This window comes from Anabrus simplex, chromosome 5, assembly GCF_040414725.1.
Source record: "Anabrus simplex isolate iqAnaSimp1 chromosome 5, ASM4041472v1, whole genome shotgun sequence".
In the NCBI taxonomy this organism is placed as follows: Eukaryota; Metazoa; Arthropoda; class Insecta; order Orthoptera; family Tettigoniidae; genus Anabrus; species Anabrus simplex.
The window spans coordinates 319,928,584-320,000,672 of record NC_090269.1 but is presented as its reverse complement, the minus strand read 5'-3'; positions in this window follow the sequence as shown (position 1 = coordinate 320,000,672).

The window sequence follows — 72,089 nt, the reverse complement described above, 5'->3', positions numbered from 1 at the left end:
CTCTACCGCCTCAAGGGCAGTGTCCTGGAGCTTCAGACTCTTGGTCGGGGGATACAACTGGGGAGTATGACCAGTACCTCGCCCAGGCGGCCTCACCTGCTATGCTGAACAGGGGCCTTGTGGAGGGATGGGAAGATTGGAAGGGATAGGCAAGGAAGAGGGAAGGAAGCGGCCGTGGCCTTAAGTTAGGTACCATCCCGGCATTCGCCTGGAGGAGAAGTGGGAAACCACGGAAAACCACTTCCAGGATGGCTGAGGTGGGAATCGAACCCACCTCTACTCAGTTGATCTCCCGAGGCTGAGTGGACCCCGTTCCAGCCCTCGTACCACTTTTCAAATTTCGTGGCAGAGCCGAGAATCGAACCCGGGCCTCCGGGGGGTGGCAGCTAATCACGCTAACCACTACACCACAGAGGCGGACTTTACTTTTTGCGGTTCTCGGAGACGCCGAGTTGCCGGAATTTTGTCACGCCGGATTTCTTCTAAGTGGTAGGAAATATCACAATATAGAATTAGAATTCAAGAAGACAAACTGGGGTAAGCATTCATCTATAGGAAGAGCAGTAGGACTCGAGTAATTTACCAAGGGAGATGTTGAATAAATTTCCAAATTCTTCGAAATTATTTAAGAAAAGACTAACTAAAAGTATAACTGATAGGCAATCTGGCGCCTGGCGACTGCCCTAATTGCTGATGAGTGGTGGTTGAGCCGGGCTGAGTGGCTCAGACGGTTGAGGCGCTGGCCTTCTCACCCTAACTTGGCAGGTTCGATCCTGGCTCAGTCCGGTAGTATTTGAAGGTGTTCAAATACGCCAGCCTTGTGTTAGGAGATTTTCTGGCACTTAGAAGAAATCCGGCGTGACAAAATTCCGGCACCTCGGCGTCTCCGAGAACCGCAAAAAGTAATTGGTGGGACATAAAGCAATTATTATTATTATTATTATTATTATTATTATTATTATTATTATTATTATTATTATTATTATGACTACTATTTGTGGTGACTGAAACTGAATATTAAAAAAGTACACGCGTTTAATATGTTGCCAATAAAATCTCCATAGCAACTCTCCATAGAATCAGTTATTGGCTCTTGGACTTAGGCCTACACTTTCAAACGACCACCACCGGTATTTCTCTTATATTTCACTGTATCAGGAAAACGTAAGAACAAAAATGTTATTTCGTATTTTCTAAATCAATTTTGTCAGGAACAATATTTTCCTGTAAAACCAACCGTAAGAGACATCGAGTTTAATGTCTTTGGTCCCCCTTAAAATCCCTTCCCACCGAACTTTTTAACATCTTATAGGTAAATCCCACTCGCCTTGATATTCAAGCTTTCTACTCAAGTATTGTGTCGAATGAGTGTTTGAAAGAACCATATTCGGAAAAAGACGCTCAACTTTATTGAACAGAGTCTACCGAACTACCCATGCTGTCTGATTCGATGAACAGACGGAGCAGCCTGAAAACTCCGAAGTTCAGGTGTTACACTCTTTGCTACATTGTTGCCATTTGCATTAGTTCCAGGCAAATCTCTATTATACAGCCTTCTTCTTTGGGCCATCACTCTATATAAGGGTCGCAACGCACACACGTGTGGCAGAAACAAGGCAACAACTCGAAGTTTGATCACCCACTCAATGACATAACAACTGGTATACCAAGCCTGTTATCCTGTTTCCGGTTTAGGTTCAAATATCGCCCACTTCGACTAAGCAGGAGTGAGTCTGGTTTGGTTCTAGCAGCAGGGTCGTACTCTGACCAGACTAGCTGAGTAGTAGAAGTGGAGAAGTATAGTCTGATGAATGAGTCCAGATTCACTCATTGCATGGCTCTAAATAGAACACTTCCCTAAGCTATTTCCAGTGCTGCAAATATTATACAAGTCTTTTAAAATGTAAAACTTAGGAGCTATGTAAAATGTCCGGCTCTATGGTTAAATGGTTAGCGTGCTGGTCTTTGGTCCGGAGGGTCCCGGATTCGATTCCCGGCCGGGACGGGGATTTTAATCGCATCTGATTAATTATTCTGGCCCGGGGATTGGGTGTTTGTGTTTGTCTCAACACTTTTCTCTTCATATTCAGACAACCCAATACACTGCAAACCACCACAGAAACACACAATAGTAATTACACCAATCCATATAGGGTTGGCGTCAGGAAGGGCAACCGGCCCAAATTCACATGTGCAACACAGTTCGCACCCGCACCTCCATAACGTGTGGGAAACGCTGTAGAAGAAGCTTTGTGAACAGATCAAAGTTAAATACACAGTACCAATGTACATAGCTTCTTCTTCTTCTTCCATAAATGGAGGGATGTAATCACTATTACGTGCTTCTGTGATGGTTGGTAGTGTAGTGTGTTGTCTGAATATGAAGGGGAGAATGTTGGTACAAAAACCAACACCCAGTGCCCGAAGCAGAAGACTTAATTAGAAGCGATTGAAATCATCGATCCAACCCGTGACCCTCTGAACTGAAGGCTTCAACGCTGACCATTCAGCCAAGGAGCCAAGGAATTAGACATCTGTACATAAATATACATCTGAAATGAAATGAAATGAAATGAGATTAAATGATCATTCTCTCTAAAACTTCACTTATTTATAAAGCATAAGGACAGGTGTGTATTTAAGTGAGGTCTGCTCTTTGTGTGCAGTCTCTTCTAACTTGCCGAAAGAAGAGACACTCCCCATCACGAACAAGAAATGAGAATGCGAAGATAAATAGTAAGTTTTAGCAGGAATTTAGAGAGGAAATGAACACAAAATAGGGAGGTGTGGGCGACTTCATGAAAAAATGTAACGATTAATCCAAACAATATCACTCTACGAGAATAAACAGATTCCCGGGTACGAAAGAGATTGAACAAGGCTCTGATTGTGAGAGTTTAACTTTGTTCAGCACATCAAGGCAGGTCGGTGAAGAAAATGTAATATCGTATGCCCTGTCACAGAATGTGACACTCTCTCCCCATTGCATTCACTATCCCCGATCCAAGGCTGTTACACCCACGTGCTCTTGGTAATGTACACTGGCTTATCCTAAGAGGTGAGGTAAGTCTGCTCTTCTCATTAGAACATTCCGGCTAAATGTTACAAAACTCGCTCTGGCATACATCACTGTGTTCTCTTCATTTTAACAAATGCAGGTTCCTTAATAAGGACGGAGTTGAGTTGAGCTATAGTTCAAGGCACCCTTACGTTCATTGGTCACAAGATGGTGATGATGATGATGATGATGATAATATCATCATCATACACAAAAGCCTAAGCCTTGTCGCTGCAACCATTCTCCCCTCAATCCCGCTGTTCTCTTCACTTCCTTGTAGTTCTTACATCCCACCAAGTATGTCTTTCTTGGTCTTCCTCTTCCTTCCTTTCCTAGTATTTTTCCTTCAAGGTCGTTTACTAGGAAGTCATGTCTCAGGATATGACCGACAAGTTTTACATCCTTCTTTCCATATACTTTATCAGTCTCCGTTGCTCATTGACTTCCTTTAGAACATTTTGATACGTCTTTTATTTAGCCCAGCATGTCTTCGACATTTTCCATCAAATCCACCATATTTCAGTTGCTTCCAAGGAATATCTTTCATTTTGCCAATAGTCCAGCTCTCACAACTTTAAAGTAGTACACTCCAGACAAAGGATTTTACTAAAAGCCTTTCTTGTTTCTAAAATAATAATAATAATAATAATAATAATAATAATAATAATAATAATAATAATAATAATAATTTATGAAATAATGTAAACTGCAACCAGTCACAAGTTTTATTCAATTTATTTCACGGTGTGTTTCAGAGAATTACTCACCGTCACGTGGTAAAAACGGTGACATAATATTCGGTTTTTGGAGACACCACGATGACGGATTTTTGTCCAGCATGAGTTATTTTCAGTCGAGACTGGTATATTTGAGCACCTTCAAATATCACCGGACTGAACCGGGATCAAACCCGCCAACTTAAGCTCAGAAGGGCAGCTCTCTAGCTTTCGAATCTCTCAGCCGGGCTGTTCACAACGTAGCCAGTCCCAGGTTATCCATTCACAAATTTCATACACTCTACAGGTTGGTGGCGCTTACTGATTAAAAAAAAACAAAAAAAAGGATGGTATATCAGCCAATTTTGGACACGGATTGGCAAGACAACTGGCCACAATTACAATCGCAGTCGTGTACACAACATGAACCATATTGTATATATGCATGGTTAAGAGTGATTTGGTGGAATCTGAGAATGTTCTTGTAGGGAGAAACATATCATTCCGCTTGTAATTATCCGGTTTTTGCCTTTTATAGCGTTCTGCGAGTTATATTTCGTGTTTCGACAGACTGAAAATCTATCAAATTCTATCAAGTGTGTCTACACTGAAAAAATTGGCTTCATTCTTAAAAATAAATAAATAAATAAATAAATAAATAAATAAATAAATAAATAAATAAATAAATAAATAAATAAATAAATAAATAAATAAATAAATGAAATATATATATATATATATATATATATATATATATATATATATAAAAGTCATTGTATGTATGTGGGTGGGTGGGTTTGTACCACATCTCCTCCCAAACCATTGGACCGATTTCAACCAAATTTGATACACTTATGACTTGGTATCAGGAGACAAACCGCGTGGGGGTAAGACATCCCAAACACCCCTGGGGGCGGGGGGGCGAGGGGGGTCATATATAAAAATAAATGAAAATAGTGTCGAATCCATACTTTTCGGGGTCGCTGAGATGAATAATGACACTCCAATTTTTTTAAAGTCCAAGTTCAGCCCCCTTTGGGATGGGGGCGAGGGGGGAGTGATATATACAAATAATCGAAAATAATGTCGAATACATAGTTTTCGGGGTCGCCAAAGTGAATAGCGACACTCCGAATTTTTAGTATCAGGAGACAAATCACGTGGGGGTAAGACACGCCGGGAACCCTTAGGGGCGGGGGCCGAGGGGGGTCATATATAAAAATAAACGAAAATAGTGACGAATCCATACTTTTCGGGGTCGCTGAGATGAATAGTGACACTCCAATTTTTTTAAAGTCCAAGTTCAGCCCCTTTGGGGCTGGAGCGAGGGGGGGGGGGAGTGATATATATATTAATAATCGAAAATAATGTCGAATACATAGTTTTCGGTGTCGCCAAAGTGAATAGCGACACTCCGGATTTTTGGTATCAGGAGACAAACCACGTGGGGGTAAGACATCCCAGGAACCCTTAGGGGCGGGGGGCGAGGGGGGTCATATATAAAAATATTGTCGAATCCATACTTTTCGGGGTCGCTGAGATGAATAGTGACACTCCAATATTTTTTAAGTCCAAGTTCAGCCCCCTTTTAGGGTGGGGGCGAGAGGGGAGTGATATATACAAATAATCGAAAATAGTGTCAAATACATAGTTTTCGGGGTCGCCAAAGTGAATAGTGACACTCCGGATTTTTGGTATCAGGAGACAAACCACGTGGGGGTAAGACACCCCAGGAACCCTTAGGGGCGGGGCGAGGGGGTCATATATAAAAATAAACGAAAATAGTGTCGAATCCATACTTTTCGGGGTCGCTGAGATGAATAGTTACACTCCGAGTTTTTTAAAAGTCCAAGTTCAGCCCCCTTTGGGGTGGGGGCGAAGGGGGAGTGATATATACACATAATCGAAAATAGTGTCGAGTCCATACTTTTCGTGGTCGCTTAGGTGAATAGTGACTACCCGGGAATTTTTAAATTCCAAGTTCAGCCCCCTTTAGGGTGGGGGACAAGGGGGGAGTGATGTATAAAAATAATCGAAAAGAATGTCGAGTACTCTTCGGGGTCGCTGAGATGAATACTGACACTCCGGATTTTTACTATCAGGAGACAAACCACGTGGGGGTAGGGCACCCCAGGAACCCATAGAGGCGGGGGGCGAAGGGGTGAGATATAAAAATCATGGAAAGTAGTGTCGAATGCATACTTTCGGGGTCGCTTAGATGAATAGTGACACCCCGGGATTTTTTTAAGTCCAAGTTCATCCCCCTTTGGGGTGGAAAGCAAGGGGGGTGAGATATAAAAATAATAGTATTTAGTGCCAAATATACAGTTTTCGGGGTCGCCGAGGTGAATAGTAACGCTCCGGAATTTTAATATCGGGAGACAAACCACGTGGGAATAAGACACCCCTGGAACCATTAAGGGCGGGGGGGGGGAAGGGGGTCATATATAAAAATAAACGAAAATAGTGTCGAATCCATACTTTTCGGGGTCGCTAAGATGAACAGTGACATCCCGGGAAATTTTTAATTTCAAGTTCAGCCCCCTTTAGGGTCGGGGGCAAGGGGGAGTGATATATAAAAATAATCGTAATTAGTGTCGAATCCACAGTTTTTAGGGTCGCTGAGGTGAATAGTGGCACTCTGGACTTTTAAAGTCCAAATTAAGGACCTTTTTGTGGTGAGTGGTTAGGAAGGGAGTTAGATATAAAATAATCGAAAATGATGTCACATCCATGGTTTTAGGTGTCGCTGAAATGAGGAGTGACACTCCGGTTGTTGTTTAAGTCCAAGTCGATCCCCAGTTGCCAGGCGGGTGAGAAGGAGTCAAGAACAGAAAATATCCAAATAACCGAGATTAAGGATGTTTTTTGTACGTTCCAGGATAACTTTCAGCAGAACTTAATACAAATATTACCTACTACCTGAAAAAAATACTAAGGGGGAAAGACACACCTTGAAGCCTTAGATAAGTGTACGAAATGTAATTAAGACTGAAAATGACCGATATTAGTGTTGAATCTATACGTTTCGGGACTACGGGAACAATTTCAAACAAACTTGGTCACTTATGACTTATTATCAGGAGACAAAGTGCGTGGAGGTATGACAACCCTAGCACACCTACGACGGGATGAGATGTAGAAATAATCGAAAATAGTGTCGAATCCATTCTTTTCGGGGTCGCTGAGATGAATAGTAACGCTCCATTTTTTTAGAAGTCAAATTTCTGCCTCCTTTCACCTAGCGGTAAGATAAAGTGAAAAACAAAATTTCGAAAATGACCGAGAGAATGGACGCATGAGTGTATAATCGACCTACTGTCTGGAGAAATATACCCCAGGGGTAAGAGACTCCTAGCCTCTAAAGTAGGGGCGAAATGTAAATATTAACCGAAAATGACCGAAATTTGTGTCTAATCCATAGTTTTCGGGGTCGCCGAGATGAACTGTAACACTCTGGATGTCGTTTAAGATAAAGCTCAGTCCTACTCGGCAGGCGGATGAGAACTGGCAAAAAATTGAAAACCTCCAAAGGGACAGAGTTTAAGGATGTGTGTGTATGTTTTAGCATATCTCTCAATCAAACTTGGTATACACATGACTTACTATATAGAAAACATTACTGTGGAGGTCAGATACACCTAGCCCCCGCTGGTGTTGGGGAATGAGAAGGGCTGACGTGCAAAAATAAGGAAAATAACCAATATTAATGTCGAAATCCATTGTTTATGTGTCGCTGATACGAACTGTGACGCTGTGGATAGCGTTTAAGTCCACGTTCAGCCTCCATCGAGGCAGGAGCTGAGAAGGGCTTAAAAGTAAATAGTATAAAATGACCGAGATTAGTGTTTACTCGATAATTAAATAATCTAAAACTTGAAGTCAGATACATCTAAAAAAACCTCCTAAAACTACATAATAAGTCGTAAAATCAACATCTCAAAAAGAATTCTATAAGCATTCACTTCACACTTAACTAACTGGTAATACAAATATTAAATGTAAACATTCAAAAACTATCCGGGCAACGCCGGGTACTACAGCTAGTTAAATAAATAAAATTAAATAAGTACATAAATAAATAAAGAAACCCTGGACTGGCCGAGAATCAAAATCAGGGTCTCCGGGTAAGAGACAGGCATTCCTTCCCATACACTACGGGAAAGGCAACGCTTTCCAAAAGAGGTGGTACTTTCTTCCCACAACGCAGTATGGAAGGTAGTTTTATCACGAGATAATAAATTATTTTAACATACTAAGTTGATTTACTTGACTTTGTATTATTATTATTATTATTATTATTATTATTATTATTATCTTGTATGTTCAGTCTTCAGCCCTAAGGCTGGTTGAGTCCTCAACAGCTCTGCCATCAGCTGTCATAGATGGCCTAGGCATCACTGAAGAGGCGTACTACGGAAATGAGGAGTGAGGTAGTTATCCCGTTGCTTTCCTCACCGAGCCAGAAGTTGCTATTACATATCAGTCTGCCAAGCCTACTGAAATGCATGCACCAACCGACTCTATGAGCATTATTTTTTACACCATTCATAGCAGGGACGGGCTGCAGAAGGAATGCCATTACTAGCATCGCTTATACCTCAGTCAATTTCATATTGTCAAAGCCAACGATAAGGCAGAGACAGATCAATGAAAGTAACAAAATTGCTCTAGCCCATACCAGAAGACATAGTGCACTGTAAACACTAAGTCCTGCCAGCAAAGGAATTATAATAATGCAGTAATAATAATAATAATAATAATAATAATAATAATAATAATAATAATAATAATAATACATAGTATATACTGTATACCAGTAGATAATAAATTATGTACTAACATACTAAGTTGATTTACTTGACTTTATATTATTATTATTATTATTATTATTATTATTATTATTATTATTATTATTATTATTATTATTATTATTATTATTATGTTCAGTCTTCAGCCTTAAGGTTGCTTGAATCCTCAACAGCTCCGCCATCAGCTGTCATACATGGCCTAGGCATCACTGAAGAGGTTTTCGGAGACGCCGAGGTGACGGAATTTAGTCCCGCTGGAGTTCTTTTACGTGCCAGTAAATCTACCGACACGGGGCTGACGTATTATAGCACCTTCAAATATCAGCGGACTGAGCCAGGATCGAACCTACCAATAATATTATACGGCTTTAACTACAGTAACTTTGTACACATTCAAACGGAACCATAGGAAATTTCCATTTCCTGAGCAAGTCGTCCAAGTGATTTTGTAGGAGACCTTTCCAGAGCGTTACCAATGTTTTCTACAGTTTCTTATGTGAGTACCATACGTGGTTTATTACGTTTCTTATCAAGACTTCCCGTCTTAGGCCTACGTAACTTATTTACTAATCTACGAATCGAAGCCCGACGTGGAACGTGAACATCAGGAAACTTCTCTTGGAATAATCTCCTTACGGCCCTCGCACTTTCTGAACGGACGTATGAATCGTAAATGAATACTCTTTGTGGAACAGAATACCGATACCAGACTCGAGCCACCTGAGACATTTCACTGAATTCACACACTATAGTAATATCACCAACGAAACACATGCCACGTTTGCAAACGTTCAACATAGACTGAAACTTGGCGCGGTAGCGCGGCATTGAATACATCCGGCACTGTATTTCGTTACTCCATCACTCAGGAATTCCCGTGCACAGGATGGAGCGGTTCCGCTTTATTTTGCTCACACGGTACCTGTGTTCATGACCTTCACAAAAATATACCCCTGCGACCCTTCGTCGCAGCACATGCTATGATACTACACATTGCTGTGTGGACCTCCATTGCCGGCTGTGGCCTTGTACTATAGATTAGCCGCTACCAACAACATATTGGTATTTCCTCTAAGCATTCTTAATAATTGAAGAAATTATAGGAAACAATTAGCTGTAAAGACAGCAGGGATTACAAATTGCTTTTTTGTTATAATTCCTAGATTCAGGCGGCAAAAATGGAATAAACTTGTTCTTTGTATTTATTTATTTATTTATTTATTTATTTATTTATTTATTTATTTATTTATTTATTTATTTATTTATTTATTTATTTATTTATTTATTTATTTATTTATTTGGGGTGGGGTAGCTAATCGCCACCAATGCATTGGAGTGAGAACTTTGGTCCTATCTTCCTCCATTGGCGACGTTAAATGACATATTGTATGGAACGTGTCTGCTCAGCGATTCCAGACGAGCAACGAGGTTACTGCGGAGATGCGTGATATCAACTTGGAACACACAGCTGTTCCTTGCAATAGTTCCTACATCTCGAGTACAGTACTGCATACATAAACAATGACCCATCTGCAAACAGCTCTTATGGAACACACCTGAGCTAAACACGACACCCTGTTCACTCAACGTAGCACCTGCATTCGTGAACAGTGCCACACTGAAGAGTTGTCATAGCGTTATCTAATGAAAGTTATTCGTCTTTTTTGTAATTTTTACTAGTGGATTAACGTCGCACTAACCCAGCGACGGTGGAGTAGGAAACAGGTAGACCTGGGAAGGAAGAGGTCGTGGCCTCAGTAAACGTACAGCCCTATTATTTACCTGTTGTGAAAATTGGAAACCACAGAAAACCATCTTCAGGAGTGCCGATGGAGAGGCTGAGATGAGATATTTTATTTATCCTGGCAAAGTTAGATATATTTTCCCTTTCACACACTTTACTAATACTTTACTGGTACACTATTACTAGTAATAACTACATTTTAATGATGGCAATGATAATATTAAGAAGAAAAATGCTAGGAATAGCAAAAGTAATTTGATAAAATAATCTGACATAGTGTTATTAAAATAAAATCGTATCATACATAGGAATATTATATTAATTCAATTGCAATGCACATGGTAACAATGCTAAACTACAGCAACTTTTACTAATTAAACGAACATAAGAAAAATATACGAATTTCAAGAAGATACCAAAATATCGCATTCAGTATAGAGCAAAAAACAGAGGTGTTCCTGAGCCGGAGTTTACGTGCGGTAGGGTGGCCAGTTCCGTTCCGCTCCTCCATTCCCTTACCCCCCACCAACAGCGCGTGGTAACCCATCCAACTCCTGACCACGCCCAATGTTACTTAACTTCGGAAAACTCACGGGATCCGGTGTTTCAACACGGCTACGGCCGTTGGCTAAGGTAAGGATTATTCTGCCCGAAGGCAGGTCCGAACCTCCGCAGAGGTGTTCCTGAGCCGGAGTTTACGTGCGGTAGGGTGGCCAGTTCTTTTCCGCTCCTCCATTCCCTTACCCCCCCCCCCCCCCACCAACAGCGCGTGGCAACCCATCCAACTCCTGACCACGCCCAATCTTGCTTAACTTCGGAGATCTCACGGGATCCGGTGTTTCAACACGGCTACGGCCGTTGGCCATATCAATGAAAGGAAGGGGAAAATGATGGCCAAGAGGACGGAAGAGTATGAAAGCTATAATTAAATTATTAATCCATGTTTAATACGTAGGCACTTTTAAGACCCACCATCTTGTAGAACTCAGCCAACTCTCGGTCTCTGTTTTACGTGGGGTTTGCCATGGGTTTTAGGTGATGTCAGTATGTCGAAATTTTGTTCGACAGGAGTTCTTTAATATGCTAAAACTCAACCACACGGAGTTTTTACACTTCAAGGCCCTAAAACGCTGCAAGCCTCAGCCAGGATTTAATCCACTACAGACAGTAGATAGCAATAACAGCCAGTAACGGTGTTTCATGTTTCACTGTCACCATATCGGACTAGTAAATGAAGGTTCGTATCCAAAATTACCTTGTAATTGTAATAAGCAGCAAGCGTGTAGTATTACAGGGGCTGTAATCACAGGACCTCTTGTTTTATGTTGAACACGAGCCACAGGTACATGACTACATGCACTGGCGGGGTTCGAATCACGACCGCCTTGGTAAGAAACCAGTGACCTCAAGAGGGATGTCCACTAGGCAATGTGCGTGTGTAATAGTCGGTATGCGCTTCTCGTTTCTCGTTTGTCTTACACGTTATCTATATGGAGTATTTCAGAACGCGAGGTTTCCTAACCAGACCCTTCTTTTTGTTATTGATAGAAAGTGGAGTTGTCTCTTCTGCTGATGCTGTGAAAGAGAAGGAAAACAGTACAGGTGCGACAAAAATCGCTGATTTGAAAACAATTGAAGAAAAGGGGCGGAGAATTAAGTGAAAGAAGCAAGAGATGAGAGAATGTTAAATTACGAAATATAACGACATACTTTTAGTTTTCTTTGTTTTCTCAACAGTGAATTCAAGTAGCGCAAATAGGCTTTTAAAAAGCATGTCTGAAATGTATTGTTTCCGGTTTAGGTTAGAAGCGTACATAAGGCACGACATTGCCAGGACTGCAGTAAGAGTGGTTAGCACTTGCTGGTCTGAAAGTGATTTCCCTTCAGTTCTCTATGAGTTGCAAGACCTTGTTTCAATTCATATGACAGAAGTAAATATTTTAGGCCAAAGTGTTGAGCACAAGCCATTGCATTATTATTATTATTATTATTATTATTATTATTATTATTATTATTATTATTATTATTTGTTTTGTTTACAATCTGCTTTTTGTAGCACCGATACAGATAAATCTTATAGCAACCATGGGATAGGAAAGGGCTAGGAGTCTGGTGTGAAAATGGGAATCCACGGAAAACCATCATCAAGGCTGCCGACAGTGAGGTTCGAACCCACTCTCTCCCGAATGCAAGCGGTTAGCTACGTGACCCAAACCGCACAGCCACTTGCTCGATTATTATTATTATTATTATTATTATTATTATTATTATTATTATTATTATTATTGCTGGACTGAGTGACTCAGACGGTTGAAGCGCTGGCTTTCTGGTCCCAACTTGGCAGGTTCGATCCTGGCTCAGTCCGGTGGTACTTGAAAGTGCTCAAATACGTCAGCCTCGTGTCGGTAGATTTACTGGCACGTAAAAGAACTCTTGCGGGACTAAATTCCGGTACCTCGGCGTCTCCGAAAACCGTAAAAGTAGTTGGTGGGACGTAAAGCCAATGACATTATTATTATTATTATTATTATTATTATTATTATTATTATTATTATTATTATTATTATTATCGGGCAGCTCAGTTTCCCGCGGACCTTGACATTAGGAGTCACATTTCTCGAAAGATCCTCCTGTGAATTACTGCCCTCCCCCAGTGAGTGTAGGTGGTACAATGCGCACTTCCTGTCGTGAACGACGTCTAAAAGTCGAACCGGACGACTTTAACTTGAGAGCGTGATTTGTATCTTTCGTATCCACCCACCCTCGGTCAACTCTTGTTCTCTTCCAACCCCGAGGGTAATGTTTATGAGGTCTAGGGAGGCTTTCATTTTCATGCCCTTCTTGACCTTTCCCTTTCTTTTGCCGATACCTCCATTCTTCGAAGTGTTGGGACTCTTCCTTTTACCCCTCCTGATTAATGTTAATCACGGATGATTGTCCAGTAGTACTTCCTCTTAAAACACCAGTTAATACCACTTCCTGTGAATCGCATGAAACCACTGTTTCCGTTGGACCCCCGCTTAGGGAACTAGTGGCATGAATAGGCTACAGCTGATGTTACTTTGACTTACTACTACTAATAAATGTTTTCATTCCTGCACTGAAGTTGGAGGCGGACCTCCTAGACGGTATGGACACCTTCATAAAATAGTAAAATCTTCCCAGTCTACCTTCCTGATAGCTTACTTCAGTTACCTCTCCTTATACCATGAATGAAATACTTGGCCACGTAACATACTTTTAGCATTACTGGCCCTTAAATACCATGTTCAGGAACTCCTACACAGATTTCGCCTCATAAATGCAAGAAACCTCTTTAGAATACCAGGGCTATACGAAGTGGAAGCGCTTTCAAAACAACTGTATAGGAGTTCTTCTGTAACTATACTGCGTGGTGGTGGTGATTATTGTTTGAAGAAGTACTACAACTAGGCAACCATCCTCTATACAACACTAATTGGACAGGAAAATAGGAGCGATCCGACACTTCGAAAAATGAAGATATCGACCAAAGGAAGACAAGGGCCATGAAGGGCGTGAAAGTGACAGACTTTCTAGCCCTCGAATGCTCTGAAAGCGTCGGGGTCGGAAAAGAACAAGAGTTGACCAAGGGAGGTCGGATCAGATGAAGGTGAGGAGCACACAAGTAAGTCAAAGCAATGCCAGGATTCAGCTAAAGGCCCCATGTTCGCCAGCCCACGCTTCCATTTTGAGAGCCTCTGAGGCCCCTTTTGGTCGCCTCTTACGACAGGCAGAGGATACTGTGGGTGTTTTTCTACCTCTCCCACCAAAATGGGTTAGTACTGCACATCTCCTTTTCACCTTACTGAGTCAAGTGTGCTTTCTTAAATATCCTCCCGAACGTAGTGACTCACGATTACTAAGTCATATTAAGCGCACATAATCAAGATCCAGTAATGTTATTTATTTGCTTGTTGTACGATTACTTTTAATTTTATCAAATAAAAAATGATCAAATAATTTAATTGCACGATTTAGAATATCATATCTGTAACAATTGGCATGATTCAAGTTCTTTAAGCATTTTCAATCGTGAAATTACCAGTGTTCCAGCCGAATGTGGCAGCGGGCTCGTCGGTTGAAACGCCTCAGACTCCAAGTTGTTGGCTAGTATACCGTAGAGACACCACTGCAAGTCTCATTTGAAGCACAATGCAGTGACAGTGCACTAGGGGAGATAATATACAACCACATTTTACAAGTTCATGGACTGGCGCCTAGAGTGTAGGCAACCACACAACGCGACGTACACTTACGAATCCTACATCGTCCCTTTAAATATCGCCACTGGCCGCTATGCATATCTGCCAGCGTTGGTATAGATATAGGAAATACTCTTGCAATATATTGGTAAGAAGATCCTAAACAGCTCTTCTTGTGGCAGTGGTGATCTCCTCGGCGGAATGAAATCTACGGCAGGGCTGAATAGCTCAGACGGTAGAGCACTGACATTCTCAGCCTTACTTGGCACGTTCAATCCTGTCTCAGCCTGGTGGTACCGGTATTTGAAAGTGTTCGAATACGTCAACCTCGAGTCGGTAGAGTTACTGACACGTTAAAGAACTCCTGCGGGACAAAATTCCGGCACCTCATAGTTTCCGAAAACCGTGAACGTAGTTAATGGGACGTAAATTCAATAACATTATTATTCTCGAAATAAACTTTAAACGTGTTAGCTCATGTTCAGTGCTTATAGTACGTATTAAAGAGATGTTAAATACAGAGCAAAAATGGCCAACCGGACACTAGTTGGATCCGAACCCACAACCTCCCGATTTCGAGTCGGTTGCTCTACCATTGAGCTATGGTGACCTTCTAGAGCAGATGGCAGTAGTGCCAGACCTGTAGCTTAGATCCTTTCCAACAGCACGAAATATATGACCTAGGTCACCGTAGCTCAATGGTAGAGCAACCGAAGCGAAATCGAGAGGTTTGGGTTCGGATCCCACTGGCATCCGATGGCCAGACTTGTTCTGTACTTAACATCTCTTCAATACGAACCATATGTACTGAACACGAATTAGCTGCCTCTGTGGATCAGTGGTAGACTGTCGGCCTCCGGATCCTAAGATAGCGGGTTCAAACCCGGCAGAGGTAGTCGGATTTTTGAAAGGCGGAAAAAGTCCATTCGACACTCCATGTCGTACGATGTCGGCATGTAAAAGATCTCTGGTGACACATTTGGCGTTTACCCGACAAAATTCATTAAATCTCAGCCATAGACGCCCAAGACAGTTTCGGTTTACTCGGTCTGCCATCTAGTGAGCCTAGAATAAAACGGAACGTCGAAATTGACGAGCAGACAGCCAGATGGCGTCAAACTGAAATGTCTGCACACGGTAGCTGAGGCCATACGATTATTATTAATTTTTTTTGATTCGTTGTGCCCAGCTGTGGAGCGCGTTTGAACTTATTTTGCACAATGTTTCTTCTTCTTTTCTTCCCAATATTTCTTCATTTTTTCACTGTGTTTCTTTCTGCGTGTTTCTGTCCAGCCTGTATTTTTTCTTGTTGGTTTCTCTGCAAATTTATGTTTGTTTACTAAGCTTCTAAATTTCATTCTATCTTGAATGGTTTCGTCCTCAATACCCATTTCTTGTAGATCTTCATGAATTTCTGCTAACCAATTGTTGCGGATTTTCAGGGTTAGAGCTAGATTTAGAATTTTCTTTGTCAGCCTGTTGTTATCCATTCTGTGTAGGTGTCCGTAGAATTTTAGTCGTCTCTTTCTGATGGTATCTGTGATTTTTTCTGTGAATTGAAAAATTTCGTGTGGTTTCTTTTTCATCCAAATTCCATTTTCGAACTTTGGTCCTAGGATTTTTCTGAGAATTTTCCTCTCTTGTTTCTCAATGCTTTTCATTTGTGACCTGCCGCCAATGATCAGTGTTTCAGATGCATAAAGTGCCTCTGGTTTGATGACTGTATTGTAGTGTCGTAATTTTGCATTTTTTGATATACATCTTTTGTTGTATCTGTTCCATGTGATTTTGTAAGCCCTTTGCAGTTTAGCAGTTCTTTCTTTGTTAGCTTCCTGATTTAACCCTGCTGGCTGAATAATTTCACCTAGATATTTGAATTTGTCTACTTGGGAAATTATTCCACAGTTGGTGATTAATGGTTGATTGTCGAATTTTGATTTAGTTCCTTCCATAAACTGTGTCTTTTCAAATGAAATTTGAAGTCCGGTTTTTGCGGCTATTTCATTCAACTTTTCTATGGATTGGATTGCTTCTTGTCTGTTGTTTGAAAGGATCGCAAGGTCATCTGCGAAAGCTAAGCAGTCAAGGTGAATTTTGTCTTTAAGAAGTCTGCCAATGTTTATACCTTTAGTTTCTTTTCTCCATTCACGAATCACTTTTTCCAAAACTAAATTATTATTATTATTATTATTATTATTATTATTGAAATCTACGCCCAGGAGCTTTGTTTTTGAGAGGTGAAAAGGAAATACAGTAAGGTGTATGGTGAGGGATCAAGTAAGCATGGAGGGTATGACGAAACGGCAAGCTGTTACCTTGCCAGTTACTTTGGACTAGCACAGAGCAATGTGCAGGGAGGTGGTCGTGTAACAACAGCGGAACGGCCAGTTATTTCTACACCAAAGCTCAGGACACTTACGACGAAGTGAATCACGTAGGGTGCGAAGGATCTCCTTATATCTGTTCTTTACAGTTGTTCCTTGTAGGAGGAACACTATGTGTGAACAATTCCCAACGATTCGAAAACCAGTCCGAGAATCGCGTTGCCTTTTTTTTTTTTTTTTTGCGTCGCACCGACACAGATAGGTCTTATGGCGACGATGGGATCGGAAAGGCCTAGGAGTTGGAAGGAAGCGGCCGTGGCCTTAATTAAGGTACAGCCCCAGCATTTGCCTGGTGTGAAAATGGGAAACCACGGAAAACCATCTTCAGGGCTGCCGACAGTGGGGCTCGAACCCACGATCTCCCGGATGCAAGCTCACAGCCGAGCGCCTCTACACGCACGGCCAACTCGCCCGGTGCGTTGCCTTTTGACCTGTCTTGTCGCTGTTTAATACTGTCCTGGCGATAGGGACAATTTCGGCTTCATCAGAAACGTTGCACGTTTTCCTGTTGCTTAAACTGCTACATTCTCGCGTTCAACTATGTAATAGAGACCGTAGTTCTGCTTACGCTGGTATGCACGTAACTGCATCTTCCTGGGGCGGGTGAAGAACTGTCAGGGCACCATCCCGTGGTGCGACCTGTCCGCTATAAAGGGCCCCACAGACGGTCCGTCTTGCCTGCGCAGTTCTAAGATGAGAGGTAAGACGGAACACGGAAGAGGACACAGACCCTCCGTTTTGCTGTCAGACTTGCGATCAGTTTTCGCTACTCGTGCACGGATAACATGCTAGAGGAACTTCTAATTTACACCGCTCTAGCATTAGCTTTGAGATCAAAAGCTAAAAAGAAAAGGGCTTGATCAAAATGGGCAAAAGCTTGGTTAGTTAAACGAGATACACTGTCGCATATAAATTTAATGAAAGATTTAACTCTTGAACCAGGTGACTGGTACAATTATTTGAGGATGGACAGTGAAAAGTATTTATACCTTCTTCACTTGGTAGCGCCCCATATCAGAAAGAGTGACAATGCAATGACGGGCAATAACACCGCATGAACGACTCAACGTCACACTTCGTTTCCTAGCAACCGGTAGAAGTTACGAAGATCTGAAATTTTCCGCTGCGATTTCAGTCCAGTCTTTGGAAGTAATAATTCCTGAGACTTGCTCTGCAATATATAAGGTGCGCAAGAATCAGTATCTCAAAGTAAGTAAAATTTATTTATAAGTTTCTTGCACGAGGTAAAAGGAAATGTATTTCATGTTAATTTTATATAAAACAAGGTATAATGTATGCTTAGAGTACAATAAGAAACAATTATATAACGGAGTGTGAAAATTAACAGTCTTCGTCCAACCAACCTAAAAACAAAAAATTTAATTAATTACATTGGGTTAAATTATATTTTAGTTGCATGATTTAATAATAATAATAATTTTATTTTTGTTTCAGTTTCCAACAAAAGAAGATGAATGGATATGTACTGGACAGCAGTTTGAAAGAAAATGGAATTTTCCAAATTGTCTGGGTGCGGTTGTTGGAATACATGTAAAAATAACCCTGTACCGTGTACTCTTTACTTTTGATTTTCCACAAGCACGGATTACAACGGCATAGCTGTATGAATTCCATTAGAAACGCTCGAGGCATGATTGTTAAATCCGGCATTATGTCCTACGAGCGAACTGCACTGCAGGAGCAATTGGTTAAAACTGACGCTAAGTCTGAAGACCCCACACACGCTCCAACTTGCTCGCCGACTTACCTGTACACGCACAGAAAAATCAGGCGCTGCCAGATTCACTTCGAGCCAAGCCTAAGACGGTACAGGGATGAAAATTCTACCACACACGGTCCGTCTTACCTGTCGTCTTAGAACTGCGCAGGTAAGATGGACGCTAAGACAGACCATCTATGGGGCCCTTAATACACCGTACCGACAGTATTCGGCCAGTAGCTTACACGAACTTAATGACTGTACTACGTATATCGAAAAATGCTATAAATGCCTGCCTTTGGTTTTCTTATCAAAAAGTATTTATTAATACATTTTTAAACTGTGCATATTTTTAGGACTTCCTGGCCAAGGTAGTGATGGGGCTCAGTTCACCCGGAAGAACGTGGGTACAATGGGGTCGTGAAAATTCAATATTTATTATTATTAATATTATTATTATTATTATTATTATTATTATTATTATTGTACCGGGCGGTACACCTCCACACCGTTTATTTAAAAGTTGCGCCAGTTGAAACTCCTCTTCTGGAGGAAGTCTGAACTTTATCTACGGTCTTAATTTCCAAATTTCTCAGAAGATGTCACTACCTGGAAAATTTTGAGTTTGTGAACTGTGTCATTTTCTACGTACTTTTGTCTTGCTTGTATTAAGAAGTGTGAACTTTCTCTTCTAGAGGACACTACTGAAGATCAACAATTGTGCACCCTAGTGCGGAGTCAAAGAACTATTTTGGTGGAGAAAATTTAATTTCAGGAGTTTGTTCTTTGTTAAATTTCTTTCTGTCATTGTTTAAGTTGGCAATATTTACCCCTTTCTTCCCCTTGTTTTGAATGTATCCAATCACGAATTTTTTCAATTAATTTCTGACCAATCTGGTGTATCTTTCCCCAACTTGAATCTGTTGCGGGGTCCTACCCAATAAAATCTTTGTGGGAGGGTGTTTTCTTTCCCCTAACGCCTAGAACTTTCTGCGAGAGTATTTAAACTGCTGATTTTAGGGTCTCCGGGCCACTTCTGTTCCATCTTTCAGTGTATTAAGTACATCGCTGGAGGCGGGAAGCGCCTCTTTCCTCGGCAGCGGTCAACAATAAGGTAATGGCCGATTAATAAATTTTTTCTTTGCCAGCTCAGCAGTTTAACTTTCGGGGCAGGTTCTAAGCGTTCCCCTATGTAACCTTTTCCTAAAATGTAACTTCTCTTTTCTTCTATTCTCTTGTAAAGCGACATACTGGGATAGAGAGTGTTAACCCTCTCGAGCTCCCACTCACATTGTTTGAGGTGAACTTATTTTTCGCAACCTATTCTTCAGTAATGTAAGTTAGTAGTTTCTTAAGTCACCTCTGTAGTATGGGATTAGCCCTTGCATCAGTGGCCTTAGAGCCAAAATAGGTCTTAAAGACAAAGTGTATTAGGAGTGCAAGCTCGCCTCCTCTCAAATTGTGATTTTAGAGGTCATATATTAACTTTCTTGTCATTTAACAGACCTCAGTAGATTGGGTATTTTGCTCCTGTGTATATGTCCTTTGAGGACGGCTTAAAGGTGGAGTTCGGAGTGGCCTATGATAGGCTTGTATTTTAAGGGGAAATTGCCCTTTTTGAAAATTGTGTTTCTGCCTCAAGGAGGTTTTTGGATGTAATTGGAAGCCGGTGTTTCTGGTATGTTTGGGGGTTTTCGGCCCCTTTGTTGTATGGTGTTCATTGTAAGGTTGGGCTCATGGCTCAAGAATTATGTTTCTGACTTTTTGAAGCCCCAAATGGGGTACCTATGTAAATGTAATTGTCAATCGTGTTTCGGCTACTAAGTACCTGTTCTATTTGTTGTTACCTAATTTTGAAAAGAAAATATAACCTTGCTAAATTTTAAAATTAATTTCACTTTAGTAGCTTGAGACCCCTTCACCACCCAGCACCTTCTTTCATGCACAACTACCACCAAAACACGGTAACAATTATTATTATTATTATTATTATTACTATTAGAGAAATCCTCCCCCACGTAGCTTTGCTTTTGAGAGGGGGGGGGGAAGGAAATACAGGAAGTTGTATGGTGCGAGATCAAGTGAGCATGGAGGGTGTGGCGAAACGGTGACCTGTTATCTTGCCAGTTCCACTTGGACTAGCACAGAGCAATGTGCAGGGAAATGCGAGATTTAGAAACAAGATTTCCACCTCTGGAAAGCCACATAGCTGTGAGGTTTATTCAGCCTACACCAAAAATGAGTACAAGGCTAATTGCTGGAGTTAAAGGCGACCGAATATAGAGAGCTATTGGTTTTTTGTCGCACCGTCTCAGACAGGTCTTATAGCGTCGACGGGATAGGACAGGGAAGGAAGCGACCATACTTCGTGAGAACGTGGGAAACAACAGAACTCCATCTTCAGGGCTGCCGGTGGTGAGGCTCGAACCCATCATCTCCCAAATGCAAGCCAACAGCTACACAGCCCGAACCGCGCAGTCAACTCTCTTAATAATAATGTTATTGATTTTTCGTCCCACTAACTACTGTTACGGTTTTGACACACCACCCCGGAATTTTGTCCACAGGTGTTCCTTGTATGTATTGTTAATCTACCGACAGTACGTGGGGTATTACCACCGGACTGATCTAGGTTAGAATCCACCAATTTCGCTCAGAAATTCAGCGTCCTACCGTCTGAGCCACTCAGCCCGGTAACTGTAATGAAAGCTGTGCGACGAGGGAACGGCTTCTACCAATGCCTATATTTATGATATCCCTGTCCATATTGCCTCAACGTCCGAATGCACCCGCATTTTCATTCTCTGTGTGTTCCACACAAAATAGAGCATGTAACACATGTCTAGAATTTTAATCACAAATTGAACCGGTGCTAATAATTTCATGAGAACGGCGAAGACCAGTGAAAGGAACAACTGAGCACTACGAGTATTAATGTAATCTGCCCCGTATTAAATTACATATCACAAGGTTACTCCATGCGAGTCCACACTCAAGCTCACCTCACTCGGTAACTAACACCTATCTGGTCAGTATTATGAGGTCTTCGGTTATGTATTCCAAATTCTGCTACGAATTACTCTGATGTGTGATTGGTGATTAGTAATTATCCTTCCTTGTGAAGCTGAAGAATTCCCTAAATCTGGTGACAGAAGGGTGAGAGAAATAGGGAATATATCACTCTACATGTTAATTCTGTTCCACTCTCTCTCCCTCCAACAGATGTTTTCACTATCTAGGATACGGGGCTGATCATAAAATGTCCATAGCCTATGAGATAAATGGAGAACAACAAGCGCCGAACTTCGGTTGTGATGCACTTCCCACCACTGCAAAAAAAAAAGAGATAGCTATGTGCGGACACGCTCTAGTCTCAAAGTAGCCTGCGACGGGCTGGTTTCATTTCCAGCTTAGCAAGAGAGTTGCTATTACAATCTGTTTCACGTCACACCGACGACACAGACAGCTCTTGTGGCAACGATGATGCCACACAGAACGCTACGGTATGTTCGCTACGCACGAGATGTATGCTACGTTCGCCACCCCACGTGGCCACACAGAAAGCTATGTTTTGTACGAGACTGCTCAGTCTTGGCCGAGATGTTGGCTGGGCGAGTAGTGATGACTCCGACAATGAGCTATTGTTGTTACTTGCCGTATGTAAGCGTGAAATGAAGTGGGTGCGTGGCGTGAATTTACAGAGAACAAAGTTTGGCAAATTTCATCATTTGATAAAGCAGTTACGTAATGACGTTAAATTTAAAGAATCATTTAAAGATTCACTTTTAGGTAAGCGAATACTAAGCTGAATTAGAGGTAATAAGGCGAGTTGTAAGTAGAGTATAAAATGACTGACGAGGAGTAGGCGCGCAATGACATCTCGCAGCTGTATAGTCTAGCGCCACATTTTCCAAATACAGCCGAGAATCATACACTCCGCGACGCTGCTAACTTAGCGAACAGAACGAATGTAGCGTACGGAACTCACTGTGGCAAATCACATTTCCAACAAAGGAAGCTATTTTTCTGTTCGCCTAGCGACCGTCGCGTACGTAGTGTGCATCGCGTATCTAGTCCGGCTCAATGGTTAAATGGTTAGCGTGCTGGCCTTTGGTCCAGAGGGTCCCCGGTTCGATTCCCGGCCAGGTTAGGGATTTTAACCTTCATTGGTTAATCCCAATGGCTCAGGGGCTGGGTATGTGTGCTTTCTTCATCATTAGAGTTCATCACTGGTAGGGCCCCATTCTCATGGACGCGCAGGTCGCCTGTACGGCATCAACTCGAAAGACCTGCTCCCGACCTCTGCTGATGCCATACGCCATTATTATTATTATCGCGTATCTAACGCTCTGGTGTGGCCGCACCTTTAGGAAAGGGCTAGGAGTGGGAAGTAAGCGACCGTGGCTTTAATTAAGATACAATTCCAGCATTTGCTTAGTGTGAAAATTGAAAACCATGCCAACTTGAGGGCTGCTCACAGTGGGGTTCGAACCCAGTATCTCCCGAATGCGAGTTGACAGCTACGTGGCGCAAACCGCGCAGCCAATCACTCGGAAGCAAGATAGTCCATGGTACACTCGACTGGACTGCAATTCCCACGTTAGCGGTTGTATCTTTGACAAGTACGAAATCATTTAGTTAGGAAATAGCAGCGTTCTAAACCGGTAAGCAAGGATGCCGTAGAATGGGTGTAATGACACATCACCTGAGCGTTCGTTACACGCAAGCTCTGCCGGATAAATATCATGGTCAATTACAACATTAATCGTTTAGAAATCAATGTTGCACGGAACCTTTGCGTAATTTATAAAGAGAGGCACTCATCTCTCTCTCTCTCTCTCTCTCTCTCTCTCAATCTCTCTCTCTCTCTGTGTGTGTGTGTGTGTGTGTGTGTGTATTACAGGTTTGCAACACGCGATAAGAGTAATGTCTCGCATACAGAGCAGAGCGAAATTTATTGCAAAATAGTCAGCATGGTAACTAAAACACCCTGAAAATTTCCCACCAAAAACTTAATTACGAGTCTAATATTGCGTAAGAACATCCTGAATTTACCATGAACTTATTTCGAGTAGGCTACTGAATATGTAAACGACTCGATTTTTAAATGATGGAGGTTTATTTTTATTTTCTACCCCGAATGAGTTGATTCTGTTCCCATGAATTCGAACTATTACTATACGAAAAATATGTGCGATGTACTGAGAACATGTTCCTGAGTCGCTGACTATATTTACAAACATATAAATCTGCATTTTACTTGAAAATCTGAATATCCGCATTTAAAATGGAAATTATGAAAATTAACATTCATTAAATAAAATACACACTCGTCGAACCTTGTACTCACACTTACTTGTTACCTGCTTACTTACACATACGTTATTTGAAGGGCGCCAGCTGCCACTCAGTGCAGCAATAATAGAATGAGACTCTTGACTATCTCTAGGGTGTGGGGTAATAAGCTTACTTTTGACAACATACCATCTAAGTTCTGGGAAAAGGAGATTGGCGTTCGGTTTCCCCATTAATTTTGAGGTTAAGATATTTTACTGTCAATGAAATGAAACTATGAATTCGTTTGATAGAACAATATATATTCTTTAAATAATATATAAAAAAAAGTGAGTCTTGTTGCGATAAAACAGATGAGAATATGAAATTATGACATTGCAACTGAAAGAAACTAGGCATGAATTTGAATTCTTCTTGACCGGATATTTAACAATTTATACTAAATATTTCCCTCACTGATTCACTTGACTGTACCTTCAACACTTTTAGTGTAATTACGACGTATTCCTTTGATCTGGTGTTTACTGTAGATGTGTCACGCCTAACTTGGTGATACATCCTTGTGACTGCTTCTTCTCCATATCATCTGACTTCTTTGTAAGTCAATATGGTATGACCTCTTGGCAGGTCCAGGGTTGCCCTCTCTGACTTCATGGTAAGCCCTTACGTCCGTGTCTCCAAATAAGTGACGGACCAACCATTTGGTCTCACTCTCTCAATGACCAATAATGGCTCACTGAGTCTTCACCATCTTTCGTTCACACTGGTTAATTGACCAACTAAGGCCTCTTGATCTAGTAGACTACTTCACTGTACTGCATCCGTATAACTAATGACTGACGCTACAATATGCATCCCCCTTATATAGACGTTGGTTGACACAGCTACGTAATCTCCAGAAATAACCATGACATACTCCCACAACGCGGCAAATATTACATACAGTGGTGAAATAGCCCGGAGGCGGCTAACTCCGTGAGCGCATATCTAAATAAATACGATGACATAGCCATGGCGCGGCGATGACTTGGCAGAATCGCTACTAATCTTGCACAATGTCCCAACGTCACACCCAATCTCTGATATATACAACAATTCTCACTGTACAGGTGTTTAATGATAATCTACACATACGTATATTTATATGCATACATCTAAGTACAATCTTGCAAGCAACAGGCAATTGCAAAATCGAATTGAATAAAATGGATAATTACAATAATAGTAACAATATCACAGATAACATAATAATACGGACATCATAATAAATAATAATAATAATAATAATAATAATACAGATAAAATAATAAAAATACAGATATCATCTTGTAACGGGATTTGAACCGTTACAATTCGCCTTCCTCATAAATAAATCGAAGAACAAAGAATCGATTGATTTATGAACAAAATTATATATATATAACACTGACACATATAAACACTTTAAATAAGTATACAACAATAATTTTCTTTTTTAGCATCCATACATTTTATAATACATCACATATGAGAATTTTTCTCGCACATTGCCATCGTAGATAACTGTTCAGTGTCCCATTCTCTTTTTCTCTCATACAAATCACAAGAGTACAGCACTCAATTTAACACATACAAATAATTTTAAATGATTACACTACATTCTTCTTTTTTTTAACATATCAAGACTTTTTGTGAAATATCACTTATATGAGAACTGTTCTCGCATATTGTTATCGCAGATAAGTGTCCAATGTCCTGTTCTCCGTTTTTTTGTCACACAGTACATGACAATGTAGCACTTATTCTTCCAATACACCAATACGACACTTGGTTCACACGCATATCGCAGATGTTAGTTTTATTTTGCCAGTTTCTCACAAAATTTAATCATCTTACTCTTATTTCAACAAATCTCACGTGAAATACTTCTTTACATATATAATACTATAAACACCGACAATATCCCCTTCCTGATCTTTTAAAAATATGCACACTTCGCGATACGGTTCACAATAGTGAAATACCCCTGATACAAAAGAACAACTACAACATATTTCTCGCCTCTGCAGATGATGAAATGGAACTCTGAGTAGCACTCTGTCACTCAAACTGAATCAATTTTGCCCTTATTAACTTCCATATCTCAAAAAATCACATCCTCCTTGGCAACAATAATTAAAGAATCAATACTATGGCTACAAGATGGTTCAATTATTCCGTAATCCAGCATAATGTTTATTTGTTCTTAGACGTCACTAGCATTTTTAAGTTGACTGGGGAACTTACCTCCCACAAACGATCAATGGTCATTTACTACAAATTTATGTTCATATACGTGTTCCTCCTCACTTATCACTAAATACATCTCGATGCTTACCTAACATCGAACACAAATACTCCTCCTGTAATTCACCCAAATTACCTCACGTCACTGCCTCATACCGACTATCCCTCGGATACTGGTCGTACAGGCACGTAACACACCCAACAAAACATTTCCTCTCACTAGGAACAACTTCACTTACCTCTCATATATTTCAAAGAACACACGTCACCAACACACTTACCTCAGACCATCATAATTAACACGTACTTCTTTGCTAGATTACTCCCAGAACAAACACACACTTCCTAAATTAAAGTCTATTCTACTTCCATGATTTGCAACCAAGTCAACTCCTAAAATCACTGGATACACAAGATCTGGTACAACAAGGCGTGGCTGAAACTTACAATTATCTTCAATTAACTGGTACCGCTATCATCTTCTTTACTCAGTATGACTTACCCAACGGCTGTTATAAAATAGTATCTTCTTCACATCACAATTTCCATCATCGACTACCTCACTACTTACATCACATACTCGGTATTATAAGTACTTCCATCACTTATTAGAACACTTCTTACGTCTACCTTACTACTACTATTAATTACATCATTACCTATGACTATGTCATTACTTAAATATCTCACTTAACATTACTTAGGTCACAATCACACTAGTCTTAAATTTACTTTCACTACATAACTAAAACCAAACCAAACCAAACCCCATGGCACTACAGCCCTTGAAGGGCCTTGGCCTACCAAGCGACCGCTGCTCAGCCCGAAGGCCTGCAGATTACGAGGTGTCGTGTGGTCAGCACGACGAATCCTCTCGGCCGTTATTCTTGGCTTTCTAGACCGGGGCCGCCATCTCACCGTCAGATAGCTCCTCAATTCTAATCACGTAGGCTGAGTGGACCTCGAACCAGCCCTCAGGTCCAGGTAAAAATCCCTGACCTGGCCGGGAATCGAACCCGGGGCCTCCGGGCGAGAGGCAGGAACGCAACCCCTACACCACGGGGCCGGCACTACATAACTACTTATACTAAATACCTGTTCATCTTCTACCTTCGAACTGTTCACTTAATTTATCCGATTCCCTGTGAATCTGAAATACTCTGGCTCGATAACGACACCTTGATAACATTCATATTCAGACTATCATAGTCTCTCTGATAACTCAAATCCGTACGCCTCCCATCTTCTGATTCTCTCTGATTACTCTTCTGACCTTCTCTCTCATAACTCAAATACATACGCCTCCCATCTTCCGATTCTCTCTCGTTACTCTTCTGACCACTATCACCATCAACACAACTATTAATCCTCTGCGGATCATGATCACTACCTCTTCTCTGATACACGGCTAACATTTTTCCCCTTCTCTCTACTATACTACTTTCTCCAGACATCATGCGCTCTCTCTCTCGCCCCTGTAAACATTCTTCCCAAAGCCTGTCAATGAACTCTTTAATCTCTCCTAAATTAGACATATTATCCCAGTACACTCGAAACCATATTTTACTTCCACCGATAAAAACATTAGACAAAATCTCCAACACATATTCCCATTCATTAATATTATTCCTCGACTTACTTGCAAATCTTTTCTCAACTACTTTTACAAATTCTATCGAATTAAACTGTTTTCCAGAAAACTTGGTTAAATCACAATCCCTACTGAACAAACCACTCACTACTATCACCTCACCCGCCGACTTACCTCTACCTTTCTGCCGTATCCCTCCCTGGCAGTTCACAACTTCTTCTTCTTCTTCTTCTTCCGCTGCTCTTTCAGCATTCTCTTCCACTATTCTCACTTCTTCCTGCAATTCTTCCTCTCTCTCTCTCTCACCTGCTGTGATAGCGTTTCTTGTTCGTTCCGTAGTTCAGTGACCTCCACAAGTTTGCTTTCAATTTGTTCATTACTACTAATCTGTTCCCCCGTATCTTCCCCAATTACATTGCAAATCTTGTCCAATCTTTTGTCTACAATCTCGTGAATTTCTTTCCGATTACTAGAACTTGTATTATTTAACAGTACAATCTTATCTGTACGTTTTCCCTTGACATGCTCAATTTGAGTATGAAGATCGCTCCGATTCAACTTCATTTCACCTTCAATTTCAACACACTCTTCATTTGACTTACTTCCTAACTTAGATGTTTGATTATTTATCTCTAATATCTTAGTATCTATTTTACTAATGGTCACATTAAAATTTTCTTTATAACTGCCAATTATTTCTTCCATCTGTCTATTCCTATTTTCGATACTACTAATAATCATTTCTTCCATCTCTTTATTATTATTTTCATTCCTACTAATTAATTCTTCCATCTGTTTACTCCTATCTTCACAATAAGTATCAATCTTTTCTTCCATTCTACTACTTATCTGTTTGCTTAGATTTTCGCTAAACTCGGTCATTTTGGTCATCCACAAATTCAAAAGCTCTTGGTTCATTCCCCCGCGATTTCCTTTTGAGTTTCAGTTTGCTTCTCAATTGCTGCACTTTTCTGAATTTCCTCAGAAGCTCCCAACGTATTCACCTGCTCCCTACTCTGAATTTCACCTTGGATGTCCGCAGAAGCAATGACCTCGTCGTCACATGACTTGTTATTGTCTTCCTTGTCCATCTTTGGTTCACTAGTGATAGTACGCGATCTCAAATTAATTTCCCTCTTCAAATCCCTTGACGTATCCCCAAAATACAAATATATATCACAAATATAGTCCTGAAATGTATCGGTAATAATTCCGTTGGCTTAAATGTGCATACTCTTCCCAAAATGAACCTATGATATGCTGTCATTCAGAACAAATTCTGAATTTATTCGAGCCCCACGTTGGGCGCCACATTGAGAACATGTTCCTGAGTCGCTGACTATATTTACAAACATATAAATCTGCATTTTACTTGAAAATCTGAATATCCGCATTTAAAATGGAAATTATGAAAATTAACATTCATTAAATAAAATACACACTCGTCGAACCTTGTACTCACACTTACTTGTTACCTGCTTACTTACACATACGTTATTTGAAGGGCGCCAGCTGCCACTCAGTGCAGCAATAATAGAATGAGACTCTTGACTATCTCTAGGGTGTGGGGTAATAAGCTTACTTTTGACAACATACCATCTAAGTTCTGGGAAAAGGAGATTGGCGTTCGGTTTCCCCATTAATTTTGAAGTTAAGATATTTTACTGTCAATGAAATGAAACTATGAATTCGTTTGATAGAACAATATATATTCTTTAAATAATATATCAAAAAAAGTGAGTCTTGTTGCGATAAAACAGATGAGAATATGAAATTATGACATTGCAACTGAAAGACACTAGGCATGAATTTGAATTCTTCTTGACCGGACATTTAACAATTTATACTAAATATTTCCCTCACTGATTCACTTGACTGTACCTTCAACACTTTTAGTGTAATTACGACGTATTCCTTTGATCTGGTGTTTACTGTAGATGTGTCACGCCTAACTTGGTGATACATCCTTGTGACTGCTTCTTCTCCATATCATCTGACTTCTTTGTAAGTCAATATGGTATGACCTCTTGGCAGGTCCAGGGTTGCTCTCTCTGACTTCATGGTAAGCCCTTACGTCCGTGTCTCCAAATAAGTGACGGACCAACCATTTGGTCTCACTCTCTCAATGACCAATAATGGCTCACTGAGTCTTCACCATCTCTCGTTCACACTGGTTGACTGACCAACTAAGGCCTCTTGATCTAGTAGACTACTTCACTGTACTGCATCCGTATAACTAATGACTGACGCTACAATATGCATCCCCCTTATATAGACGTGGGTTGACACAGCTACGTAATCTCCAGAAATAACCATGACATACTCCCACAACGCGGCAAATATTACATACAGTGGTGAAATAGCCCGGAGGCGGCTAACTCCGTGAGCGCATATCTAAATAAATACGATGACATAGCCATGGCGCGGCGATGACTTGGCAGAATCGCCACTAATCTTGCACAATGTCCCAACGTCACACCCAATCTCTGATACATACAACAATTCTCACTGTACAGGTGTTTAATGATAATCTACACATACGTATATTTAAATGCATACATCTAAGTACAATCTTGCAAGCAACAGGCAATTGCAAAATCGAATTGAATAAAATGGATAATTACAATAATAGTAACAATATCACAGATAACATAATAATACGGACATAATAAATAATAATAATAATAATAATAATAATAATAATAATAATAATAATAATAATAATAATAATAAGGGTGTGAACATCGGAAATTTGGGAAGCAAGGTCAATGTGAAATGTTTAGCATTTGCTGATGATCTCGCAATCATTACTAAGACCAAGGATGAAACAAGGTATGCCATACAGAGACTACACAATATAGCATCAAAGGCAGGCCTCCAGATATCCTACGAGAAAACCAAGTACATGGAAAATCTACGTTAAAATAGCAAAAGAACTCCGCTAGAGATGGAAAACGGCACAATTTCACAGGTGCCCTCCTTCAAATACCTTGGAGAAATTATACTACCATCAGGATTAGACAGTAGTGCCAATGTAGAAAGAAACACCAAACTACATAAGGCATACAGACTGACGTGGAATTACTACAACAAAAGAGTCATATCGCGTAATGCAAAATTACGACTCTACAAGACAGTTGTATTGCCCGAAGCTTTATATGCCTCAGAAACCATATGCTTAGGTGGTCACTCTAAAATTACAGAAATTGAAAAGCAGGAGCGGAAAATTCTCAGGAAAATTTATGGTCCTACGAGAGAAAATGGAATGTGGATTAAGAGGAAAACAGCGGACCTCTACTCCTTCACCGACAGGTTTACTGATGCTGTACGGAAAAGGCGCCTTAATTTCTATGGCCATATCTACAGAATGAACAGCGACAGACTAACTAAAAGATTATTCAAAGTAATCAACTCAAAGAAGGTCAAAATAAAATGGCTAGAAGAAACTAAGGCGGACCTCCAAGAAATAAATATTACAGACGACATCATGGAAAATCGTGGAGCTTTTAGAACCAAAGTAGCTAATCATAAATTTAGGGAGAAAGCAAAAAAGACAACTGGTAGGAAGTGGTCGACAGAACGCAAGATGCAACACAGTGCATTCATGAAGAGATTTTGGGAGGATAAGAAGGCACAAACCATCAAACCAACTATCAAGTTCAAACGCGCTCTATGAATGGGCATAACGAAGGAAGAAGAAGAATAACAATGCAGATAAAATAATAAAAATACAGATATCATCTTGTAACGGGATTTGAACCGTTACAGTACTATAGGTCAGATAATCATTAATTTCAAGCGATAAAGCTCATAAACATGCGTCGTTCCCGAGACACGGTTGTTTGAATATAACATTCCAAATTTACTGATAATGGTACGTTTTATCGCTTGGTTCGATCCGTCTGGAAAGCAACGGCCAAATATTACACCACAACAGACCTCATCTATACAGAGCGTATTTTAATTTTACTGATAAAAAATCATGGATGCTCCTTGTGTTATGTAAAGAACGACGGCGCGATAGATTGGCGGAGAAAGTTTTCCGTTTCAAAAAAAAAAAAAGAGGTTAAATTCGTTACTTCCGGGCATGTGATTTAAATTGATGCTTTCTCATTGTAGTGGTGATCTTTTCGGTCCTTGCATCTGCTCTGGTTGCAACGGTAGTGCAGGCGTATGGATATGATAGCCTTTCAACCTGGCAGCAAGCATGGGCTGATTGTAGACCCAACAATATGATTTGAGTTCCACATCGGTCAGCAAGATGAAGCTGATGCTTAAAATGTGCTAACCATGTCATACTACAGGTACGAGTATCATATACACCAGTGGTTCTCAAATTTTGGTACACGTCAACCCAGGGGTACATCTGAGACGTTTAGTGGAGGACGCGAACAGCCTTCAGGGAAAAATATGAAGAAACATTGAAATAAGGAAAATAAATTAGAAGAAAATTAAATATGTCTATATGGAGCCACGCTTCGTTTGAAAGTTTCACCTGGACTACAACACATCAAAGAACTGTGTCACGCCATGCATAAAAATTTTGATGGTTCGCAATGTCTGAATTCCAGAATTGAGATCGAAATATTTTCATCTTTATTTATTACCGTAATTGGATATTGAGGTTAAAACCTAGCGTTTACCATTGTATTATACTTTGTACAGACACAAACTCTTACATTTCTTGTGATTTGTTATAAAAATGTATTTAATTTCACAACCTCGTCTTATTTAAGATGTGTATTTAAAAGAATAGCTTATAACCCATTAAAATGCCTTAATAATTAGCCAGGTATAGCCTCCGTGGCTCAGGTAGCAGCGCGCCGGTCTTCCACCACTGGATACCGTGGTTCAAATCCCGGTCACTCCATGTGAGATTTGTGCTGGACAGGTTTTTCTCCGGGTACTTCAGTTTTCCCAGTCATCTTTCATTCCAGCAACACTCTGCACTATCATTTCATTTCATCTGTCAGTCACTAATCATTGCCCCAGAGGAGTGCGACAGGCCTCGGCAGCTGGCACAATTCCTATCCTCGCCGCAAGGTGGGGGCTTCATTCATCTCATCCCTGATCCGATGATTGACTGGAAAACAGGTTGTAGGTTTTTGAAAGCAAATTAGCCAGGTTGGCCCTACTCATTTCCTTAAACCTATCATTTCGCAAATGTTACGTTGGGGGGTAAATTGAACTTTTAGCAATGAGTGAGGGGTGCAATCTCATGATAATTTGAGAACCTCTGATACACACGACATGCCAATGCACGAGCTCGTGGTGGGCGCTTGGGGGCGACTCCTAAATTCCTCGTTGAATTCTAGGATCATTTTAAACTCAACCGCGTCAACTTGAATGACATCGCCATCACTGCCATCAGAGGGTCACTGACCACACTCTAGCATCATCTGAATTGTTTGCCACAATTGTGCACAGGTGCCTTCATCATCATCATCATCACTTCTTGTAATACTTCTTCATACCTACGATGTATTGTCCATTTCTGTTCGTTTCTGTCTTTATCCCTCCTTTAATAAGTAACCATGTGTTGAGTATACTTTGTCCTTTGTCTTCTTATGGAGGGAATTGTAGTAAATAAATATTGTGCCCTTTTAAGGCACCAAATGCGGTGATCTCTTCTCTCTTCTATGCGCCGGCTGCTCCTGTAATAAATGACATATAAAATCATACTCACCGCTGCATGTAGACTCTTCTTTCTCAGTTGTGCCCGTTCGATATCCCCGGAGAGGCCATCCGCTGATGTGGAGTGAGGGAATGAAAAGAAAGGGGGGTAACTAACTAAAATGACGATACCCAAGACTGAATTAAAGTGTAAATAAAAGACTAATTTATTCAAATAAAATGCAAAGTGCTGAAATGAACGTCAATTGAACTAGAGAAAAAGTGTAAACAAAGGAAAAAGTGACTAAATAAATATTAAAGATCGAAGGTCTGCCTTCCAAAACAATCATGACTGCCTGAATAAACTGACTGAAGGTCAAACACCTTAATTAAATATTCCAGACTATCTTGACATTGTCTTCAAGTTGAAATAAAATGACACTGTATAAAATTCTGGTCAGAACGACCACCTTCTTGAGATACAAAAATATATAATAGAGAAACCATCTCTCAAAATAAATTAATGAATAGTTGACTCACAAAAAGTAAAATAAATTCTGTTACGTCGATCACTCCACTGACTTGTAAGAGTTATAAAATGTTTAACACATGTAGGCTCATTTGGGAAGAATACCCAAATTTAAATAAACATGGACTGCACTAAACAAGTGTATCACTTAAGGAAATGGTTCTTAGAAAAACAGAACAAAACAACCATGAACATCACTTCATTTCCTACATAACCGTCGTCTCATTCAAATACCTCATGATTAAACAAAATTAATTATCGCAACATTACTCTGAGTGTATCCAACCACTCATCTACATGTTAGACTTCACTTGCTTGACTGTGATAAACTGGACTCTTAAAAATAACAAAATTAGGCCAAGTGCCTGATGTTAACATTATCGAATGATAGCGATCCTTGTACATTAAAATTTCTATTGACTTTGCCGCTAACTGCATTTCATCATTAATTCATATTTGTGGTATACCCACTAGATGGAGGCAGATACCATCTTATTTACCATTTCTTGCGGCAGTTTTATACAATTGGTTTATTAAAGATCGCTTCATTTCAAAATAAAAAAAAAATGTAGTGGATTTTAAAAGAAAGTTTGGTAATTACTTGGCTGCCTGGTATGAGCATACCACTACTATTTCGACTGTGACATAATCGATGACCTCTAGATCTAACATCTAACATCTTATTTACATCATTACATTAATTAACGGAGAAACACTGCTCCGACAAAAAATACAGAAATCAAAACAAACTAGCCTAGCTGCACTTATCTATTTACAACAAATCAAATATAAATAATTCACATGCGCTTGCGTCCTGCAAATACGGTAAAGTTACAAACAGAAAGAAAGACAAATAAACACACTGGATCCCACCATCGCGGCCTACTGGAAATTAATAAGGATAGAAATGCGCAAAGCAAACTCGGCGTTACCAGAAAAAATATACCCCGCTGCGGGTAGCAAAATATTGCGAATTTGACGGCAATCTCAAAATTTCAGACGACAAATGTCTGGAAATAAAATTATCTAACCTTGATGGAAAATTACTGTTATTTCACGTCATCCGTGACTGCATAAATATTCAAAACACATTGACTCGTCGCTCCGTTCACAATGTACACTGGCTAGCATTATTTATCGAGCATCTATTCTCCCTGGAATTATTTAACAAATGCAGGCTCCTGCCTGTAGTATCATAACCCATGTCGTAACACATTTAACGCACGTGGTTAAATTCTTCATTTCACACTTCTTATTTATTCATTTATTCGCGACGTCATTATTATTCATATTCTCACAGTACGGCCTCGCTCGTACCCGGCGGGCAAAAACATCTGTCGTGCACATTACGACTTCTCATGTAAATTCAAGACATGGTTCAAATATCATATTTCCATCATCAACGTAGATCATCAGGGATATTAAATCTAGCTCAAAATCTCTCGATCATTCACTGTTAACACATCACAAAAATCACAGAGCTGACTCATCAATGGCGCTCATTGTTACTATATTAAAAAAAAACAAGTGACGAGATTGCCTCTCAAAACACAAATGTTGAAACGTGCGCAACCGCGACTACAGAAATAAATATCCGCGTCTACCCAAAAATCGTCGCTAAAATACGCGGGATAAAAACAAATCGAAAACGGTCATATGAAGGATGACTCCGCAACATAAAACAAACTGAAATGCGCAAAACAGCAAAATAAACATTGAAAAAAAAACATCGCGGCGGTGTCCGTAACATCAAAACTCCAACAAAGAAAAATATGACTCAAAAAAGAACCATCGATCTAAAATCATGATGAGCAATAAAAAAATCAACTGGCATTACACTCGTAGATCAAAACAATAGCTGCCTAACTGTCAAAATGACATCCTACAGAAAATCAACCATAAACACGCAAACAAACATCTACTTAAAACAAAGAGCACAAAAATAAGCCTATCTGAAAGTGCAACATAAACATAATTATTATTATTATTATTATTATTATTATTATTCCTAGTAGTATTATAAACTGTGAATTATTTACAACTCTACCTAGTACTCTAAACTACACTGATCATCGATTTTTGCCACGGTACTACATATTATTTACATGATTTAATTATGCTCATACCTGTATGGTGGAAGCAGGTCAGGTCACCCACCAGCCCCCCGTCATGGTGGAAATTAGAATTCCATCTTCAGGTTGATGTGGTATTCCAGATTTTTATTACACACGCAAATTTGACACATTCTTGCCATGCCGTGACACACGATTATATTAGCATAAAAACACTCGCATTTCTCTCACTCCCGTCAAAGTTTAGAAGATGCCGCTGCAGCCTCCTGCTTGCTGTGTAGATGAAGGTCGCCTCGCTTCCTACCTGCAAACACCTGCTGGCCTTCCTTCGCTCCCTCAGCTCTGTTTACCTTCAGCTTATAGTACGTTCACCTTACTGGGACATAACTTTCCCCTCAAGGTTTGCCATTGCGGCATCCATTGAATAAAGTCAATCACCTTCCCGTCTGTATTACTAGTCTCTGCCCATAAACATCTCGCTTGCCAAACAGTTTGTAGAATGGTAGAAACAAGCTAAAAATGCAATTTATGTTGTGGAGAAAATCTTATACTGATCTCACATGTAACACTCCCCACTGGTTAGAAATGTTTTTATGTAAACCTGCTGGACATAATATCATTTAAGTTGAAAGTGTAATTCTTCCCTACACTCCCTGCATTTCCAGTAAAAGTCTGTGAAAGTGTTCATATCCTGAAATGCTATTCTCTCACGTAAATACAACAAGGCTTTCTAAATGCCTACAAGTGTCTAATCGCTTTCGTACCAGCCGAAATAAAACTGACTAAAATGCATTTTGCTGAACAGTCTGTCACTCTGTCAAAACGTAGATTCACTGAGAATACTGAAGTAACACTAAAAGTACTCAAGACAATAACTGAGAGTATTCACAACAACTGTGAACTGCGAACTTTAGAACACTGAGAGTTAACTGAGAATAAAATTCACACTGAGAGTAACTGAGAATAACTGAGTAAGACTCAAAACACTGAGAACGACTGACAATAACTGAGAGTTCGACCCTGTGGTCGCTGGGTTTTATGAAAATTTCTCCCACCACCAGGAAAATAGTTCCGTGGAAGGGATGTGGCGTAATAATCTAGTCCTTGGGAGCGCTTTCTCGTACATCCGTAGGTTATGGTTTTCAAATTTTATACACAAAACTTCCTAAATTCTGTCCGACTCACATGCGATATTGCGCCGCGGGAAATGATCATAGAATAATCCACACGATGATGCGCGTCATTGGTGTTATTTTCTTCCGGTGGATGGTCTCATTCAGCCATCATGGCTCCTCATTCCGGGTTCACTTACTCCTCCGTTTGAAGCTGAATTTTATTAATTAGGCACTGATTAACCACGGATTGACACTGATAATTCACCAAATATTACAACGAAGTTAGGACACTGTTTTTCACTACCACCTCGGGCTTCAGATCGCGAGATACTGATTATAGATCTCCCGGTATGACAGCTCATTCAAATTTAGAATATTCTGATTGGTTGAGACTTTCGCGCTCTTCCAAAACGTAGTGCATCCGCTTCCTCCCACGAATTGGCGGTTACAGTCGTTGGTCCTCTATTGTCCTAGCTAAATAGGTCAGGCTTCACCGCGTGCTTTTCTCATGAGAACGAACAGCAAGTACCCACTCCCTGGCGGTGTCATAAAATTTATTAGAAGGGTGGTTTACAATCTGGTCGTGTCTAGAGAAGAGTTTCATGGATTCTCTCGCCGTCTTTCTGGCGCCAGAAAATTCCTTTGTGACTGCAAGTTTCACAGCCTTACTGTGGTATCTCATATGTGAAAATATTCAATTTTGTTATAGAATTAAATTAGGCAAATTCGCTTATGGGTGCAATATATATATATAAAATAAGAGTATTGTCTGTACATTGCTCAGAATATGAAAAGAATGGTATTTCTGTATCAGTCATGCCCATAGTAACAAGGAAATGCACCTTTTACTCTTCCGTAATTTCTGTCTGTCTGTCTGTCTGTCTGTCTGTCTGTCTGTACACGCATCACGAGAAAACGGCTGAAGAGAATTTAATAAAAATCAGTATGTGAAGTCGGGGGATGAGCCCCTACAATCTAGGCTATAAATAATTTTACTCACGCTGAGCGAAATTGTAGTTCAGAGAAAGGCCTAAAATTTAATTCTCAAATATTTATATTATTAGTGGTCCTATCGATAAATACTGCATAACTAAAGTCATATAGAATTACATTTCCGATCATTTATATCATACATTGTTACCGCACTGGCTTTGATAACACAGATGTTCATGAATTTGTATTTTTGTTGCCAGGTCCTTATCAACGCCGCGCCACAAGAATATGGGTTAACATAATTTAATGAAAGTCGGTATATAGAGTGGGGGAATAAGAAACTACAGACCAAGTTATAAAAAATTTTATTCGCCCTGTATGAAATTGTAGTTAAGGGGAAGGCGCCTAAAATTTAAATTTTAAATACCTATGTTATTAGTCCTATCGAAAATTACTACATAGCAAAAGTTACAGAGAATACAATTTCCGACCTACAATATTGAAAGCGCATAATATTGATCAACAATAACATTACATTGACCATTGTTTGTGGTGATGTTCTTTGTCTCTTATGCTGCCGCTCAACTCCATAGAAGGGATTACTGCTGCGTACCGAGTATAACAGCCTGACTGAATACTGGCGGGAAATAGCTGGGGAGTTAGAAAACTTTCTTCTTTAGCATGTCATTCCTCTGGTTTACACATTTTCTGATACCGTTCTGCTGGTACGTAACTCACTGGTTCATCATAGTATTCCGGGTATTCGATCCCTACTCTGACGCGCTGTTTTGAATGAGCAGTGTGCACTGTTAAGGCAGAGGCTTACTTAGTAGTAGTAGTAGTAGTAGTAGCAATAGAATGACCTGGTCTAGAATTACAGTTTAGGCGTATTCCAAATTATAGCACCACAATTTACTAAATAACTCAAAATTCAACCCTGAAAAGAGCCGTTTCTTAAAAAAAAAAACCTTCTTCCTCTTCACTTTTATTAAATTCTACATTCATTTTGTTCAAAATTAGCAGTGAAGAGGGGGTTCCTCCCCTGGCTTGGAGGAAAAGTTTGCCTCCAAGTCAGATAGACTTTTCCGCCGCCAGTGTAATGAATTGATATTTTCCGACTCATCGGGTACTCCTAGGAGACATTTTAGTAAAAGGCATAGTTTTTGCCCTGGGACTATTCACTATTAGCCTACCCCCCCCCCCCCCCCCGAAAAATGACTAAGAGTGTTCACGGATCACGGCTGTCTGCGGCCTGGTCATTCCAGCTCTGGAACTTTGGACTGTTAGATCGGCAGCGTAGTAATGCTCGTTAAAAGTGTGAAAATATGTGGTTTTTCATTTGATCGATGATTTCATGTGAAATCATTGCTTTTACTCGCGCCATTCCTACTGCCGTCATTGTAATGACCTATGTTCATTTCAGTTGGGAAAACCACTAAGACAGTCTTTCTGCGGATGTAAAAAGGCAGGTGGAGAGTGAATGTCTGCCATTATAGTGGAATTCCCCAACCTAATTGTGAGTGATGGTAGGCAAGGAGGCCTACCATTCCAATGAAAATTCCCTAACGCAGTCTTCATATGAGAAAAGACGTTTGGTAATTTCTCCGTCGCGTTTCTAGGGTAACAGTAAAAACAATGCAATTTAATGCAGTCTTGCTCACAACGTGTACCCTACCTAACCTACAATTCCGTATACAATGTAGAATTCTGTAGCGAAGCACGGGTACATAACCTAGTAAATAAATAAATAAATAAATAAATAAATAAATAAATAAATAAATAAATAAATAAATAAATAAATAAATAAATAAATAAATACGTAAATAAATAAATAAATAAATGATATCCTTGATAACTTGCTCTTCTTCTTTTCTTGTATTATTATTATTATTATTATTATTATTATTATTATTATTATTATTATTATTATTATTATTATTATTATTATTATTATTATTATTATTATTGAGTTGAAAACCTTGCGAGATCAGTGAAATGTAGTAACGTTATAAACAGAAATATTAGTATCGTATTTATAATTTTTCACCATTATTTTTGCCAGAAAGTCGCCCATATATCCTACATGGTAATTCAAAATCTGTAAACGCGCCTAGACACTGTAACCCAGAGACATATTCTAGTTCCATTTACCTCGTGGGACTGCCAGTATGTAGGTTGCGTCACGATTCCCTAGTGCGTATCACTGTCAATATTCCGAATTGATTTTCGGCGGGTTGTTCAGCTGAAACATAGAACCGGCGACACTGCCAATAACTTAAGGAACAGACAAGAGGTAGCAGCACTGAATACTTCGATGTTTTTAGTAACAGCTTGGAACATGGTCAATCTGCGACCCGCGCCCGCTATGTGCAGGAAAAAGGTTAAGCAATGTTCTTGTTCAATGATTACGTACAAGAGCATACAACATGATATGATTCAGTTTCGGTATACGAAGGTGAAACTGTCACGAAGTGAGCTTGCTAGTGCTCCACGGTAATCCACGTCAAGACGCTGCCAACGCATAAAACAGTCGGCGCTGTTTACGATGGGGACTTGGATAATCCGCCTTTCACCCAAGATCTCTCCCCTTGTGTCAGTCACGTCTTTGGTCCAGTGAAGAAAGCCCCCAAGAATAAGCGTTTCACCACCGACCAAAGGGCTCTTGATGTACCGTACTTGAAGAGTAGTTCAACCTGTAACTAGCGACCATCGTCGTGAAGGGTGAGGAGAAACTTGTTTAGCGTTGGAATAGAATTCAGAACACTAGGGGTGATTATATGCAGACTATCTCAAACTATCATCATTATGTTAGATAAGATGTACACTGTCCAATACATACAGACTAGTGTAAGTTTCCGGACGCCATTACATATTTTTATTGTGACAACCCTTATGTCAAAGCCGGCAACAATGCTGGAACATTTTTTTTTTTTTTTTGCAGTTTGCTTTACGACGCACCAACACAGATAGGTTTTATGGCGACAATGAGATAGGAAAGGCCTAGGAGCGGGAAGGAAGCGGCCGTGGCCTTAATTAAGGTACAGCCCCAGCATTCGCCTGGTGTGAAAATGGGGAACCACGGAAAACCATCTTCAGGGCTGCCGACAGTGGGATTCCAACCCACTATATCCCGGATGCAAGTTCACAGCTGCGCGCCTCTAACAGCACGGCCAACTCGCCCGGTTGGAACATATGTTGAAGTTATAGTTTCATACAGGGTGGGGCAGAGTGGACTCCCTAGTTTCAATAAATCACTGAAGAGCGTGCACGTGAGTAAGCGGAGTGGGAGTAGTAGCATTTGGTGGGGGGAAAGACGCCATTTTAGTAGTCACCATGCCGTGGACTGGCGAGCATCGTGGTTTTGTAGTCGAAACGTTTTTTAAATATAACGATAGTGTGGTGGCGACGCAGAGGGCATTTCGTAGGCGGTTTGGTAGCAAAATTTTCGTTACTGGGCAGCTGAAAACCCACGCAATCTTCACCAAAGACCTCTTCATTCACCAAAAGTGACTGTGTGGTGTGCTGTGTCCTCCATAGGCATTATTGGCCCCTACTTTTTTGAATCGGAAGATGCAACCGTTACTGTGAACGCTATGCGCTATTATGAGATGTTGGAGAACTTTTTCTTCCCCAAAATGGAAGAGTATGGTGAGGAAATGGAAATGGAAGCCTTTTGGTTTCAACAGGATGGTGCCACGGCTCATCCCGCCCGTCGCTTTCGCTAACTTCTGCAAGAACAGTTTCCCGGCCGCGTGATCTCATTACGAGGGGATGTTTCATGGCCCCCTCGATCCCCCGATTTAAGCCCATGCGATTATTTTCTTTGGGGTTACCTCAAATCTGAGGTTTGTAAAGTTCGACCAAGGACCGTGGAAGCCCTTAAGGAAGCAATTGCTGATGTCATCGCTGGAATAACGCCAGATATGCTGCGCAGAGTTTTTGAAAACTTTATTGAACGGCTGAATATGTGCGTCGCTCGTCAAGGTCGTCACCTGGACGATATCATTTTTAGAACCAAATGAAAAAAATGGCATTGTATGTAGATTTCAGAAATAAAAAAGCTTTTGTAATAATCTTGTACGGTTTTTATACAGTTAACCCATCAAATCAGGGAGCCCACTCTGTCCCACCCTGTATAAGGGAGTTGGGAACATCACGTACATAGCCCCATTCACATTGTTTACGAGAAGTTTTGTTTGCTAACTGATGTCAATATGTATCGGTATTAGTGTGAACATCTGTTACTAGCCGGGCCAAGATCAGAAAGAAAGTGTGCATGTTCTTATGTGCTAGGTATCATCCTGGTATTCGCTTGGATGGATACAAAGTTGGTTACGTGCGGAAAATACCTTCTAAGCTCACCTAGAGGGGAATTTTAAGTCGCTTCTCTTCTCGACAGTATCACCGGTGGCAGAATGTACCGTGTTACAGCCCGCGATTCTAGCCTTATGTATGTTCAAGAATCGAATCTGCATGCGCTAACCAAACTCTTAATTACAAACTTCGGCGAGAAATTCTTTTAATCAAGCGTAAAATGCATCAACAGATTTACAAACGATAACAAATTAGTCCAAGTGATTGAATTATATTTAAAAAGGTTGATTAAAGAAAAGAAATTACATGTTACTGTTGCTGTTTAAGTACGTTTCTTCTTCCTTCTTCTCAGTCTTCGCCATATTATAAACAACATATCGTCAGTCTGTCTAACTTTCGGCGACCTGCTACATATGCCTTAAATATTACCTGCAATATCTGGGTTCAGACCGTGTACCAATAGCAATAAATGTTGAAAAATGAACTTACATTTTTTAGATAATCTTCCAAACTTCCTGTTGAAGTGGCATTTCATAACAATAACATGGGTAAATTTCTGATACATCTGTCCTCTGTAATACACAGTTTCAAGCACGGAAAGCTGCAGTCAGCAATGTGACAATGTGAGAGACTTACCTTATCATTTATATGTTACAGCAGACTTGGAGATTGTGTTTGGTACTCACCTGTAAAAAAAAGAAAAAAAATACATTTTAGCATCTGCTGTTTTAATGAGTTATAAATAAATAAATAAATAAATAAATAAATAAATAAATAAATAAATAAATAAATAAATAAATAAATAAATAAATAAATAAATAAATAAATAAATAAATAAATAAATAAATAAATAAATAAATAAATAAATAAATAAATAAATAAATAAATAAGAGGGCACAGATTTAAATGTGAAGATGTCAGAACTATGGTGAAATGCTGGCTCAAATCAGGATATCACATTTTACGACAGAGGCATGAAGACACTAGTCCAATGGTTAGACAAATAGCTCGGTCGCCATGGAGACTGTGGAAAAACAAAAGTGTTAAGAACACAGTGTTAGGTATGAACTATTATTGTGGAGAAATATAATAAATGTTGTAAACTATCTTTGGAGACGCCGCTCGTATTATAAAATAATGTCTAGGGATGTTCTCCCTTTCTATTGTTACATAACCCCAGTTAAGTAAGATACTATCTTGACCCGGACTTTCGAGGAGATGGACAGTGTGTGCACCACGAATACCTAATTTTACGCCACTGGATAATTATCTCTTATGCTGCTGTCTATTTTAACCTTTAATTCAATATATGTAGCAGAGTAAATTTTAAAAATTTTATTTATTTAATTAATTAATTAATTAAATAATTAATTAATTTATTTATTTATTTAATCGTATAGCACTGTTGCAGAGCACCTTAAATCAATACTTCATTCTTGCTGTGTGTAACTGTACGTATGTACGATCCGCGAATTTTTAGGTTAGGAAATTTTCGTATATAGTTTGTAATGTTAAAATCATGTAATTTTGTTTATTGAGAATGTAAAAACGTAATATTATAAGAAGAATGTGTAGTTAGGGAATATTGCATATGTGCATCATTATATTTTGTATAGATTTCCGTTTGGGTAAGAGTCTGTAAATATGGCCTAGCCGTAGGATTGTGCAACCGGGAAAACTGCGACTATATCGGGAAGGACGGTTGAGGTCAGTTGAATGTGTTGCAACAAAGTGGCTTGGAAACCCGGGTACGGCAGGTAGTATAGGCTGAAGAATTGGAGTGGATCAAGTGGATGTACGTGAGGTGGACGTTCGATGTCACATCAGACGCACGATAGCCAATACGAGGGCTTTGTTTTAAGCGAGATTGGATTGACTGAGTGACGCGTGAAGATGTGCCTGTGAGAGCGTTGCTACCAGTAAACTTTCCAGGACGCTATAACCACGTGTAGCAAGCCTATATAAGGAGGTACGCGTGTGCGGCAAGTCATTCTAATGCTGTTTCTGACTCTGATACTGATTGTGTTTCTGTCTCTGATTCTGTGTGTTTCTCACTCGGACCGGCGCGCGGAAGTTACTTTGCGCATAGTCCTAGGCAACGTTGTATTGTTCTTGAGTATCGTTTTCGGAGTGAGCACGCTGTATGTCGCTGATGCTAATGAGTTTCTGGTGGCTGTTAGGTCAAAGACGCTACTTAAGTCTTTATTTGTAACTCCAACTCTGTATAATAGTTGGACTACAATTCTTCTACGAGATTATGTACAGTGGATGTGGTGATGCGTACAGAATCGAGATTCGGTAGTGGATGTGTGTTTGAGCACAGAGCTGATTCTTGGTCGAGGAAATTGTCGGCCGAGTATCCACTTTCAGTTGCAGAAACCTGAGGCGTTACACCAACCTGTGCGGCACTCGAGAAGGACTCAAGACGTCGATGAAGGGTGTAAATAAGGTTAGGGATGCTCTTCGTAAAGAAGGTTCATCCATACGTAGAGAAAGTCGTCGTACTTTTCTCTACCAGAATACGATGTTTGTTCGGTAACAGTAGTGAGTGTAGTGCGACTCTTACCTGAAGGTATGATAAATGTTAATAGTGAAAATAATTTTATGGTGGTTTGAAGATGTTTGTAATTTGCCTTTATAAGCGGCAAACACGAGTTGGTCTCGTAAAGTGATGTTTCTTTCTTCATGTTGGTGGTTTGTAGACGTTTGTAATTTGCCTTGTAAACGGCAAACACGAGTTGATCTCGTAAAGTGATGTTTCTTTCTTCATGTTGGTGGTTTGTAGACGTTTGTAATTTGCCTTGTAAACGGCAAACACGAGTTGATCTCGTAAAGTGATGTTTCTTTCTTCATGTTGGTGGTTTGTAGACGTTTGTAATTTGCCTTGTAAACGGCAAACACGAGTTGGTCTCGTTAAGTGATGTTTCTTTCTTCATGTTGGTGGTTTGTAGACGTTTGTAATTTGCCTTGTAAACGGCAGTCACGAGTTGGTCTCGTAAAGTGATGTTTCTTTCTTCATGTTGGTGGTTTGTAGACGTTTGTAATTTGCCTTGTAAACGGCAGTCACGAGTTGGTCTCGTAAAGTGATGTTTCTTTCTTCATGTTGGTGGTTTGTAGACGTTTGTAATTTGCCTTGTAAATGGCAAACACAAGTTGGTCTCGTAAAGTGATGTTTCTTTCTTCATGTTGGTGGTTTGTAGACGTTTGTAATTTGCCTTGTAAACGGCAGTCACGAGTTGGTCTCGTAAAGTGATGTTTCTTTCTTCATGTTGGTGGTTTGTAGACGTTTGTAATTTGCCTTGTAAATGGCAAACACAAGTTGATCTCGTAAAGTGATGTTTCTTTCTTCATGTTGGTGGTTTGTAGATGTTTGTAATTAGACCTTGTAAGCGGCAAACACGAGTTGGTCTCGTCAAATGACTTATTTTTGTATGTGGTTATTAGTGGTCTGTAAAGTTGCCCTTTGTTAACGGCGAACAGGTATTGGTCTCATCAAGTGATGATTATTGAGGTAATTTATATATTTTCATTTATTTTGCGAGCAATGTCATGGAAGGAAACTTGCAGTGAATCTTTTATCAGTAGAGTATGGATGAACCTGGCTTGCTACCCAATTCTAATTTCAGGGGTAAACAGGTAAGGTTATAAAGTAAGTCTGGAGCTTCGTCAGCCTGATGACTGTCGCCTTGGGAGAGGGAGTTACTCATTGCTCTACATAGTTATATATTCCTGTAATTGTTTTACAGGTGGCGCCCAGACTTGGTACTTATATAATTTCACTCACCGTTAATTCATTTCATATTTTCTATAGATTGCAAATGGTTACATGTGTTCTTCTTCCTCTCCGCCCACACCCGTTTCATTCGATCTGATCTCAGTTTCCGGAGCTGTTCTATGTTACGTGGCTGCTTTTTATTTTTCTTGTTTATCCCTGAAGATCACTTTTTGAATTTAGAATTTTGAATTTTGCCCCTAAGTAACTTCATATTATATGAATCCGTAATGTCAATGTTTGCTTCTTTGAGGTCATGTAATGTCTGAGTAAACTATGCATTTAAGGTTTATGATATTATTAAAAATGTGTTTTGTTAGTCTGTCATTATTCATTCTGTTCAAATGTCCGAAAAACGATCATCTTCTTTTACGCATGGTGTGTAGGCCTACTACATTCCCCACAAGTACATAGATTTCTTTATTAGACCGTGCCCTGTTATATTCCGCTTCTGTTATCCTTGGGCCAAGTATACAGTACTACTAACCAGTCTTCTTTCTACGTTTATAATTTTTCTTGTTTCACCTCTTCGCATTAGCTTTAGTGTTTCGGCTCCATAGAGAACCTCAGGCCTGACCACTGTATTGTAATTTTTAATTTTGGTGTCCCATGACAATGCCTTTTTAAAAACACATTTCTAGTGATCTGGAATTCTACGTTCATCTTCAAGCTTATTGTCTGGTTTACTCTAGTACTGGGGTTAACTATGCCTATTAATCCCCCCCTCCCACTAAGCCAGAAATCGTATCCATATCAAAAGCATGGTTTACTATTGGCTAGTTTGGCTGGAATGGGGTTGGCCCTGAATCCGGAGAATGACTAACAATCAGTTGCTTAATATGAAGAAAAGTGTAACCAGTCACGAAGTAATATGAGGACTGACGACACCATTCCACTTATCACGCATCACGCCATGAGCTTGTTGACAGATAGTAGACCCGAACGGGTAATAACCCACCAGCTAGCAATTCCATATTCTTGTACCAATTGCGAGCTGCGCTTTCTACACACACACACACACACTGATTCATTCTATCATGTAATGAAAAATGTAATAAAACGGAGTTTGTCGTTTATTAACTCCACTATTGCCAACAATTTAGCACTGTACAATCTGCTCGAAACGTTCTGTATATTGTGCATTATACATGTATATGAATATTCACAATAGAAGGAGAAATAATTAATAAAAAAGGCTATTTGTCAACACATAAAGAATATCGATTGTTCACATTAATCATCACGACATTACGATCCTTCAGTCGGTAACTGAATTTCCTCCGACATTGTGTCCATTGTGTAATATAATTTAGCATTGTATATTTTCTCTCTAACGGGTTTAATTTGTGTTCCTCTTAAAAGATGCTTTAATTAGTAAGGAACGGACATATTATACTTATGGACAGTTGGTTTTAACCAGTTATCGGTAACCTGTTAACCACATTATAGTTCTATAGGAAGATTTGCTGGGTAAAACTTATCGTACTGAAGACAGCAGGACACTGAGCCATTGTTTAGGATGAAAAAATCGAGTCCATCAGGGTCTAAAAATCTCGAGGCTATTAGCAGTGGTAAATTACTATACAAGATGTCCTTGAAAAAGGTCTCAATGTTACACAGGAGGCAACGCTCAACAAATGAAGGAAAAAAGGTCCTATTAGCATTGGTCGCAAACCCAATATATTTAGAGTTATGGTCCCATACCACTTTCTTCAATGATCAAAATGTCATTGATCTAATCTTCACAACATATGCTCGATGTGACCGCCGTCCATTGTAATGCAGCCTTCCATCCTACGTCGCATGGAATAATGCATTCGTTGCTACACCCTTGGCTGTTACCGTATTGCATCACAAAGCATTGAACACGTGTTTCCGTAGTGTGTCAACATCCTTTATGTGTACCGCATGCACCACGGTCTTTACATGTCAGCAAAGCAAAGATCTAAAGGGTTAAGGTCAGGCGAACGGGCAGGCCATGGTATTGGCCCTCCCCAGCCAACCCACCGCTTATGGAAGACCTCTGTTTGGTGTCGCTAACACTACGATGACACTGGGACGGTGCCTCATCATAATAAGACCATAAAACAACACTCTAATATGTTTACGACCAATGTTTACGTAGGAACGTACTTCCGTCTTTTGTTGCATACTTCCCTCCGTAAATGATTGGAATATCGTGATCGTTGACAGTAGTGGGAGCAGATTATAACACCGAAGATGCTGGGTTTGCAACCAATGTTTACATGAGCTTGTTCTCCTTCGTTGGTTGCCTGCTGTGTCCTCTGAAAATATTGGAATCGAACCCGGGACCCCTGTGACCAAAGGCCAGCACGCTAACCATTTAGCCATGGAGCCGGACTCATTATCGATGTGAAAGACAGACAGAAATAGAGATTAAGAGAAATATTTGATTGTTTCTATAGCTGCTATTTTTGTTGAACTGGAATTTGAAATGGCACCTCGAAGCTTTTAATAACAACCATAGAGGTCAAAGTTGAGTTTTCATGTCTGTAAATATAAAAAACCGGCACTGTTAAGGTGTCAATTTGACGATGGTTAAATACCCTTACTCTAGGGCTCAGAAGAGGAGTATTTTAATAGTCTAAACTCCGTGTGATGTAGTTGGATCCTTAGCAAATTGCAAAAATTTTAGTGCAAATCTTCCATCCGTTCACCCCCCACACATACCTCTCTCTCCCTCTCTCTCTCTTTCTCTCTCTCCATAGTGAATGAAATGAAGTAAGAAATCCGTCCCAAGCCCTTGGACTGCTTTATTTAGGGCCTCAGTTACCGTGTGCAGGCCACCTGGCTGCCTACTCGCCAGTTTCGACGCTCCGATTTACTCTTTTTTTTTTTTTTTTTTTGCTAGGGGCTTTACGTCGCACCGACACAGATCGGTCTTATGGCGACGATGGGATAGGAAAGGCATAGGAGTTGGAAGGAAGCGGCCGTGGCCTTAATTAAGGTACAGCCCCAGCATTTGCCTGGTGTGAAAATGGGAAACCACGGAAAACTATTTTCAGGGCTGCCGATAGTGGGATTCGAACCTACTATCTCCCGGATGCAAGCTCACAGCCGCGCGCCTCTACACGCACGGCCAACTCGCCCGGTACCCGATTTGCTCTAGGCCTACTACATGGCAGAGTACATTAGCGCAGCCTATGTGCTGCGAAGAAGTCCATGTCGAAGGACCTTTGTCAATCTGGTAGCTGCAGCATTCTATGAACTATGGCGTTAATGCATACACACACAGCTCTGAGAATGGGGACGAGAGATATAGTACACTCATTTTAACCTCTCGTAAGAGGGCTATAGCGCAGCAGAAATATGAGGCGTAAAACCTGGCGGGAAGAAGTTATAGAAGATCTTGTTAGTTGTAGTGGCGTATGAAGCTCCGAGATTACTCTTCAGTAGTGTCGCGCTTGACACTAGTTACAGGTATCTACAGATATCTAAGCATCCCTGTACTCATTATTATAGAAAAGTGCTTCAAAAATTAACTTAAGAAATCACCAATTGACGTTTGTCTAGTACTAATAAATTGCAAACAGGAGATGTTTATCGTTAAACATCTTAAACATAATAGTTAACGTTTAACGAAGAAAACATACTGCACATTCCAACCGAGTATCGGAGACAACAATGAAAATTGAATTCCATGTCTTTCATATCGGAGCAAACAATGGCAATATTCGAAGAGATTCTACATTATTACATTCTACATTTATTTACATTTTTATCTTGAATATTCACTCTTCCCCTTACAAGTGTTTCAACACACTGATCACGTTCCAGAATAGCCGACATCGTACTTACGGCACACAGAATGAAATAGCAAATTAGGCACTTGTTATACCTGGTAATAATAATTTCGTGTGGCTATTTCTAACCGGGTGCAGCCCTTGTAAGGCAAACTCTCCGATGAGGGTGGGCGGTATGTGCCATGTATAGGTAACTGCGTGTTATTGTGATGGAAAATAGTGTTATGTGTGGTGTATGAGTTGCAGGGATGTTGGGGACAGCACAAACCTTCAGTGCCCGAGCCAAGAAAATTAACCATTTAAGGTTAAAATCTCCGACCCGGCCGGGAATCGAACCCAGGACCCTCTGGACCAAATGCCAGCACGCCAACCATTTAGCCATGGAGCCGGACATATACCCGGTGATTTTACATGAAAGATATTCAAGTGAGGGCAGCCCACAGTACATTCACTTGAATAGATCTGTAAGCTCTCTCTCTCTATCAGGTAATGACATCACCCGCTGCCGTGGCCGCCTTCTTGTTTGCAGGAGGAAGGATGTACGCATACAGTATCTCTACCCTCCCGTCTCCTACCTGCATTGCCATGCTCGTGATATTGAGGGCAATTTCTTTCTCATTAGACATTTTATTTGCTTTCATGAAGGCTCCATGATGGGTCTAACTCCAAAGTATATTGACATTTTTTCTATAAAATTTTTTTTCTATAAAAAATGTCAGTATGCTTTGGTGTTAGACCCATCATGGAGCCTTCCTAATAAAATAAAAATGTTAGCGCTTTGACGTCCCACTAACTACATTTACGGTTTTGGGGTACGCAGAGGTACCGTAAGTTTGTCCCGCAGGAGTTCTTTTACGTGCCAGTAAATCTACCGACACGGAGATGACGTGTCTGAGAGCATCTTCAAATACTACCGGACTGAGCCAGGATCGAAGATGCCAACTTGGACTCAGAAAGCCAGCGTCTTGACCGACTGAGCCATTCAGCCCGTCAGTACCAAGGTCTGTGAAACTGATATCTACGTGTGCAGTTCAAGAAGGGAAGGGAAAGTCAAGGCTGTACTCAATACGAAAAATGTATTGCTAAAATCAGCGGAACAAATCACTAGTCTGCAATACCTCGTTTAAAAGGGACGTACGAAAAATAAATATGTAGGCCTACGTTTTAGTTGTGATCAAGACGTAAGAAGACCTTGCTCTCAGTCTTCCCTTACAGTTGAAACAAGAAAACACGAATCATTATTTCTTGGTTGCTCGACAACGTAATTCGAAACCGTTCGTTTCCCATATCAGTCGATAGTGTCCAATATGTCCAGGTGTCAAAAATTTGCTGCTCTCTCGAACGTTATTCGCTGCTGCTCGGAGACAAGCAAGTGTACATGTTATTGGGCCACGGTCTGACGTGCCCTGATATCTATAGTTCTAATGAACTAGGTTAATAATAATAATGTTATTGGCTTTACGTCCCACTAACTACTTTTATTACGGTTTTCGGAGACAACGATGTGCCGGAATTTAGTCCCGCAGTTCTTTCACATGCTAGTAAATTTACCAACACGAAGCTGAAGTATTTGAGCACCTTCAAATACCACCGGAATGAGCAAGGATTGAAGCTGCCAAAGAACTAGTTCTGCATGCTACTATTGTTGCGTAGTGGTAACGAGTTGGAATAATAATAATAATAATAATAATAATAATAATAATAATAATAATAATAATAATAATAATAATAATAATAATAATAATAGTATGGTCTCAACTACCTTGTGCAGGCCACCTGGCTGCCTGCTAGTCAAATTCGACGCACTGTTTTACTCTAGGCTACTAAACGACAGAGTAAACCGAATCTCTCTTGAGCGTCTATGGCTGAGTTTTAATGAATTTTGTCGGTTTTTTTTTTTGCTAGGGGCTTTACGTCGCACCGACACAGATAGGTCTTATGGCGACGATGGGATAGGAAAGGCCTAGGAGTTGGAAGGAAGCGGCCGTGGCCTTAATTAAGGTACAGCCCCAGCATTTGCCTGGTGTGAAAATAGGAAACCACGGAAAACCATCTTCAGGGCTGCCGATGGTGGGATTCGAACCTACTATCTCCCGGATGCAAGCTCACAGCCGCGCGCCTCTACGCGCACGGCCAACTCGCCCGGTTTTTGTCGGGTAAACACCAAATGTGTCACCAGTGGTCTTTTACATGCCGACATCGTACGACATGAAGTGTCGAATGGACTTCTGTCCACCCTTCAATAAGCCTACTAGCCTACCTCTGTTGGGTTTGAACCCGCAATCTGGGGTGACACAAATATAAATTTTAGAATTAATTATATAAAAACATTTAGGGTCTTAATTACTAAAATGTTTTCAGACGTAAATTCCAAGTTTTAAAAAGATAGTTCAATTTTGACTTCAGAGACGTAATTTGTTTTCTAAAGACCTGCATTGAGAGTAACTGTATCCACAAAATAATCCCTTTGGCTTTGGTTTATAAGTTCCTTTTTAAATCCCTTCACCGTCCAAGGTTGGTTTTTCCCTGGGACTCAGCGAGGGATCACCCCTCTACTGCCTCAGGTGCAGTGTCCTGGAGCGTTAGACTGTTGGTCGCGGATACAACTGGAAAGGAGGACCAGTACCTCGTCCAGGTGGCCTGACCTGCTATGCCGAACAGGGGACCTTGTGGGGGATGGGAAGAATGGAAGGGGTACACAAGGAAGTGGAAAGGAAGCGGCCATGGCCTTAAATTAGGTACCATCCCGGTATTTGCCTGGAGGATGTGGGAAACCACAGGAAACTACTTCGAGGATGGCTGAGGGAGGAATCGAACCTCCAGCTAATCAGTTGACCTCCCGAGGCTGAGTGGACTCCATTCCAGTCGTTGTACCACTTTTCAAATTTCATGGCAGAGACGAGAATGGAACCCGACCTTCCGGGGGAAGGAGCTTGTACACTAACTACTACACCACAGAGGCGGATTAGGGTCTTAATTACTTTATTAATTGCATACATAAATTCCAAAGGTTAAAAAGAAAATAGAGTTCATAATCTTGTCCTCAGAGACGTAATTTATTTTCTGAACACCTGCACTCAGAATAACTGCATGGATAAAATAATTCCTTAACCATTGCTTTGGTTATAAGTGAAGATATAGGCCTACCACTACGGCAGCAGCTACTATTATAACTACAAAATAATATTACTGTCATAAAATAAACATGTTTATTAAATGACCAGAACATGATCTATGTTACGTTCTAGTGATTCTGCAAATGTGTTGAATTGAATTAAATAGCTCTGTCGGGAAAATATCGACATTTAGATGGAATGTCTCAGGTTCAAATCCTTGTCACTCCTTTTCATTTTATTTCGTTACATGATAGTATATTGTAGGAATATACGAATAAGGAGAAGGAAAAAGCAAACACTTGGATTATACTCCTGTATTGTTACAAATCTAACACCTCTGTATTATTTATATTGCTAAAGAACGACATAAAAATCATCATAAAATGATAGCCTCAGCAATGCTCGAACTCGCAACCTTCGAATCATTAAGCGAGCTCTTTCCCGCTATTCCACGAGAAGCATGAATCGAATGACTCCTCCTTAAACACATTAGTTCAGTTTAGTTCACAGTGCACCGAGTGAGTCGGCCGTGCGGTAGGGGCGCGCAGCTGTGAGCTTGCATTCGGAAGAGAGTGGGCTCGAATCCCATCGTCGGAAGCGCTGAGACGGTTTTGCGTTGTTTTCCACTTTCAAACCATGCTGGGGCTCTACTTTAATTAAGACCACGGCCACTACCTTTCCAATCCTAGTTCTCTCCCATCCATCTGTCAACGAATACCTTCCATGTATTAGTGCGACATTAAACCAGTAGTAAACATAAAAAAAAAAAAATGTCCGCAGTGCTTCTACAACGGCATGCATAATTTTATTTCATTACAGGATAATAGAGAAGAAGAAACTAACACATATTATGGAGCTGTATTGTTCCATACGTAACATTGAAATGAAATGGCGAATGGCTTTTAGTGCCGGGATATGTCCGAGGTCTTCGGCTCGCCAGGTGCAGGTCTTTTGATTTGACATCCGTAGGCGACCTGCGCGTCATGATAAGGGTGAAGACGACACGTACACTCAGCCCCGTGCCAGCGGAATTAACCAATGATGGTTAAAATTCCCGACTTCGCCGGGAATCGAACACGGGACCCCTGCGACCAAATGCCAGCGCGCTAACCATTTTGTCATGGAGCCTGGAAACGTAACATTTATATCGCTACAGAACGATAACGAAATAAAAATGATAACATAATTAAGGCTCGAACTCGCAACCTTAGAATTAATAAGCGAACTCTTCATCGCTGTTCCACGAGAAGCAAAGATCGAATGATTAATGACTCTTCCTTAAACCCCACAGTTTAGCAGGGTTCATAAAGCTTCTACAGCGCATCTGTATGCGCAAGCATCGTGTAACAGCATCGGGATCCATCGTGGAACTTACCACTGTTCAAGTGCGGCTACTTATTTTTTTGACGGCTGTACTTGTAGGATCAATAAGTGTCATGAAACAGCTTTGGTGATGGGTCATATGAAGAGAACTGTAGACGGTGCGTTACCTAGGTGACTAATGACAGCCAGCTGAGTACCACAGGTGGTTTGCGGTTTGGCGTTCATCTCCTGCGTTCGATGTAGCTGGATCAAATACTATTACCGTGTTTTGAAATTTAGAAGTGCTTAAATGTGAGAGATTGATGTCAAAGGATTTAGTGAAACAACATTAAATTATCCCCTTTGAGGGTGAAATTTCACCTCACCCACGCCTCTAAAAACCGATAACACCGAGCTCGATAGCTGCAGTCGTTTAACTGCGGGCAGTATCCAGTATTCGAGAGATAGTGGGTTCGAACCCCGCTGTCGGCAGCCCTGAAGATGGTTTTCCGTAGTTTCCCACATTGTTTGACCTTAATTAAGGCCACGGCCGCTTCCTTCCCACTCTTAGCCCTATTCTGTCCCATCGTCGTCATAAGACCTATCTGTTTCGGTGCGACGTACTGTAAAACAAATTGTAAAAAAAAAAGATAACAGATGAGGGAACAAAAGCACTACTACTGCTACTACTACTACTACTACTACTACTGCTGCTACTACTACAATCTGTGTTATTGCCAGAAAACCTCTAGTTTTACGAAGAATCCGAATCACTGGGGCATAACTCATTAAACCTGTCTCACATTATTGGCTGGATTTAGAACCGCAGCCACCTTAATGAGAAGCCTATGACAATGTTACTGAGCTAAGACGACTCTGCTTTTTATTTACATTAAAATATTCTACGACAGAGGATTGAGAACCAGCCCCATGGGTACCGAGCTTACCTCGATACTCTGGTTTCGATTGCTAGCCAGTCCAAGGATTCTAATTCTCAACTGAAAGCTGAAGTGAGATTTACTCAGTCACGTGAAACGAACTGAGGACCTATCTGATTTGCGAGGCAGCAGACCCTGACACGAAAGGCAACCTATGAATGTTGTTACGCTGATCACGTACACCCCGAAGTGTGCAGTCCATTAGGTAGACAACAGTCGTCTTCTCAGGACAAATCCCTTAACGGGCCGTTGTACCAAAGGTAGGTAGGTAGGTAGGTAGGTAGGTAGGTAGGTAGGTTGGTTGGTTGGTTGGTTGGTTGGTTGGTTGGTTGGTCGGTTGGTTGATTGGTTTCTTTCTTTCCTTCTTTCTTTCTTTCTTTCTTTCTTTCTTTCTTTCTTTCTTTCTTTCTTTGAAAGAGGTTGAAGAGTCAGTCCCGTAGGGTAGGGGTACCGTGCCTATCTCTTTTGCGGAGACCTCGGTTTCGATTCCCGATCAGTTCAAGGATTTTAATTCCGGGCTGAGAGCCATTAGACTAACTGAGGTACTGTTTGATATGAGAGACAGCGGATCCGGCCGTGAAACAATGAAATAAGAGTATACAGCTAACTAAGTCCTCATGCTGACCATGTGACACTCGTAATATCTGTAGACTATCTGAAAGGGCTTGTTATGGCCCTTTAATGGACTGTGTGTACAACAGAATTGTTTTTTGTTTGAAAGAGGCTTAGGACATCGTGACTAATAGGCCTGTTACTTATGTCTGGTAACCTGCGCTAATTTGGTGTCTACTGGGATTTTTTGTCATAAGTTGTCTTACGTCGCACCGACACAGATAGGTCTTACGGCGACGATGGGACAGGAAAGGGCTAGGAGTGGGAAGGAAGCGGCCGTGGCCTTAATTACGTACAGTCTCAGCATTTGCCATGTGTGAAAATGGGAAAGCACGGAAAACCATCTTCAGGGCTGCCGACAGTGGGGTTCAGACCCACTGTCTCCCGAATACTGTACACCGGCTGCACTTAAGCGACTGCAGCTCGGTACTGGGAATTATCTAAGGCATTGTTGTGATTGAGAAGCCTCCGTGGCTCAGGCGGCAGCGCGCCGGCCTCTCATCGCTGGATACCGTGGTTCAAATCCCGGTCACTCCATGTGAGATTTGTGCTGGACAAAGTGGAGGCGGGACGGGTTTTTCTCCGAGTACTCCGGTTTTCCCTGTCATATTTCATTCCAGCAACTCTCTCCAATAACATTTCATTTCATCCATCAGTCATTTATCATTGCTCAAGGGGAGTGCGACAGGCTTCGGCAGCCGGCACGTTTCCTATCCTCGCCGCTAGATGGGAGCTTCATTCATTCCATTCCTGAGTCGGTTGAATGACTGGAAACAGGCTGTGGATTTTCATTGTTGTGATTGAGGTGGGGAAATTTCTTTGACTAAAAAAAAAAAAAAAAAATCATAATTTGTCGTAGGGAGGAGTTCTCGTTACACACGGCTAGTAGCACAGTGCCGCAAACGATTGTTCATGGTAATATTCTTACCTGGCACTGAAATCGACCATGTAGTAGAAATTATGGTTGAGAGACAATTTCATGTTGCCTTATTTGGACTAACAGTAATAGAACCATTATTATGAGTAATTATATCCAAGTAGCTCTTTGCAAAATTACAATTAACGATGTAAAAATATAGCAGTACCCAACGAAGAGAAAACATTTAATTGAAGAGCTATTATGTCTACAGAATTAATAATGGATGAGTTCAGAATAACAGCATACATTTTCTCCAGGAATAATATTATAGCTCGTATGCTATTTCTCTGTTTAATAAGAGTACGTAGGGTTTTGATTAACACCAAATCAAAAGCAATATGCATTCCAAACATGGTTTATGAGATGAGACGCTTGGTTAGTACAGTAATATCTCCAATCCCACACACTACATACTTTATAAATAGGCTACTTATAATAGTTTTCAGTACTTCATATCTTGTGAGTTTGAAAGCACATAAGTGTAACAAAAATCTAAAAGTAATATTATACCGAGCGAGTTGGTTAGGCAGTTCTGTCCTGTTGCTGTAAGCTTGCATTCGAGAGATAGTGGGTTCGAACCGCACTGTCGGCAGCCTTGAAGGCGGTTTTCCATGCCTTTCAATGTTCACACCAGGCAAATGCTAGGGTTGTAGCTTACTAAAGGACATGATCGCTTCTATCCCAGTCCAAGACCTCTCCTATCCTATCATCGCCATAAAGTCCGACTCGTTGACTGAATGGTCAGCGTACTGGTCTTCGGTTCAGAGGATCCCGGGTTCGATTTCCGGCCGGGTCGGGGATTTTAACCTTCATTGGTTAATTCCAATGGCCCGGGGGCTGGGTGTTTGTGCTGTCCCCACCTTCCCTGCAACTCACACGCCACACATAACACTATCCTCCACCACAATAACACGCAGTAACCTACACATGGCAGATGCCGCCCACCCTCATCGGATGGTCTGCCTTACAAGGGCTGCACTCAGCTAGAAATAGCCACACGAAATTATTTATCGCCATAAAACTGTGTCGACGCGACGTAAAGCAAATAGCAAGACAAGTACTAATATAATATGAATCATCTTCTCCATAGATATAAGACAGTAGGATACGCACTCTTAGATACAGGCAGCAGTTCCGTTGAATGATATTCTGTATGTGTGTGTGTTTATTACACAATCACGGAGAAACGGTCGAATGTATAAGGATTATTTAGTTGAAACATTGCATGGTGTCGAGAAACTTGTACTGTATGCATTGGACAACGACCATCAGAGTGCAAAACCGCGGTGTGGGGGAGGGCTTACCCTCCACCGACGATTGTTTCATTATAAAATAAACACATAGACTACTCAAATTAATATTCTCAGCTGTGCATATTTTCATAAAAAAACATCAGCAATAATACACATAATATAGAAATAATAGAATGACTGCCAGACCTTGAGCAATAAAGCGACACATCACACAACTAACCACCACAGAAAGACGCAATAGTCAAACTACGCACATGCAGCCTATTTTTTCATGTTTCACTCTGGCAAGTCCATCTCAAATCCGGGAATAACATTCCGATAATTATCATGCTATAACAACGTAATTCAAACCAAATGATTTAAAATTTACATTTCACTAGGGAATTATAATTATACCCTCTCCCCCGCCAGGTACTGACTGAAATAAACACCAGTAGTTAGGTCCTATGATCCTTCCCCACCCCCACAATTCCTTTCCGATCCATTATAACAAAACGACAGCATACAAATGACAGTTTAACCAGTCGTTCAAGTCGCCTACCTGTCCCAACGCAAAACACATTTCGGTGTACCCTCCACAACGACAGACGATGGTTTCTAGTTGGATCACTCTACCACAGAATCAAGATCCACTTAGTCGGCAGTGAAACAATTCTTCTCTCTTTTTTAGGCAGACCAAAAAGAACAAAGCAGAGCGATAACCACATGTGTTGGTTAAATTTGTAATAGCGTCAGAAACCGCATATCTGTATTGAATAGCGAAAGGCTCACTTTGTTTATTGACTCATTCTTTGCAGCCAGTTACCGTTTTCATTTTTCCTCTTTTTGTGACTTATCCTTCATAGCGAAGTTAATGGAGAACTGGATACCGTCTGATATTGTGGGCGTATAACAACGTATTGCCCTGCATCAGCATTGGCAGAAAGAATTAAATTGAAACTGATATTTCCAGTCCCAGGAGCCTTCGCGGCTCAGGCTGCAGCACGCCGGCCTCTCACCGTTGGGTCCCGTGGTTCAAATCTAGGTCACTCCATGTGAGATTTGTGCTGGACAAAATGAAGGCGGGACAGGTTTTTCTCCGGGTACACCGCTTTTCCCTTTCATCATTCATTCCAGCAATACTCTCCAGTATCATTTCATCTGTCAGTCGTTAATCATTGCCCCAGAGGAATGCAACAGGCTTCGGAAGCCGGCATAATCCTTATCTTCGCCGCTAGAGGGGGGCTTCATTCCATTCCTAACCAGATCGAATGACTGGAAACAGGCTGTGAATTTTCATTTTCATTCCCAGTCCTAAATTCAGTACTTCCGTAGCTATCTACATAAACTTTGAATGAACAGTCAAAATATATTACCAATGTAGTGTAGCTCAGTATCATCTGCGTACTCCCCATTCTTTAATATTCATCATCATCTAGGTTTTCTGCCTTATGGCAGGTCTTGTCATGGGATGAACCTCTTCCACTGTTGCCTGTTCTGCGCCAAGTTTTTCATGTCCGAATATTTATTTCCTTGGATAGTGACCAACATTTGGTATTTTTTCCTTCCTCTTCCTCATTTGCCTTTCACCATTCCTTCTATTCCTTCTTTCAGTAAGAAGTCCCTCCTCAAACAATATCCGATCCAGTTCAATTTTCTCCTTCTAATGATTTGTAACATACTTCGTTCTTCTCCAAATCTTTGTAATACCTCCTCAATTCCTTAGCCGGTCTTCCCATTTCGCTCGTTCTATTCTCCTCCATACCCACATCTCTAGTGCCTCCAATCTTCTCTCATCTTTCTTTCTCAATGTCCAAGTCTCTGCGCCATACTTACGTAATCAGACACAGTACTATTACAGTGTGACCGCTTGACTAAATGGTCTCCGTAGCTGCCTTCCGTGCAGAAGTCCCTGGGTTTGATTCCCGGCTGGGTCGGGGATTTTAACTGCGTATAGTTAATGTCCCAGGTTCGGAGACTGGGTGTTTGTCTCAGTGCACATCTTTATTTACACATCACACCACTAACCACCACAGAAAGACGCAATAGTCAACACATGCCTCTACATAGGATTGACGTCACATCCGACCGTAAAACTGGGATGAATCCATCCGAAGAAGAAGAAAGAAGAATAAGATAAGAAGAACAGACAAGTTACGAACTAACAGATTGCAGGATGATGATTTTCGTTACCATCTGGTAGAGCAAAGCGGAACTTCGAAATTGACGTGCGGGCAGCCCTGATTGGCATCATATTAAAATGTCTATACACGATCGCTGAGGCCATACAATTGTTATTTATTTATTTATTTATTTATTTACAAGGGGCGAAGTTAAGGTTCTTATTCCTCTCTTACACTTAACCATATTAGTATTAACATAAGTTTCATCTTTGGATATACCGCCTCTGTGATAGGCTTGTGACTCGGCTACCACGCCCTTGTCTTACATAACCGACCACCATCACAATGATATTAAGTATTTATATTACATCTAGAATGAAAGGCTGTAAGACATAAAAGTAATCTCTGTATAACACTTAGTGACGAGATTAAACATGTATGTTCCACTACAACAGTAACTTCACAGATTGACGGCGAGTGTTTGTTTTCCTTTTAACACTTCCACCTACGTTCATTCTGAAATATCGACAATGACATAACTAGGATCACAGTAGTGTTCGGCAAGATTACATAGTTCACAGAACGTTGAGAATATCACACCGCAAACCTAAGCACATAGTTCACTCCGAATACGTCGGAGTGGAGTGGTGATGATTTACATTGTTAATAGACTCTTATTCATTGGAATTCACAGACCGTTCAATGGTAATTCTCAATTACATGAACGAACCTAGGCGGCGCCTAGTACGTACTGGTTTATACATTTCACGTTCGTACTTGATGGCAGGAGGAGGACTCTTAGGAAGACATTCTTCAGTTTATTATTACTAGATGAGTCATGATCAACATTTTGATGGGCATCATATGTTTAATATCTTGTTTTTTAGTGGGAAATGATATCTGTAATAAAAATGTTTATAGTAATTGTACTTGATGGCATGAGAATGACGACCTTTAAGAAGGCGTGTTTGAGATTAATATTTCTAGCTGAGTCACGATGATAATTTTGAGGAACATCATATGATTAGTATGTATTAGTTTGGGAGTGGTATACGATACCTGTTTTGTGGTAATTGCGGCTGATATCCGTACTGTTCATTACGCTACTTTTATAAGATCCATGGACCGTCGTTGTGGTTGCATAAATCACCAGCTTAGAACTTTGGCTGATAAGGTTTTGTCATCTAAGGTTCAGTATTGTGCGAATATTGTCAAGGAATTCTCGCTCTACGAAGTGCTGCGGGTCAGTATTTCTAAAAAAATATTATCGCATAGCTGTTTTCGTAGGCGTAACGACAATACATAATTTTGCATGATATTACCGTCTTATAAGCCTCCGTGGCTCAGGCAGCAGCGCGCCGGCCTCTCACCGCTGGATACCGTGGTTCAAATCCCGGTCACCTCAGGTAAGATTTGTGCTGGACAAAGCGGAGGCAGGAGAGGTTTTTCTCAGGGTACTCCGGTTTTACCTGTCATTTTATTCCAGCAACACTCTCCAGTATCATTTCATTTCATCTGTCATTCATTAATCATTGCTCCAGAGGAGTGCGACAGGCTTCGGCAGCCGGCACAATTCCTGTCCTCGCCGCTAGATGGGGGCTTCATGCATTCCATTCCTGACCCGGTCGAATGACTGGAAACAGGATGTGGATTTTCATTTTCATTACCCTCTTATAATGGGCTTCCAAATCCCGCTTATAGCGTTCTTTCTTGAATCGGATTTGTGTACAAATTCCGTATATATTGTGAAAAGTCTAATGTTTAAACCGCGTAGATAAAATTGTATTGTTTAATAATCTGTTTTACGTCGCACCGATACTGAATGGTCTTATGCCGACCATGGGGTAGGAAAGGACTTAGAGGGGGAAAGAAGCGGCCGTGGCCTTAATTACGGTGCATCCCCAGCATTTCTTTTTGTATTAAAATAGGAAACCACAAGAAACTATCGTCAAGGCTGCTGACAGTGGGGTTCGAACCCTCCAATTCCCGGATGCAAACTCACAGCTGCGCACCCCTAACCGCACGGCCAACTCGCCGGTAATATTATAATTAATAATGGCAGCATGCACATACGACTAACAATCTAATACCTTTTACGAGAGAAATGATGTCGTATTTGCATTTTAACAGTAACTATTTAATAATAAAATTAAAATTTTTACTTATATTTTATATCATTTTTATGTTTTTGTATTTGTGTATATTTTTTTCTCTTTTTCTGTATTAAACATATCTTTCGCGATTTTACTTTATTTATTCTGTTTTGTGAATTATGTGTTTCTTTTGCAATGTTACTCAATTTGTGCGCGGCTGAACTTGTACCATATGTTAGATAAATAAACATAAAGTACATTTTCTATGAGATGGTGTCATTAAACATTTCCAGTCTACAGCACTGTCCCGCTTATCATGCGTTTAGGCCACAGTCCCTTAAGGTTCACAGTATTTAATTTCACTTTTCACACTCGCAAAATGCCAGTGCTTTACGGCAATTAAGGCTGTAGCCACTTCCTTCCAAGTTCAGGAATCGTCTTCTGATTTCACCATCGTCGAAAACCTTTAGATGTTAGTGAGACGTGCAACAGCTAACCATCTAAGAAAAGGAAATGTTTGTTACTCTACAATGATATCTTCCTAAGATGGGGAATGACGTGTCTTATAAGAACATGCTGTCTCTTGTGTCTTAGTTTTGAATAGTGCTCTGCCCAGGGGTACGAACGTCAGTGTAATCCCACTAAAATCTGGATGTTTTTGACAGGAAACATTGCATCAATGGTGGATGGAAAATTAGGAGATTTTAAGTTTGTTTGTCGATTTTAGGACATGTTTCTTATTTATTTTTCATCTATAGTTTGTGATATCTTCCTTTTCGCTTGAGTTAACGTATATCTATGATCTGAACGAGACATCACGTAACATTTCTCCCCAAAATATGACAGTGGCAGCCGATAGAATGAAGGAGAACTTTCCTTCATGCAACACTGTCAAATGCTCGTGGAGAATCCCCCTCGCTCAAGCAACGTTGTTATGATAATTTTCTTTAACATTTGAATAGTGTGTTTATTTCAGCGTTGTCCAAATGAAACTGACACTGAGTAGTATGAATGTCGTTCTTCCAAAGAAATGTACGCATGCATCGATGGGTGGCTACATATGTCAGCAGGAAGACATCTGGTATCGTTGGAAAACATTAGTGTGCCGTTGTACACGCATGCACAGAAATGGTATCCCGATGTAAACAAACCATGGCGTTCCCCCATCTACTTGTTTAACGCAATGCTACAGGTAGACAGCCCGCTACAAGACTGCTGTGACCTTCTCGGTATTGGAGTGGCTTTCAACACTGCCCCATCACTCATTCCCCTCCTTTTCAGTAATGTTGATTTTTTATGTCCGGACACCATTTCTGTGCTTGCGTGTACGTACGGCTTTGCCATGAATTCATCCAGAATTCCCAGTTTATGGTAGGAGATGGTGTCAGTGGAGCCGATATTTATCGTCGTATGAATGAGGTGCACGGGAATGAGTTATCACACTGTTTAGATGGTATTGGGAATTTCATCATGGACGAGTAGGGACATGCCAAAAACCAGGTCAGACACAGTGGCCAGTCTGGTGAGGAGAATAAAAAAAACATGCCATATAAATTCATCTCACCTCTTCCTCGACACTGAATCTAGAAAATGTCGCCGTTCTGAGAGGCTCAGACGGTTGAGGCGCTGGCCTTCTGACCCCAAATCGGCAGGTTCTATCCTGGCTCAGTCCGGTGGTATTTTAGGTGCTTAAATACGTCAACCTCATGTCGGTAGATTTACTGGCACGTAAAAGAGCTGAGGCACAAAATTCCGGCACCTTGGCGTCTCCGGAATCCGTAAAAGTAGCCTAGTTAGTGAGACGTAAAGCCAGTAACATTATTATTATGAATCTGGAAACGGGCACTCGGGTTGTAGCCATATAGAACATGTCGTCGCTGCTGAACCAACATCGCGAATGTGACAATGCCCGCATTATTTTCCTTAAGAATGGTCACACCTCCCAGCCACATACTGATATCCATCAGAACAATTTTCGTTGAGTCCATTTTCCTATGCCTGTGTGTAAAGGGAAATGAACCTTGAATACATCATACTCTAGGAGTCAGTATATATGTTATGCTAACATACAGTACGGTACAGTAAGATTCATTTTCCTTTTACACACCCTCAAAGGAAAATGAACTCAACGAAAATTGTTGTGATGGACTGCATATCAATATGTGGCTGGGAGGCGTGGCCAGTGTTAAGGGAAATATTGGATAAGAAGAGCATTGTCACATTTGCAGTTTTGGAAAAGCTGCGACGACATATATTTTACCTAGATGTGCATTTTAAACACTGTTAGGCCTAAGGCAAATATTAATTGTCGATTACAATAAAACTAAATCTTTAAAAAAAAAAAGATACTTTTTCCTTTGCGAAAAGCTAATGATTATGAATATGTGTTTCAGTAAATGGAACTCAAATATGGATAACGAACGATTTAGTTATATCATTTCACAGAACTCGTCACGTCACTGATGGTACACTTTCTATTTCAACACACTCTATTTACACACACCCACAGCCATATCATCTTTGACGACCGAGGCCTACGGCAATGACTAATTCTGCACTGTTCCACGAATTTTCGGATAACGCCCAGTTATAGGATATGTTCATGAAAAAATATTCAAGAATTTCGGTTCGCAAACAATGGCGAGTCCGAGACGCCGTTAAAAAATGGCTCCAACACGGACATTGTGCGCTCGGATCCGTCTCGTCGACCGCTGGGAAACAAAATTACTATATAGAATATATGTTTTTTTAGAATTTGTTTTACGTCGCACGGACACAGATAAGCCTTATGGCGACGATGGGATATGAGTGGGAAGATCAGCCATGGCCTCAGCCTCAGAATTTGCCTAGTGTGAAAATGGAAAACCACGGAAAACCATATTCAGGGCTGCCGTCTGTGGAGCTCGAACTCACTGTCTCCCGGATGCAAGCTACCCGTCCCTAACCGCACGGCCAACTCGCCCGGTACTATATATTTAGGTAGACATTTCACCCATACATCTCTCTTTACTTCACGTATGTTCACCTATTCCATACAATAAACCATAACACAAACGAAAATGTTCTCAGTGTCACACGGAAAACACTAAAAATAGTATTTACTGCACTAAGGAAAGAAGCATTAGTACTTTGGAGAGAATATTGGTGTGGCTACTTTTTCATTTTTCAACTTCAGTAGCTTTTAGTGGGATTGTATTGTTCTGTCGGTTTATAAGTTTCTGGAATAAAGTCCTGGCTCCGTCAGCAGTTTGCCTTCCGCGCCCGTCAACGCTGCAAATTAAATGCTTAGTCACTTCTGTTCTAGTTATTATCATTCTAATATTACAACGTATTATAACATTTTCGAAAGGTATGACCTTGCAAGTAAAAAGATAAAAATCTCCGCCGTAATCAAACGTGTTTTTCTACTCAATGAATTGTAATATTTCCAGTTATAAACGTACACCTTTTCTAATTGGCATGTATGCCAGATTTCCCCTTAAAAATGGCATATTTTAAACGCATTTAATGCAATATAATGATTAAGGTTGAAACACTAGTAGTTCAATTTTACAACAGAATGAATTTATATTATATTATATTATATTATATTATATTATATTATATTATATTATATTATATTATATTATATTATATTATATTATATTATATTATATTATATTATATTATATTATATTATATTATTACAACTTCCCCATGCGGAGGCTGCCACAAGGACAAAGTATGTCGACTACACAGTATTTTGTCTTCTAAGTTACTGTTGAGTTTGCTAGTGTGAGAGGTAGGAAAATCACCACAAGGCTCAGGCATAAATTACAAGTATGAAGGATGAGTTCTCCACCTAATCAATACTTTATTTTACATAGTGTCAATTATTTACATAAAAACAGTACCGGTTTCGACCCGTAAATAGGTCATCTTCAGCTGCTAGAGAACTTACTTAATAGCGACTGTACAGAATAAACACTACTAAAATTAAAATTAAACAAGAATGCCATTAAATAAACATGATACCACTATTCTAAAATTACTCAATGTTAACATATATACATATGGTACAGTTTGGGGGTTAAGGGTGTTATTTACAAATATTACATATATTGAGGCTGGAATCGGATACAGTTCTTAGAGTTGATCAAGAATCACTGGTATTCAGATGTCAGGTTATCTGTGTTAAAGCCGCCCTTAACCTACAACTTTAAGCGATTATCCTATGTCAAAATTTCAGATCTCTGTTTGCCGTAGATTTGGCTGAGCGTCAAACACATGGACACAGACAGACAGACAGACAGACAGACAGACAGACAGACAGACAGACAGACAGACAGACAGACAGACAGACAGACAGACAGACAGACAGACAGACAGACAGACAGACAGACAGACACTTCCTTTTATTATTATTATTATAGATTATATTATATTAATACAATGGATTGTGTTGTATTCCTTTATCATCTTGGTTGAATGGGCCAAAGACCTTCCATGTTAGGCCCCTTTAAACAACAATCATCATCATCATCATCATCATCATCATCATCATGAATGGTCATTGTTGAGGTCTTCGTCTAAGAGGGTCCCAGATTCGATTCTCGGTCGTGTTGGGGCTTTCAACCTCCTCTGATCAATTCCTCAGTCTCTGGGACTGGGTGTTTATATTTGTACAAACACGCTCGTCTTCATATATACACACGACACCACATCTCACCACAGAAACTCACGAAAGAGAATACATCTCTCTACATAAGGTTTGGCGTCAGGAAGGCCATAAGGCAAGGCCAAGTCCACCTGTGTGACACCCAAGACCCCACAACGATGGGGGAAAGAGGAGGAAGAAAAAAAGAAAAAGAAGAATAATTTAGGTGTTTTAGAAAATAATGTGAAATGTGTATTATGTTCATTTTCACCATACTGTAAAGCAGAGTGTATGAAAAATCGCGCAACATTAGAAGAAGCTAGTTTTCAATACACTCGTATGACATTAACTTTCTTTGTCAAAGGGGCATCATAAGGTAGTGTAAGTCCTTGACCAAGTTTCACGCAATTGATTTCATACCTGCAGGTTGACCTTTTGACCTCACCACTATCGGGGACGAGACCTACTAAAGGAAGAAAATAACAAAGAAAGAAAGAAAGAAAGAAAGAAAGGACTGAAAAGAAGAAAAGAAATGGGCAAACACCATCCAACGAAGAATAAAAGGAAATCCAAACAAAAAAAGGAGAAAAGCCAAAGGCTAAACAAAGAGAAGGAAAGAGAGAGAAGAATGCAGATGTCCAGCTCATTAGCATGAAGTGATGTAAGAGAAACAGTGCTTAAGTCATTTAATACCCTGTGCTTAATCTTGCCAATAGATAAGAAATATGTTGGGAATTAAATATAACACAAGTATGAGTCAGATTCTCAGAAGGAGAGGTCGGAGTATGTGAAGCGTGTCTTCATTGCCTTTACGAGAAGGCAATGTTTGAGAAAGAACCTTGGATGAAACGATTGCATGACAGTCGTAAAAGGTATGGAGGTACCAATGAACAAGAAAGGCGAGACGAAACGAAATCGACAGTAAGGATCGTCAGTTATGTGGCAGTGATGCTGGTAGTGTGGGCTGATTTTGGGTGGCTGAAAAGAAAAACGGAAATTGAATTCTGAAGACTGGTTATTCACGAGACTCAAAACTTCAACAACATCAAAAAATACCTCCTCTTCGTCTTGTGTCTTCTTGTAGAAAGTTGGCGTCCGCCATGGAGTTATTATTCCTATTACAGATGATTACCATCTTCCCGGCTTTGTTCCCCTACTGATTGGGGTCAGCATATCCGGATTTGGCGTAGTTTCATGGCCGGGTGCCCTTCCTGGCGCCAACTCTATTTCGAGATTGTACTCACTATTGCGTGTTTTTATGGTGGTTAGTATGTATATGAAGAGAGCTGTATTAAGATAAACACAGGCACGCAGTTCCTGTGCCAGAGGAATGAGCATTACGCAGAAAAGTTCCTCTGCCGACCGGGAATCAAACCCGGAGCCCTCAGTACGCTGATCATTCGCTCAAGGAGCCGGACATTCCTACTATCGAGGATATTAGAACAGAGTTGTTAGGAAAACAGAACAAACTTGTAGTTTCATGTGACTTTTGATAGCGTGATTATCGCCACAGGATTTCTAGTTTTACTTCGAATCCGAACCATATGGACATGACTTGTAATATAAAAAAAACCCACATGCATTTGCCGGCATTCATAAAATGACCGCCATGGTGTGACGCCAGTGACGAGACAGAATTATTTCTTTATCTTCCACAGCATATCAGCGTTCGTGTCTTGAGAATATTACATTAGATTAGTATGACACGCCTAGGAAAGGAAGGAAATATTTCACTTTGACCAATTTTCAGTTGGCTAGAAAATGTATCCTTCATAAGAGAGTGTTACACAGTTCAAGTGTCACAGGCAGATTCGAAAAATGTAAGTATTGTTTTGTGCGTATGCGTCTGCTAGCGCTGTTGTTGCCACCTTGGGTATTTCGTGGAAGGGACGAGAGATGTTCCCAGCCGGCTTGAGGGCATGTGACGGCCTCCGCTTGTATTGTGCAGTTCGTCTGATGTCTCCGTAGATAAACAAGAATGTTTGTATTCTAGCCGCAAAGATACCAGAACTCCGTTTCCAGGCAGATACAAGCAGGCTTGTCACGAACAGCGATTCGGAGTATTGTAGGAGGGTTGATCATTGTTTAGTGATCGTATTGTCTTGCCGAGTGATATGTGACGAGTGGTTTAGTGTATGTAGTGGTCACGTGAGTTGATTGTGCAAGTCATCGGCCTTGTCTGGAGTCGGGCTAAGTGCAATGTCATAGTCAACACGCGTGTGTTCGAACCTGTCTACAAGAAGAAGCTAAGTGAAGGAATTGGTGCTTGCTTACGAAAAGGAAGGAGATCTGTCAATCAAGATTACGTGGAAGGATCATCCGTTCAAGGTAAATAATGCCAAGCTGGAGACGTGCTGTTAGGATAAGAGGGTTTTGTAAATAGCCACTAATTAAATTAAAGTGAACTCGTGTCCTCATCCTGAGGTAGTACAGCTCCTTTCAGGGGGTAAGCTGCATGTACCGTTTTAACCACGTACCAGCCCTCCTGTCATTTTTAAATTACTGTCACTACTGGGAATCGAACCCGGGACTCAGAGGACGGTAGCTAATATTGCTAACCGTTAGGCTATGCGTAAAATTAAATTCACAGTGAAGTGAGTGTAGTCATTCATTGTGAAGTATAATTGTGTATGTGTGTGTACTGATTGTATACTCGATTAAATTAGATCAATGAAACAGACTGTTTTATTTGTAACACTATGAATATTCCAAGCAGCCCGCCTGGTGGCCATGATTGTTAAGGCATCAAGTCAATATGGTCTGGCACCGTAGTTAGCCGGTTCGAGTCTCGTTGGTCGAAGACATTTTCACCATCAGAATGTTGACCGTCAGGGTAGCAGAGGTGGTGGTATACAATATATAACCACTAGATTGCGTACCAAAAGTCCGGATTCAATTCCAAACCTCTCTACAGTGTTCGTATGTAGTGAGGGCGTATGACGTTTTTGAGGTTGATTCAACCATCGGAGGAAACGTTAAGCACTGAGCAGACCCCTTGGCGATATTCAAGAGGAGTAGGCCGTGGGTTTCACCCTCTCTCTTCCTGCTATCATACACCATGCTATTCATTTAATGTCAGTAACATCTCGGAGAAGGTTGACTTCACTACATGGAGTATATGGATGGTAACGTGAGTTGATTGTGCAAGTCATCGGCCTTGTCTGGAGTCGAGCCAAGTGCATTATCATAGTCAACACGCGTGTGTCGTAAAAATTCGCTACGAAGATTAATCCCACTTCATGCCCGAGGCCGTAGAGAAACGGGACAAGGGTTCGAAATACATACTATTAATGATACAAGTAGGCCTATGTACTGAATATTTCAATGTCAACCTGTCATACTTACCAGACGCACTTGGAAAGTGTACTAAAACTGCGTGGCATGACAATACGCTTTGTTTCATATGGTCTCATTTGAATTAATATTCGAAATATCGTAAAAGTCATTTAGCAGAGAGAGAGAGAGAGAGAGAGAGAGAGAGAGAGAGAGAGAATTGAATTGAATTGAATTGAATTGAATTGAATTGAATTGAATTGAATTTATTGATCATGATTTACATGCCACTGAGACTGAAAAGCCCCTTTATGCAGCGTCTTCTTATAATACAATGCAGATTTATGAAAACAGTAACTACATTTTTATAATATTAAAGTATTAAATTAAACAAGAAACTTTAAAAAAATATGAAAATACAGATACCAAATCCAGTAAGGTTAAGACATACATTATATAATAAGTAAGAAAGTAAATCATTAAGCCCTTCTGTTATTCTGGACTACATGGGTTTAAAGAATATAAAGCTAAAGCAGAGAAACAATTTTCTTCGAAATATACATATTCCTGATTGTTCGACACAAGAATGCCTGATCTCAGCCTCTTGCGTACTCCTCCAGAAAGATAGATGTTAAGAACTGCTTTAGTTGGGTACAGTTAGTGTTACTTGCGAAACGGTGAAGATTAAAGACGTTAAAGATACGTGATGCAGTGCAAACAAAGGATTTGTTAAATTTAGTGGTACGATGAAGGGGAATTTGAAGGGTGGTTTTTGTAAACCTATTATCTCTGTTATGTACCGACTCCATAGGTTTAAATGCATTATAAAGGTAGGATGGTGTCTTCAGTTTGAGAATTTTCTGCGTAGCAACAGCTACTGAGATTTCCCGACGTTCATGGAGTTTCAACCATTGTAGCTGTATGTAATAGGGTGTTATGTGTTCATCACGCCTGGCATTTGTAACGTAACGAACACATGCGTTTTGTACCCTCTGTAGTTTTATGTTCAAAGTTTCAGATAAGTCGTTGTATACGACTGAACCATAGTCAATTATTGGAAATATAAGACTTTGAACAAGTAGTTTTCGCATGAAAGGTGGTGTACATGACACGTTACGTTTCAAAATATGCATGGATGACACAACTTTTCGGATTACATTTGACGTATGATCAGACCAGGATAAGGTTCTGTCGAAAATTAGACCTAGATTGTTAACGGTGTCACTATAATGAATATCTGTCTCTAGAATTTTTATTGCTGGGAGGGATTTGAGGTCAACAGTTTTCAGGAGTTTTGTGTAACCTATGCAAATAAGCTGGGTCTTAGCCACATTTAATTGGAGGTTATGATTTGCGCTCCATTCAATCAATCGAGAGATGTCATGGTTAAAATGCGTTATAGAAGAAGATGCGTTAGTGGGACAAAAGTGGAAGTAAGCTTGTAAGTCATCCGCATACATGTGAAAGCTACTGCTTTTAAAGACTTCAGATATGTCATTAATATAAATAGAAAAACATAAAGGACCGAGGACTGATCCTTGTGGTACGCCACAGTTTACTGATTCCCAGCTAGAGAATCGACCGTCAACGAACGTGACTCTTTGTGATCTATTTGACAGATATGATTCAAACCACGACAGAGCACTCTGGGAGAAGCCAATTGACTTCAGCTTAGCAAGAAACAACTCATGATTAACAGAGTCAAATGCCTTAGAGAAATCAAAGAGACATAAGATAGTAAGCTGCCTCTTATCGGTGGCCGCGCGTATATCATCTGTAACCTTCAGAAGAGCAGTAGTAGTACTATGGCCCTTCTTGAAGCCAGATTGGTAGGGATTTAGAATGTTGTATTTAGACAAATATTCACATATCTGCTCATGAACAATTTTTTCTAGTGCCTTACTAAGTGCACAGAGGATGTTGATA